At 35.8% G+C, this 72089-nt stretch overlaps 1 protein-coding gene across 3 annotated transcripts; it reads left to right on the top strand.

The window, feature by feature from the left end:
- Positions 1 to 7313: 7313 nt before the first annotated feature.
- Positions 7314 to 59841, top strand: Vamp7 (vesicle associated membrane protein 7). 3 transcript variants are annotated; one of them, XM_077106627.1, is made up of 9 exons: positions 7314 to 7422; positions 12972 to 13126; positions 17819 to 17876; positions 20070 to 20207; positions 22408 to 22498; positions 42734 to 42801; positions 49322 to 49381; positions 54940 to 55032; positions 57956 to 59841. In XM_077106627.1, exons 2-9 carry the CDS (start codon positions 12981 to 12983, stop codon positions 58022 to 58024), a joined length of 723 nt encoding a protein of 240 aa, XP_076962742.1. In that variant the 5' UTR covers positions 7314 to 7422; positions 12972 to 12980; the 3' UTR covers positions 58025 to 59841. The 3 variants fall into 3 exon arrangements, with proteins under 3 accessions (XP_076962742.1, XP_076962743.1, XP_076962744.1); XM_077106628.1 differs by having other exon boundaries at positions 7314 to 7411; XM_077106629.1 differs by lacking the exon at positions 49322 to 49381.
- The last annotated feature ends 12248 nt before the right edge of the window (positions 59842 to 72089 follow it).

Raw genomic sequence — 72089 nt, forward strand, 5'->3', positions numbered from 1 at the left:
ATCAACACCCAGAAATCAATTGTGTTTCTATGCTTCAATGATAAATCTGCTGAAAAAGAAATTAGGAAAACTATCTCATTCCCAATAATCTCAAAAAAAAAAACCACTTCAGAATTAATCAAACAAAAGAGGTAAAAAACAAAGGAACTTTACAATGAAAACTATAGAACACTAAAGAAAAAAAAATCAAAGAAGACCTTAAAAGATGGAAAGACCTCCCATGTTCTTGGATAGGCAGAATAAAATATTGTCAAAATGGCCATACTACCAAAAGTGTTACACAGATTCAACGTAATTCCCATAAAAATTGAAAAGACTTTCTTCACAGAACTAGAAAAAGCAGTTATGAAATTCATTAGGAAAAATAGAGACCCAGATTAGCCCAAAGTAATCCTTAGTGAGAAAAGCAAAGCAGGAGTCATCATAATACCAGATCTAATTATGCTACAGAGCTACAATAGCAACAACAGAATGGTACTGGTAACAAAACAGAAACAAAATCCAACGGAATTGAATAGAAGACACAGAGACAAACCCACATAAATACAATTATCTCATATTAGACAAAGGTGCTGAAAACATACATTGGAGAAAAGAAAATCTTCTAAACAAATAGTGCTGGAAAAACTAGAAATCTATATGTAGTAGAATGAAATTAAACCCCTATCTATCACCCTGCACAAAACTCAAGTGAATCAAAGGCCTAGGAATTAGATCAGAACCCCTGCAACTGATAGAAGAAAATGTAGGCCCAACACACCAATATGTCAGCTCAAGAACTGACTTCCTTAACAAGACTCTGAAGAGCAAGAAGTAAAATTAAAAAATCAATAAATGGGATGGCATCAAATTTAAAAGCTTCTTCACAACACAGGAAACAATGAAGAGCATTGTTTTCAATCAGATACAGCATTAATATCCAGGATATGTAAAGAACTCAAAAAACTTAACACACACACACACACACACACACACACACACACACACACCCCAAATAATCCAATCAAGAAATGGGCAAAGAAACTAAACAGCCATTTCTCAAAAGAAGAAATACCGCCGAATACAATGGTGCATGCCTGTAATCCTAGCAGCTCAGGAGGTTGAGGCAAGAGGATCATGAGTTCAAAGACAGCCTTAGAAAAAGCAAGGCACTATGCAACTCAGTAAGACCCTGACTTGTAAAATACAAAATAGGGCTGGTGATGTGGCTCAGTGGCTGAGTGCCCCTGAGTTCAAACCCCAGTACCTCCCCCACAAAAAAGAAGAAATACAAATGGTCGACGAATATATGAAAAAGTGTTCAACATCTCTAGTAATTAGATAAACACAAATTAAAACTACACTGAGATTCTACCTCACTCCAGTTAGAATGGCAATTATTAAGAATACAAGTAACAATAAGGGCTGGGAATATAGCTCAGTTGGTGGAGTGCCTGCCTTGCATGCACAAATCCCTAGGTTCAATCTCCAGGGGGGATTGAAAATATATATATATATATATATATATATATATATATATATATATATATATACATATATATATATATATACATATATATCTCAATCACAAAAAGCATTTTTAAAAAGTAACAATAAATGTTGGCAAGGACGTGAGGAAAAGGGTACACTCATACATTGTTGGTGGGACCGAACATTGGTGCAACCACTTTTGAAAGCAGTATGGAGATGCCTTTAAGAACTTGGAATGGAACTACCATTTGACCCAGTTATCCCACTCCTTGGTATAAACCCCCAAAACTTAAAATCAGCATAATAAGGTGACACCACCACTACAGCAGCAGCACAATTCACAATAGCCAAGCTATGTAGCTAGACTAGATACCTTTCAACTGAAGAATGGATAAATAAAATATGGTATATATACACAATGGAGTATAGATCAGTCATAAAGAAGAATGACTTTATGGCATTTATAGGTAAATCGAAGGAAATGGAGACTATCATGCATAGTGAAATAATCTAGTTCCAAAAAGTCAAAGGTTCAATGTTTTCTTTGATTTGCATAGGCTAATCCAAAATAAGGGGGAGAGAAAATAAAAAAGGATAGAAGAAATATCAGTGGGAGTGGACAAAGGGGAATTAAAGGAAGGGAGGAGGGATGGGCTAGGGAAAGACAGTGGAATGAATCTGAGCTAACATTCCTATGTACATATATGAATATACCACAGTGAATCTCACCATCATGTACACCTACAAGACACTAATTTTAAAAAAAAACTAAGTAAATAGCAGAAAGAGCAGTACAGTAGAGGGAAGAGAACAGGGGGAAGGAGGAAGGGAAGGGAATGGGAAGTACTAGGGACTGAATTAGAACAAATTATATTCCATAATTTTATAATTATGTCAAAGTGAATCCTATTGTCATGCATAACTAAAAATAACCAATAAATATTTAAAAAAGAAAAAGTATGAAGAGTAGATATATGTTTGCTAACAGATGAAAATTTGTATTCATATGTACTATATATTATGTAAATCAGTTGTATATGTATTAAACAATACTCATTTGCATTTCTATGAACAAAAATCTTTTATACTACCATTAGTATTCTACAACTTTTAGATTTGTAAAAGTCATGTCAAAGCCAAAGTCATAAATCTCTCTAGAATCAGATTACTGGAATTCCATTGCCCAGTATTCCACTAAATGAATACACAGTCATTTTTGCATATTTCTAAGTCATTCCACATTTTTCCTGAGAGTTTTTGGCAGATTATCTAGATAAAAAAATTAAAAAGAGCTAACAACTGAAAAATGTGGTTAGATATCCACATTCATATGAAAAAAGAAACTTTTTTGGCAGTATGGGAAAATTGACAATGTACTAAGTCATAAATGAAAACTCAGTCTCAAAACAGAGATCATGAAAACTAAATACATTGATCACAATGTTATAAACTGGAAATTGAGAAATGTCTGCATAAAATCCCCAACTGCAGAAAGCCACCTGTGAAATGTGTGAGGACCTTTTCAGCATCGAAGCCAGTGAAGGGGTAGATCCAGTGTTTGGGAACATAGTGGCAATCCCGCTATTAAGATCGCCCATTACATGTGAACTCCCCTTCAGCTCTGCCAAGAGATCCCCCACAGCACCAGAGATGGACGTGACCCTACCCCCACCTCTATCCTGTTTTGGCGAAGAACTTTCTATCGAATTCCTTTGATCTGTTCTGATATAAATAAACCGGGTGTGGGCTCCATTCTTTGTTAGAAGCTGTACCCATCTGGTCAGCTTGGCCCATCACACCCTCTACTCTGAAACTATATTTCTGTGTCCTGTGGTTATTTTGTAGTACTATTTTCTTAGCTTTTATTTCTCAGCCAGCCCATCCCTTGGGAAGGGAACCCTTTCCCTCGCCCATGCAGGACATGGATGAGATTCAACTATTTGGAAAAAAAAAATTAAAACATCTTGAAAATAAGTTCTGGATCAAATATGAAATCAAAATTGCAACTACATATTAATGGGATTCAGTGTAATACTTCAACACATGCATATAGTATGTCCTAATCAAATCCAACACCATTTGTTCCCATCCTACACTTTCACCTGCCTTAATATGTACAATCTATATGTGTTAACCCAAAATAAAATATTTAAAATGATAATTATAATAAATAACATGCTTACCCTTACAAAACTCGTAACTACAAATGATTTAAGGATATGAACACTGAAAATATTATTTTTCAAAACGTGTTGCTGTAAAAACTATAGTCTGAAGAACTTGTAACTCCTTACACACCTTGATTACTAAACAAGACTGAAAATAAATGTAGTATATATTGATTAATAAGTTAGAAATAGAATAGCAAAACAGCAACAGTAACACCAGCACAAAGTAAATGAGAAAATTAATAAAAAATAACTGCATATAATTTCAAAATAGAAAAATTGATAAATTGAAGCCTATTGTTGAAAAAAATTATTGAGGGTATTAGAAACAAACAGACCTCAAAATGTTTACTGGTTCAAGCACACTTAAAGTTCCTCATTCATATAATAGTATAAGGCGGATGTGCTTAGTAGGCAAGGGATGCTTTGCTTCTACATGGTCATTCAAGGCTCTTCAGTCTTCAATAAATTGCACCCAAAGTTGCACTGGTTATCTCAATTTTTGTCCACTGAAAGGAGAAACAAACATTGAGGAGTGTACATGGAAAATTCCTAAATGTCAGATCTGCAAGTGTCACACATACCATTGGCCAAAACTCATATAATTACTCTAAATTGTCTGTCTACTTCAGCAAGAAGGTCTGGAAAATGTAGTCTGTGTTTGTGCCCAGAAAAAAAAAAACAGAATGCAGATTATGGTACATAGCTATCAATTTGCTGTGTTTAGTTAAGTCTGTTCAAGAACAATGAGAGACAGAAGAATTACACAATGTTCAAGGGAAGTAGGTATGACGTGAAAATTTCACAAGGTGAAAACCTAACAAATATCACTGGTGACACTTAAAAATAATTTGAAAAAAAGATTATCTAGAAAAAAGTACTAAATTGATTATAGGAGAAATTTTAAAGTTCTAGTAGAATCCAGGTGTGTTGGCACATGCCTGTAATCCCAGTGGCTGGCTCAGGGGGCTGAGGCAGGAGAAAGGATTAAGAGTTCAAAGCCAGCCTCAGCAACTTAACAAGACCCTGTCTTTAAATATAATATAAAAAGGGGTGGGATGTGGCTCAGTGGTTAAGGCCCCCTGGGTTCAATCCTGGTATCCCACCCCAAAGTTTAAATAGATAAAAAAATGGAAGAAATTAAGTTAATGGAAAATAAGGTTTATCAGGTATATTATTAAAAGCCTGCATGGAATAAATATTGTCATGGTATTTTTAACAGTTCCAGAAGATCATCCTAATTTTGAATGAAATAAATATCGAAATTCAAAGAAAAATACATATTATAAAGTTACTGAGTAACATCACTTATGACCGTAGGATAAAATTTTTTAAAAAATGGTAGCAAATTGAGTATATCACAACTAAACACAACTTATGCCAGGAATAAAAAATAATTCAATACCAGAAAATTTATTATATAAACAATTTGATCTATAGGTTTAAAAATAATTCCTCATAAAAGGTATCTAAAAATTATGTGACAAAATTGAGCATCCATAACTAGATTTTTTTAGACCTCAGGAAACTATGTTAAAAGGATATTTCCTGAACATGATACAAATCATATATCTGGAACCAATACTCATTGTTAGAAACAAGAGAAGGATGACCATTATCAACATAACATAATTCTGCAAGTAATTTTCAATGCAGTAGAACAAGAAAAAGAAATAAAACGTAGAGCCAAGCATGTGGATGCATACCTATAATCCCAACTATTAGGGGGACTGAAGCAGGAGAATCATAAGTTCAAGGCCAGCCTGAGCAACTTAAGGAAACCCTGTCTCAAAATAAAGGTAAAAAAGAGCTGAGGTGTAGCTCAGTGGTAAGAATGCTAAGCTCTTGTTTCAATCCTCAGTACCTAAATAAACAAATAAATAATATAAAACCTTAAAAATAAACAAGACTTACAAATACTGACCAGAAAGAGCAGCATTTTTATACATACTACATACTTTATAGAAATACTTTATACTCTATATTTCCTAAAAGTTGTAAATTACAATTATACTTCACTATAATTGAAAAGCTTCCCAATTCCCATATTGGGATATTAGAGTAGGGAAGCTGGGTAAAATACCAAGTTATAGTGTTGAGCTTATTTTTTGGAGGGAAGAAGTTTGATATCCTACTTCTGTAGCTTTGGGAGTGTGTTGTCTGCCTTGGTTCAAAATGGGAAGTTTTAATCAAGATTACATAGTGGTATTTAAAATAAATAACTCAGACATCTGATACAGGTATTCTTGGGAGTAAAATGAAGAAAGCACAAAAAGTCTGCAAAGGTGAGTTGAGGAAAACAAGTGGGGATTAACAAGCATCACTAATAGCTACTTTACCAATTGAACCCTCCTCTTCAAAACCTCAAATCTAGCAAAATACAGTATTTGGTGTACCTTCTCCTAAAGGTTCTTTCTTGGAGGGCTGAGGAGAGAGCTGAGAGTTGAGCAGATGTCTCATGGGGTGAAGAATGATTATTTGCATTTCTGGAGGTAGAGCTGTCTACAATGAGGCTCATTTCTACTCCTGTCAATTTGTCTAGCTCTTTGTATCTGAAAGAGTTCTGGACTTTGGATATTTTCAAGTAAGTAGGTAGAATAAAGGCTCATGGGTCAATAACATATAAGCAGCATACGTTTTTCAAAAGAAAAACTAGGTCGTTGATCACATAAATATTGAAATAGGTACCACCAATAATTTTTAGAAGCATAATAAACATAATAACAAAAGAGTAAGATGATACAGAAGCAACTAAATGAAAAGATTATGTTAAAATAAAAGTAAAGATAGATGGGATAATAGAATGACTGCAGAATGAATTTTTGAAATGGAAGATTGAGGAAATCTCCAAGAATGGTAAGGGACAGAACAATGAAAAAATATAAAACAAAGTTTAGGAGGTGTTAATAATAGAACTAGATGCTGGCATGTGGATAACTGGAATATGAGAAAAGGAAAGATAATAATAAAAAAGGAAAGGAAGTATCGAAGGAATAATAAAGATAAATTTCCAAGAAACATTGTATTTCTCAAGCTTATAAAATGAGAAATTTGAGTTTGGAATGTTATAGACAATGTATAGCATGGAATGGTATAGGTAAGAGGAATTTTGACAGTCTTCAAATGCTGCTAAGAAAAAAACCCAAATAAGTAGGTAGTCCATGAGGGATCATGAAAATGAGGGGTTCATCAATGGAGCTAGACTGTGTTGGAAAGAGGGAAAATGGATATAAAGGGGCCAACTTAGAGCAAAGGAAAGTAGTTGTCGTTATTGCAAAAGAATGGGAGAAAGAAATGGCGAGGAAGACAAGAAAGTTAGAAATTTTCATGGCAAAAGTAGAGGGAGTTCCTGTCAGATGAATTCATGTTTGTGAAGCAACAGGCGATTTGGTGACAGTAAGCCCTAATTCAATGCTCGTAGATGCTTTATGTTGTTTTGTAACCGCTCGTTTCCATGGATTATTATATAGCGTTTGACGTTACCACAATTGTTGCAGACACAATGTATGACAGACCCCTCGACACTGCAGTCAGAACTACCACTCCCGGAATGCAGTACGGCTCCGGGGAAGTGCCAGAGGCTGGGAACACAGCAGAACCATATCGCCTGCTCCCATTGGAGGAGCGCTTACGCTCCCAGGAGCCCACGCGTAGGCGGGGCGCTTTACACGGAAGTCAGCAGCGTCCGGTCCGGTCCTATCCTCCGTGTACCGGCAGACAGCAACCCAGAACCGCTGGATCCTCTTGGTCTCGAACTCGCTTGCCTTTACTAGGTGCCGGACTGGTAAATGGAGTGGGGCGTGCCCTGCGGGAGGGAGGAAACCTCAGAGGAGGGGAGGGAGAAGGTATAGATAGGAAGGTGCTGAATGGAGCGAGGAGGCATTGCAAAGGTGACTTAGGTTTCTCTATGTCGGCAGTTGGAATTGTCTGGCACATCCAGTTTTGGCGAAGTGCGTTGTTTTTGTTTTATGCTGCTGAAAAGGCCTCGAGTTTAAGAATGTCAGAATGCGTCAATTAAGTTGTCATTATGGGATAGGAAATGTTAACTTTATCCCTTAATTACCGTTCTGCAAGACCTTTCTGTAGTATCTCACTCTCTTGAAATCGCCAGTCTTCTAAAAACTCTTTATACCCTTGTTCGATGACGTCACTTTCTGCTTCACCTCTTTCGGGCTGATCTTGCTCCTTTGTCAACTCTTACCCCATGAGCCCTTCCTATATCTCCCAGTGTTGACATAGCTCAGTTTGAGTAAGACCTATTTCTCTGCCCAGACCTATATTCTCAGCGTCAGAAATGTATGTTATTGTAATTTTTGTTGATGACCAGTATCTATCAAATTGATCATGTACTTTACTCCTTGATCAATACTTTATAGCTCCCTCTCCCATAACTTCCACAACCAATCAGTTACCAATTCCTTTTCATTCTGCCTTATTAACTGGCATCTACTACTTGTACCACCATTCTCCCATCTTTAAACCCAGAAACTACTATCACTATCATGTTTTACACAATTCTTTCACTTTCAATAACTGTGGCTGAGGCCAGGTTCATTCATACACTTAACAAATATTTATTGAACAGCTGATATATGCTAGATACTCTAATAAGGGTGGGGATTATGGCTAGCTGTAAACAAGACATAAGAAATTGCTACTCTCAGAAATTTGCATATTTGGTAGGCAGGGGAAAAAATCAAAGTGATGTTTTAAATTGTTTAATACGGAATAAAATATGTGCTTGACTTGACTGGATAGTCTTATCCTCAGAAAGTAAGAGGGATTGGGTTCAGTCTCAATCATTGTCCAAAAAGAATATTTTTGATACCAATAAGATAGTTTTGATCTGTAACTGCACTTTAAACACCTCATCTGTCTCCCTATCATACCAGTGTTCCTTCTTCTTTTTTATATTTTTTATGGTTATAGATGGACAAAATGCCTTTATTTTATTTATTTTTACGTGGTGCTAAGAATCAAACTCAGTGCCTCATACATGCTGGGCAAGTGCTCTGCCACTGAACTCCAGCCCTTGTTCTTCATTTTTTATGTCTTCTCTAACATTATAACATCAGAATTCATGGTTTATCTGTCTTTTTCATGTCTATTCCTCATTATATTATGGTTCCATTAAGCATAGTAGTCCCTTCTTCCTCACCTTTGAATGGCAGTTCTACTACTTTGGCTGTCATAGTAAACCATTGGTATATATGTAATGAATTGAAACAGACCTCATTTAATCAAATTCAAATAGCTTAATTTATACAAAGTCTTCTCTATATTAAGCCATCAACCTTATTCCTCAACCTTTTTGTTCACCAAATATGCTTTCTTCCATCTCATCAGATTGGTTTATTTACTCTCCTTAAGTTTTTTTTTTCACCTCATGCCTTCTCTTGTTTCATGCATCCCTTCTAAAATGAGTTTCTTATCTCTTTCCAGAGTATTTTGTGCCCCACTCATTAATTTAGTAGGGCAACTAATTTAATAGTATGCTCATGATACAAGATAGAAAAAAACTTGATTTCCATTGCATATGTCCTGTGAAACTTTCTGCAATGAACTGTTGTAAGAATTAACATATCTCCTTTTAATAATATAATAATACAGAATGCTTTCTTTGGTTTTTCATTGACTATTACCATGTGCTATATGATGAATTAAATTCTGTTTCTTTGAATAGTTGCACAACCTTTGTTCATACACCACATATAGTATAATTTGTTTTTTTCACTAGATACAAATGCATCTTTGAGTACTATTTTCTCCTAGGTCTGAGATAATTTTTTTAAAATATTTTTGTTTTAGTTATAGTTGGACACAATACCCTTTTTTTGTGTGTGGTGCTGAGGATCGAACCCAGTACCCTGCACATGCTAGGCAAGTGCTCTACTGCTAAGCTACAACCCCAGCCCTGGTCTGAGAGAATTTAATGTTACTCTGCGATACTGTCATTTTCAGAGTCTTAGATAAAAGATTCAATTCTAAAAATGAAATTAAAGTCTTATTTCATGTAATATCTTTCAATTGTAAATTATTACTACTGACCACAACTTTTAAACTTTTAAATGACAGGAATATAAGAGTATTTGAGTCATGATTGCTTTATGATTTTAGGAATGTATCACCCTAAGATCAGCCAGACATGTTTCTAAGACATTAAAAATTAAGCCTTATCATTTAGGGGGATTTTTTGGCACCTTTGCCTTCATAGTCATGAATACAATGCAACCCTAAATTGTGTGTCTTTGCTTATTTATAATGTATACATATTTATGATCTAGAATAGTCTTATACATTTTAGTGTTATTTGACTACTGAGGTAGAGATAAAAGTACTGTAGCTACAAGCCAAGGAACACCAAGAATTGCCAGCAAACTAACAGAAACTAGAAAGAGACAAAGACAGATTCTCCCCTACAGATTTCAGAGAGATCATAGCCCTACCAACACCTTGATTTTAAACTTCTGGCCTTTGTGAGCTGATAATCTTTTTTCTTCTCTCTGGCTTATCTTTTCATTCTTTTTCTTCATAAGTATTATATTTATATAGCATTCTGTAGTTTTAGGCATTCATATATTGCTAATAATTAGCAGAGCTAGATTTTGAGACTTCAAATACAGTATTCTCTCTGACATTGTTGTTTCTCTTATTTCAATACTCATAAAGATGTTACACATTCAACTTCAAGAGTGTTTCATTGCAGGCAGGTGAGACTTGATTATAGGTGGGATGTTTGGTAGTATAGGACAGGGGAAGGATCTCCTATTAATGACATATAAAAGGAAAGTTAGGTTTCTTTTGCTGTGTACCAATAAAGAGTGATTTGTAATTGGGAACTACTTTTATTGACTAAAACACTGCATCTCTGTAACTTATATTCTTTATTCCTGGGAAACTCAAAAATTACTAGAGAGAGGAGAAAGTCATCAAGAAGACAGAAAAAGCAGCTGGAGACGTAGAGTGTTTCAAGAAGGAGGACTGGTTAATGGTGTTGACTGTTTTTGAAAAGCCAAGTAGAATGAGAATAGAGAAGTAAGCACTGTGTTTTGCAATATAGAGGCTGTTGATTATCTTAGGAAGCATGGTTCTGTGGAGTGCCAAGGCAAAAGCCAGAGTATTGTAAGTTGAAGAGTTAAAATGGTGCATGCCTGTAATCCTAGTGGCTTGGGAGGCTGAGGCAGGTGGATCATGAATTCAAAGCCAGTCTCAATGTAATGAGGTTTTTTTTTTTTTTTTTTTTTTTTGGTTTTTTGCTTAGTTGCCCTAAGCAACTCAGTGAGACCTTGTCTCTAAATAAACTGCAAAAAAGGGCTGTGGATGTAGCTCAGTAGTTAAGTGCCCCTGGATTCAATCCCTAGTGCCAAAAAAAATGTTAAGAAACAGATACTGGAACATGTTATATGGTTAAGGGAGATTTAAGGATCAAAGGTGAAAAAGTATGAGACAGTGATTTGGAAACTATAGCTTGCTACATATATGTAAGGAGAATTCCAGTAAAAGATGATTGAAAACATGATCCTGAGGATCAACTTCATTTAGAAAATAAGATTGAAGGGAGGAGAAAGGAGGGGACAAGGGGTGTAAAAATGATGGTGGAATGAGATGGACATTATTTCCCTAAGATCATGTATGAAGACATGAATGGTGTCAATATATTTGTATACAACCAGAGATATGAAAAAATGTGCTCTAAATGTGTAATATGAATTGTAATGCATTCTGCTGTCATTTATAACAAAGTAAAAAATTACAAAAAAGAAAACAGGAATGGAGAACACAAGAGGAGTTTAGCTGAAGAGACAGATGGGTGCCTCCTTCTATTTACTGCCCTTTGGTACTGGAATTCCAGTCAGGAATCTGCAGATTCCCTGGCCCCAAGCATTCTCTCCTGTGTTTACAAAGTATGAATTACCTGCATTCAAACAAGACTGTTTCAGATACATATTCCAGGGTCCTACCTAAAGCTTACAGAATCAGAATATTAGGAGATGATGCCAAGAATTTGAGTTTTAGAAGTAGCTTTCATTCTGCCACCCAAGGTGATTCACACCCTCACTACAGTTTGAGAACCACTGGCCTGTTGGGTGGAAATAAACATGTTAACAGATAACATGAGGCTGAAGAGTAAATTGAAGACTAATAAGGTGTTTATTCATGTCTATAAGTTTATGCCATTAAATAAGGGAAACTGGTCTCTTGTTGGGGGAGGGGATAGCACATATGCACAGCCAAACATAAGGAAAATAAACTCATGCCATATTGTTTTAGGAATTTTTTGTTTATAAAAGATATTACCATAATTTATAAAACCATTTCTTTTTTGTGAAAGGTTTCAGTTGCTTTCACTTTGTTTCTATTACAGATAATGCCTTTATACTAGAGGTAGTATACCATAGTCTAGCATTGTATTTTCTGAAATCATACTGCCTCAGAGTAAGTCATAGCTCTATCACATACTAGCTGTAATTTTGGGGAAATTATGTAAGTCATCTGTGCTTCAGTTTCCTCATCTATAATAGGAATATTGTAATATTATATAATCATATTGAGTTAGGAGGATTAAATTAATTAACAATTTAAAGCATGGGGTGCAGTAGCTCACACCTGTAATTCCATCAGCTTGGGAGGCTGAGGCAGGAGAATCATGAGTTCAAAGCCAGCCTCGGCAACTGCGAGGCACTGAGTAACTCATTGAGACCCTGTCTCTAAATAAAATACAAAATAGGGCTGGGATGTGGCTCAGTGGTCACGTGCTCTTGAGAGTTCAATCCCTGGTACCAAAAATAATAATAATTTAAAGTACTTAAAACTGTTGCCTGTCATATAATGAACATTTAATAATGTGGGCTATTGTTTTTAATATCTACATTTTTGAATCTAGAGTCTAACTTTTGTTAAACTGGTTCCCTAGGATAAATTTTCAGGAAGGGATCATTATGTTAAAGTATGAAGACATCTTTATGTCCTTTTGCTATCGTTGGTCATTGCTTTTCAAAAAACTTATCATTCTTATGTGCATATCAGTATGGCTTAGGTTGTAAGCTTGTAGAAGACTATGACCTTGGATTTTTGTTTTGTTTTGTTTTGGGTTTTTTTTTTTTTTTTTTTGGAGCAGGGGTACTGGGGATCAAACCCAGGGTCTTGTACATGCCAAGTACACACTGTACCACTGAGCTCTGCCCCCAGCCCCTATTAGGTCTTTTGTTAATTTTCATGTTCTAGTACTGCATTCAGTATTGTCTCTAGGTATATTTTGATAAATGATAGTAAGTTACTTTTAAAAGATCATGTCAAAAATATTCTAAATCTGTCTTTTTTTCCTTTTAATAGATTGACACCATGGCCATTCTTTTTGCTGTTGTTGCCAGGGGAACCACTATCCTTGCCAAACATGCTTGGTGTGGAGGAAACTTCCTGGAGGTGACAGAGCAGATTCTGGCTAAGATACCTTCTGAAAATAACAAATTAACATATTCACATGGCAAGTGAGTTCTGCTTTACATCTGATAGAGGGTGAAAGAAAGGAATTCTGCTCTAATCAGAATAGTAGAAAACTAGAAAGCAAGCTTCTAGGTAGTTTAATCTGAGTACACTCATAGAACAGTAACTTTCACCAGCTTAGAAAATATCTGATTTTATTATTTATAATTTTAACTTGTGATTATTTTTATTCTATCATTGAAGTGATATTACTATTTTAAAGGAAGATATGAAAATGTTAAACATAAAAATCTCTTTGCTATGGAGTTCTTGGATAGGTAAAATGGTATATATAAAATAAATAATATTTCTTATTTATTCTTTAAGTAAATATTTACTGAGTCCTTAACTATTGATAGGTACTTTGCTTGGTGATGGGGAAACAACAAGAAAGGCAGTATTTTCCCTCATTGAAATTAGAGTTTAATGAGGGAGATGGTCAATCCACAATTATATTAGAGATTAGTAGGTAATGGTATTTCAGGTAGAAGGAATAGCAGGTAGAGAAGCATGTAGACATGAGATCATATTTTGGGAATCGCATGTTATTATTCTGTGATTGGTACTCAGGATGGTAAAGATAAATCCAGAAAGATGGGTAGAAGAAAAGTCATGTAGGGCCTTGTAGGGCATGTTAAGAGTATGGACAGCCGGAAGGCATCAAAAGTTTTCAGTCAGTTATGACAGCTTTTGCTTTAGAAAAATGTGCTGGTGGCTTGTTGAAAGGACATAAATGGGAAATCTTGGTAAACCTTCCTCATTGATGCTTAAAAATCTTTTGTTACTTAACCCATCCTTATTTCCTTAGTTCTTATTTCAGAAGGAGATCCTTAATACTTTCTATGGCTAACCACTTTTATAATTTATAGTCTAATCTAAACTATTATGAGAGAGACCCCAAGATGTAGAATTAATTTAAATAAGATAGTTCAGAGGTGAGTGGTTCAGAGCTGGTGGGATGGCTCTGCCATTCTCAATCAGTGCCTTCCAACTCTTGAAAAAGCAGCTTCTTTCAGTTTTTCTTATAACTCAGTGCTTTTCCAATAAAATGTCAGGCCACTTCTTTCCCAGAAGTGGCCTGACATTTTATTGTACACTGTATAGTCATGTAGGTAACTCAGCTAAGAGGGAGACCAGAAGATACCATCTTTGGCTGTGTGGTCAAAATCTCAGCTAAAGCTCCATGACTCTAGAGGAACTTAAAGATATCAGAAAATGGATTTTAGTCTTCCATTCTACTCCTACAACCATACAAATATCTGAGTGAACTCCTCTTTTCAAACATAGAATATGCCTCTTCTCTGAGGAAGGTAACTGTAAAGACTCATGTGGTTGTTGCATTTTGTTCTTAGTCCAGAGATTTGGGGTAATACTTGGTCCTCTCCATCAGGCCCAGGAGTTGCTCCTGTGGCTCACAGACTGTAAACTAAATGATAAGTCATATGTTTTACCTTGTCTCACAGCCCAATACTATAAACAATGGTGAAATAAGAAAATAATCACCAGAGTGAGAGTTAAAAACTTTCATTTGGGAAATAGAAGAGAAAGAAATATGTAGAAGCTATTGCCTCCTGTCAATGATCAGATAACTGCTTCACAGAAATTTCAAAGACTCTCTGTTCTGACTGGGGAGTGATTAGTGGTTCTTCTTTCTCCCTGACTCCCGCATTTGTTCTCCAGGAGGTTCTTCCTAGTCTATTGTCTTTTTGCCATATCCAGAATGGATATTGGAGAATGTGTCATTTTCAGGAACTGTATAGGTTTTGTAGTCTGCTTTCTGCATTGTGGGTTTAGGGGCCCAGAGATTGTTGTAAGGGTTAAATAACCCCAGCCTCTTATGAGTTCAGCTTTGTAGTTTTTTCAAAAACTTATTAGGCTTACAAAGTATGTGTTTATAGTCCGTTCCCAGGAAAATGCTCAGGGGAAAGCATATGGAATCCTTTTAGAAGTAGGGCATATATCTTCCACTCATAATATTATGTGCCAGAGCTTAATAACATAGCTACATGTAGCTACAAGGGAAGCTAAGAATACATAATCCAATTAGAATGTAAATTTTAGTAGAAGAAAATACTATCTGTCTGCCTCTCATCTGTGTCCTGATCCAGTTCTCCCTTGTATCCTCTGGGGTGAAGCTCTATCACTGAGATTTCTTTTTTTAAAACTGGTGTCTTGGTTTCTGTCCTATAATCATGTTCCAACATCTCAATAAAATATCATTTATTACTGTATGTTAAACACTTTTCCCCTGAAATCTATTCTTCTTGTTTACTGTAACAACATCACTAGCCACTCAGTTGACTAACCCTAAAACTTTAGAGTAATATTTAACTTCTTTACCAGTTCCTTACCATTTTCCTACAACATGTTTTTCAATCCATTATGTTTCCTCTATCCCATTGTCACAATGTTAATTTAGGCCTTCGTTATTTGTCATTTCAGATAGCTTTCTCCTGACTGGTCTTCTTGCTTTTGGTTGCTCCTACCTTAAATCTGTAGTTCAAATTCCCTTGATGATACTTTCTTGCTGTGAGGGTTAAATAGCCCCAGCCTCTTATGAGTACAGTTTTGTAGTTTCTTCAAAAACCTATTAGGCTTACAAAGTGTGTATTTATAGTTAATTCCCAGGAAAATGCTCAGGGGAAAGCATATGGAATCCTGTGCAATTTTGTCCATTCCTGACCTTTTATTATTATCTATATGAATTCTTGCCATTTCCTGACTTAGTGTTATTTCAATCATTGTTACATTTTTTTTCATGATTTTATATGTTCTGCAAGTGTCTTTTCCCTTATAGGCCCTCTGGTAAACTTCTGCTCATTCTATAGGTCCCAAATGAAATACTTTTTAATCTGTCTGAAAGAGCAATTCTGATCATGTCCCTTCCTTTAGCAGGCATTCCCTACCCTCAGGGTAAAGTTCCTTAACATCCTTTGGGAGATTTTTCTGAATCTGGCCCTTTTCCTTTCTCTGGCCTTGTTTTTTACCAATTTAGTCCTCATTTTTATTCTGCAGCCATACTTAGCAATTTATAGTTCAGTGCTGGGTTCCTTCTCTATTCCTAGCCCTTATAATAGCTGTTACCTTTATTGGAATATATTTATCATACTTACTTTTTGAGTGGTGCTGGGGATTGAACCCAGGGACTCAAGCATGATAGACAAGCACTCTTATCACTAAACTATACCTCCAGTCCCTATCATATGTAGGCTTTTTAAAATCTGCTTTTGTCTTCCTGAGTTTAGATATCTAGAAACTCCTAAACACTAGACTAGGTTATATGATTCCTTTTTGTATATCTACATAGCATTTAGTATTTATTCAAATTGTTGCACTTATCACGCTTATAATTGCAGTTTTGATTGTCTCTGTCCCCTAACTATAGGATCCTTGATGGTAGGGATCATATCTTGATATCTCTCATGGCTTGTATACCAAGTTATTCCCAAGTCTAGTTTAGGAGAGACTAATTTTATGGGGGGAAATGATGACTTCCATTTTAAGACCTGTTTTAAGTTCTCTGTGGTATATCCAGTTGGATCATGTCTAATAGACAGTAGTGTATTAGAATTAAAGCTCAGGAGATAGGTCAGATCTAGATTTGGGAATCATCAGCAAATCTGATCACATTCTCCCCAGGCTCTACTTTGGATGACTGTGCATTATATAATGTACAGTGTGGTTTATAAAGTCTTGTATAGCCTGGTGTTTGTTTCTCCAGCATCTTAAAATATCCAGACAATTTATATTTTTTCTATACATTCTGTATTCTAGTTATATGAATGAATTTTACTTTCCTGTATCTATTATGTGCTATTTTATTTCCAGGCTCTTATACCTTTCTTTTTTTAAAAAAAAATATTTTTTTTAGTTGTAGATGGACACAATACCTTTATTTTATTTATTTATTTGTTTGTGTGTTTATTTATTTACATGTGGTACTGAGAATTGAATCCAGTGCTTCACACATACTAGGCAAGTGCTCTGCCACTAAGCCACAAACCTAGCCTATTAGGCCTTTATACTTTCTGCTTCACTCTGGATCACTCTTCACTGACTCTTTACCTTATCATCTCTTATTTATTCTTTAGGTCTAAGAACAGACATCTCATTTTCCAAGAATAATTCTCTTTAACTCTTGGGCAGATCTCCATTATGTGCTTCTTCTATGTCCCCAGAGTTCTATGTACTGCCTTTAACTTTCTCATCAACCTGTTTTCCATGCAGCACTGTAATTCCATGCCCTGTGATGCCTAAGAAGGCAGGAACTGATGGTTTTCTCTTTTGTATCTTCAACATCTAGCATAGTAACTGGCTCAAAGTCGATATTCAGATGTTGAGAATATGTTTTGCAATACTAAGAAAAAGAAAGCAAAACTATATGGTCCATTGGGACTTAATTTTAATCATGTGTCCCTTCACATATGTCATTTCTTATTCCAGTCTTAAGGTACCAATTATGTTTTTGCGCAAGGCTAATCCACATGCCGTTTTACTTTGAAGCTACAGTTAAGACCTTCTTTTAACTTCTTATTCAGTTTAACTTGAGAGGAACAGATGTATGGGGGAGGGGAAGAGGAGAATAGACTGAATCTGTAAATAATGTGATATTGGCAGTACTGAAATTACTTATACATACATAGAAGATAAAAGTGTTGCTTATAACTACAGTAAGTTTTATATCTTTTATTCTACAGTTATTTGTTTCATTACATCTGCCAAGACAGGATTGTATATCTTTGTATCACTGATGATGTAAGTAACTTGAAGACATATTGCCATTTAACTATGTGTACTGTTAATATAGTCAGTTCTTAATTACATATACCTATGATGGGTAACAGTGATGCAAACTTGGCATTGCTGGAAATTTTTTCAATACTTTTCATTTGTCATATACAGCAGCATGTGACAAAACTTGATAACCTGGGTATGTACAAATCAGTTCAATTTTGGTATAGTTCTAACTTAATCTCTTGTAGCTTCTACATTTATCCTATTGTGTAATGAGAATTGGTTTCATAATTATGATTCATTGGCATCAGAGTTTCTCAAAAATTGTTCAACTGGAATATTAAAAAGATTATTTCATTCCTCAAGTAGTTAATGAATTTTTAATGTACCTAGACTTTGGAAAAATAGAATCACAACACATTATGATCGGCTATGTAAACATGTATTTTTACATTGGTTAGTTTTTTTTTCTTTTTTGAGTATTTGTTGGCTCTAGACCCAAAATGCTCAGTAACTTAATGATGTCATCAAGAATCTTTCTCTCTCCTGCTTTCCTCGGTGTCAGTTTCTTTCTAGACAGGTTCCCCTTAGGGTTGCATGGAGCTACGTGCTTATGTATTCATATACAGAGAAGATGGACTATATACTTGTTTCTCTTATTGTAGGAATGAGAAAACTTTTCCTAGAGGCACACTATCTCCTCATCTCACTTTGAAAGTGAGCTTACTTTCGTGTCTTACTGTTCACATGCTCATTTTTAAACTGTTCACTGAGAAGAGTCATGAAATTGGCATGATTGCTGTAGATCAGTGTTCCTAATCTTTATTGTCACAGACTCCTTTGTCACCTGTGAGCCCTGCTCAGAATGTCATTAAATGAATGAAATAGAACACACATGATTCCAAACAAAACCAAATATATTGAAAACAAAATACACACACACACACACACACACACACACACACAAAATATTCAGGATTTTTAAATTTTTTTTTCAGTTGCAAGTGGACACAATACCTTTATTTTGTTTATTTATTTTTTTAAGTGGTGCTAAGGATTGAACCCAGAGCCTCACACATGTGAGGCAAGTGCTCTACTGGTGAGCCACAACCCCAGCCCCTTCAGGATATTTTTTAAAAAATATATTAATATGGATACTCTAAGAACTCATTATTAAGACTTTGCTGTGGGTCTAACAGCTAATAATAATTTTGAAATGATGATGAGTGTAAATGATATTTCAAGATATCTAGAAACCTGTGATGGTATATGAAAAACAAAGATTTCTATAGGTGACAAAGTTACAGTTTCATACTACTCTGGTTACCTATGTTGACAATTGAAATTTTGAGTTAAAGTTTAGGGAAAATAATAGTGCAATTTTTTTTTTCTATCTAAGTCCGGTAGCCCCTTGAATTTTGTCTACTGGTCCCAGTTTAAGAACCCTTGACTATGACTAAGTATCTTGGGTGAAATGGAAATGATTGTCAACCACAGTGATCATCACAGTGATTTTTAGCCCTGGTTTCACAGTGTTTTCTAAAATTAGAAAAAATACAAATATATCTGAAGTAAATGATGTGAAAGCTTGGAGGAGATGGAAATATCACAAGGCCTGGAATGGTCAGATTTGAACCTTATATTCCATGAGCTATAGTTGTCTACATGCTGACACATGCGCACGCGCGCGCGCACACACACACACACACACACACACATGCATACACATACAAATACACTTTTTGAATGACTGGAACTAGACAAGTATAGGTCACTTGACCCTTTCAAATGTGTAACCACTATTAGAAAATATCAATTCAAAGTTCCTATCAATAGTGTTATCTTTGAAAGACTGTTATTATTATGAATTTATTGAACATATTCTTATGCTGAACTTTCTAATAGATGAAAGATATGGAAGAAGTAAAACCTAATTCCTGACCTCAAGAAGTTGATAACCTAGGAACCATTATCCTCTGCTGGTAATAACCAGACATATTTGGATTTGATTCTCACCTCTTTCATTTGCTAGTTGTTGGAACTTCAGCAAGTTAGCTATCATTTCAGAGGTTTTTCCTCATTTATAAAATGGGATCAGTTCTCCTCATAGTCATTACTCAATAAATATTACTGCTTTTTATTGTTTTATTGCTAATCATCCACATAATCTTTATTTACTTTGTAAATACAAGCTCTATGTTGGGTGCCTTCTAGGATTTTGAACGTTCCCGAGCCTTCAATTTTTTGAATGAGGTAAAGAAGAGGTTCCAGACAACTTATGGCTCAAGGGCACAGACAGCACTTCCATATGCCATGAATAGCGAGTTCTCAAGTGTCTTGGCTGCACAACTGGTAAGATTTTCCTCAGGATGTACTATTTTTATTCATATTTTCTTCTTTATTACCTTAAAGCACATGAATATAGGGAGTCTTGACTTGCAATACACTTTTCTGTTTGTGTTACTATAAGCTAACATAATAAAAAACCCTGTTAAAAAAATGTGAAGGGGCCATTTTAATATAGAAAGCTAATAATTAATGATATTTTTCTATTAATAATGGCCAGAATATCTCAGGATTAGGAAGAACATTAAAGATCATGTAGTTCAACCACCCATCTAATGTTTAAATCGACTCAACATGCCAAGTGGTCTTTTATTCTGTATATAAATTTTCTACCCTTCCATAAGCTAAAATTTAATTTTTTAAAGCTTCAAATTAATCACTTGAAAATCTGTTTGTCTGTATAAATCCCTAATGGTCAAATCATTGATTGTTTACATATGTATATCCCTTTGAAATATCACCAAAGTTAAGACAGACAGCCTTTCCATGCCATTAGGTTTTTCTCATGTCCCTTCCCAGTCAGTCCCCTTCCCCATGCAACCTCTGATCTATTTTTTGTCACTATAAATTAGTTTTGTCTTTTCTAGAAGTTCCTATAAATGGAATCATACAGTATGTACACTTTGTGTCTTGCTTGTTTTGCTCAGTGTAAGGTTTTGGATATTCATCCATGTTGTGTAAATCAGTAGTCTGCTTCCTTTTTTGCTGAGTGGTATTGTATGCATATACCATAGTGTGTTTATCCATTTACCTGTTGCTAGATATTTGGGTTGTTTTCAGTTTTCAACTATCATGAGTAAAACTGCTATGAATCTCCACGTACAAGTCTTTGTGTGGACATATGTTTTTGTTTCTCTTTGGTAAATACCTAGGAATGGAATTGCTGGGTCATATGGTAAGTGATGTGTATTTTTTAAATTATCACACTTTTTTCCAAAGTGATTGTACCATTTTACATTCTTTCTCACCAGCAGTTCTAGTGTCTGTGCATCCTTGTCAACACTTTTGTCTGTCTTTAATTTTAGCCATTTTAGTGGATGTACAGTGGTATTTCATTATGGTTTTAATTTACATTTTTCGTGATTTCTAATGATGTTTAGCACCTTTTAAGATGCTTACCTTTTATTCATGAAACTATTTGAGAACAAACACATAACTGCTAGCTATGATTCTGTTTTGAATGTGGAAAAAAATACATTTTAATTAAATACTTTTCACTTTTACTATTAGTGTTTTTTCTAAAATTTTTTTTGAGTACTATACCTCTAAATACATGCATTTGCATGTGTGCCTGTGTGTTCATTTCTTTGGAAATGAAATCCCTTTAAATTACTTAATTATAAACCTTTATCATTTAAGCAATAGGTTTGTTTCACACTTCCCACTTTGGAATGTTCATATATGTGAAGCTGTGAAAATCACTACCAACAAAATATATACCAATGCACATTCGAAAGTAAGTAGGGTCAGCTGGCAGAAAAGCTTTCAAATTTACTGGTTTGTCAGTAGCTCCAGATTTGCATGTGACCCTATGAGCAAACCTATGTCAGCTTCCCATTATAAATGGAGATAATGAAAGCATCTTCATTATACAGTTTTTGGGTGGATTGAATAACATCCCCCTCCCCAGGTTGAAGCATTGAGCATATTGAAGTAACTGGAACAGTGTATATTAAATACTCCATAATTGTTAGTTATGTATAATAATTTCAAAATACATATTATGATCAGTGTCTTAGATTCTAGATTCTATGAGAAATCAATGAAAATAGGATGCATGCTATTAACCCCGCAGATAGAACAGATACTAAGAAACTGAGCCTGTCCCTAACTCATCAAACCTAAGAAATGGGGAACAATTTAGAGTGCCTTTTCTCTTCTCTTCCTTGTCTGAAAATAGATTACATATGCTTTCACTTCTGCCTCATGAGTATCAGATGTGTATTTGATATGTTATAATACATTTTATTTCATTTTATGTAAGATGCTGTTTTTATACTGTAACAGTTATATTTCATACAGAAACATTTTTATGCTGCCAGTATTTTCCCTAGGTCTGATACCATTTTATAGTGAAGCAGCATATATCTTTTATGTAATATAAATTTTATAGCATTTCTCAATATAAATTATCATTCTTTTTGCTTTTATTTTCCTATTTTAAGTAATGTATGGGTGCCATAGGTTAAAACTTATTCTCTTATAGAAGCATCACTCTGAGAATAAGGGCCTAGACAAAGTGATGGAGACTCAAGCCCAAGTGGATGAACTGAAAGGAATCATGGTCAGAAACATAGGTATGTTTCAAGGGCATAGTTTCAAGCATATGGACAGAAATGATAATGGATTACTTGATTATGATCAAATTGTTCTAGAGAAGCTCAAACAGTGCTTTCTGTTATCACTATTAGAAGATAATTGAAATATGGCCGAGATATGGAGGTTATTTACCTATGGCACTATCTGCTTGTATGAATGGTTTTATCTTAGTATTTATGATTGTTATTCTAAATTTATTAGTTTGCTTAACAAGACTAAATTACAAAAACCTTATTTTAGCAATTTAGAATAATTTTGTCAGTTTTGTTTGGTGATACCCAGACAACTAATATTATCAGTAAATACTTTAAATATAACTATTTGACCTTCCTAGGGAATTTGTGACTCTTGATTGAAAGAAAAAGAATTGGGGTAAAATACTGTTGTATTCTTCAAAATAAGATGCTTTGCATGTTAAAATAATCCAAAGAGATATATCATATTTACTTTTAATTGATTTATCAGTGATATTTAAATTTAAGATGATGTTAGTATTTAGCAGCATCAACATCACCTGGAAGCTTATTAGAAATGCAAATTTGGGGACCCAGACCTGCTGAATCAGACATTCTGGGAATGCAGTTCAGCAAGCTGTGTATTCACAGCTCTCTAGAGGACTCCAATGTATATTCAAGTTAGACAGCCACCCTTTTAAATATATCTTCTAAAAGTAATATTTTTACAGAATTGAATGAAGTCATTATATAACTGCTTTATATTTGAGACATGGTCAAATATTATAAATGTCTATTCATAATTTTTGATTTACTATTTGAATTACTTTTACATTTATTCTTAGAACAGTTACAAATCATGAAAACCATTTTAAAATTTTACTCCAAGTTTTATTGTTCTTAAGATTCATTTCCATTGTTTCCTTTTAAATTTTTATCCCCAGTTATACTTAATATAGTTTATATTCAGTTTTGTGGAGGCAGTATAGTAAAGTGGCTAGATTTAGAGTCATATGCCTGAATTTTAGTTTTAATTTTATTTCCTGCCAGCTGTTAGCCTTTTAGCAATCCTCTAATTTCTCTAAGCTTCATTTTCTAACCTGCAAAAAAAATGCTGATAATAGAACCTAAGATTACAAGGATAAATGAGATAGTATATAGAAAGAACTTTGTACAGTGACTGACATATAATAAGAACTGAATAATGGTTAACTATTTTTAGGTCACTTTATCCTCATACAGTATTTCATTTAAGTAATATATCACAGTTTACCTAACCATGTCCTTATTTTGGACACCTAGGTTCCTTAGAGCTGTGTTAATCAGAGTGCTGTTTTGCTACTAGATAAGGAGCTTGATGAAGGATGTAAATCAATGCTGTGTCTTGCTGTGAAAGTAATGTCAATTGGACTTAATAGTGTGCTTAGACTTAGTTAAACCACTTTCAAACATTCTTTAAATAGTACTGATTTAGAGATCTGCATTAAAATAATAGTGTTTTATCTTTTTTGGCTTGAGATTAATTCCTAGGAATAGGATTAATAAAATACAAAACCATTTTTGTTTCTTTGTATGTGTCTTGACTAAAGTGATTTCCCCTTTGATTTTAGTTTTACTAATATATTTAGACAGAGACTAGAATATCTGTCAAGAGAACTGCTAAAGCTTCTCACTCTTTCTTTGTCACCAAATGTATGTATTCTGCCTGAAAAAGGAGGTTGACCACTACTACAATATCATTTATTGAAGATGCATAAAATTTCCAGCAAATCACCCTTTTTTAATTTGTTCTAATTAGTTATACATGACAGTAGAATGCATTTTGACACATTATACATAAATGGAGTATAATTTCTCATTCTTTTGGTTGTACATGATGTAGAATCATCTCTCATGTAATCATATATATATATAGGGTAAAATCAGCCTTTTTAGTCAACTTCTAAATGACTTGTTTTTAGAGGTATAGAAACAGCAAATCAGAAATATAGAAAACACATTTGCAGTTATTTTCCTTTGACTTTTATAACTGCATAATTGAATATTTTCATACTTAAAGTATACAATTCATTGGTTTTTATTATATTCACAGAGTGGTACAGCCATGGCTGCAATTTAGAACATTTTTATCACCCTGAAAAGAAACGCTGTACACATTTTCAGTCACTCCCCATTTCCCCTCAACTCCTAGACCCCAGCAATGATTAATCTCCCTTTTGTTTCTATAAATTTGGCGTCTTCTGAACAATTTATATAAATGGAATCACATATGACATTTTGTGTCCTGGCATCTTTCGCTTACCATGACAATGTTGAGAGTCATTTATCTTGTAGCATCTCTCAGTACTTCATTCATTTTTATAACTGATTAATATTCCCTTATCGATTAATGGTTATTTAAGTATTTTCCATTTCCTGGCCATTATTAATAATGCTGCTGTGGACATTTGTGTACAAGTTTTTGATTGAACATGTTTTCATCTATCTTATACATAGGAATAGAATTGCTGGGTCTCATGGTAACTCTGTTTTACATTTTGAAGAAGGGCCAAATTTTCCTGTATGTTTCCAGTAACAATTTATGAGGATTCCAACTTCTCCATGTCCTTGATAAAATGTATCATTAAATCTAAGTTTGTGTGAAATGGTATTTCCTTGTGTTTTTAAAACATATTTTAGTTGTAGATGGACACAATACCTTTATTTTATTTATTTATCTATTTTTATGTGTTGCTGAGGATTGAACCCAGTGCCTCACATGTGCTAGGCAAGCGCTCTACCACTGAGTTACAACCCCAACCCTCATTGTGTTTTTGATTTGTGTTTCCCTGATGGCTAATGATGTTGAACATCTTTTCATGTATTTATAGGCCATTCATATATTTTCTCTCTTTGCATAAATATCTATTGAAAAATCCTTTGCCATTTTAAGAGGATTATTCGTCTTTTTATGGTTGAACTATAAGAGTATTTTATATATACTAGGTAGTACACCCTTCAGACACACGATTTACAAATATTTTATCCCATTCAGTGAGTTGTTTTTCTACACTTTCTTTATGGTGTCTTTTGAAACACAAAAGTTTTAAATTTTAATAAAGTCTGGTTCATTTTTTTCTTGTCATTTCTCGGAATATAATTGCCTAAGCCAAGGTTACCAAGACTTAACTCTCAAGAGTTTTCTCCCAAGAGTTTTATAGTTTAGTTCTTACATTTAGATCTGTGATTTATTTTGATTCACTGTGTGTTTGGTATAAGGAAGTAGTCCAAATATATATATTTGTCCCAGAGCCATGTGTTGAAGAGTTTCTTTCATCATTGAATGGTTTTAACACTCTTATGGAAAATTAGTTATCCACAGATGTATGGCTTTATTTCTGGACCTTTGGTTCTGTTCCATTTAACTTTATGCCAGTACCATACTCTCCTGATTATCATAGCTTTGTAATAAGTTTTAAAATCAGGAAATATTAATTTTTCAACTTTGTGTTCTTCTGAAGATGGCTTTGGCCATTCTGGGTACTTTTATTTCTCTCAGAACATTAAGGTGAGCTTGTTTGTTTCTGCATAACAAAACAAACAAAAACTATCATGGATTTCAGTAATTGTGTTGAATCTGGGAGTTTCGCTATTTAAACTGTTAAACATCTGATCCATAAATGTGAGACATCTTTGTATTCATTTACATCGTTTTTTTTTAACAATGTTTTATAGTTTTCAGTGTAAAAGTCTTACAGACAAAGACACTCTGTTTGACTAAGCTTCAGGCAGACTTCTCTGAGCCCGCTCACTATTCAGCTAGGCTTCATCCTTGGGCTCTGTCCTTGGCCTGCTTAAAGCAAGCCTTAAAATGACTCCTGCTAAGTTAATATTCCACCCTTGATATCTGTGACCCTAATATCTGATCAAGTTCCTCATCCCCTACATTTAATATATAAGTCTGGCTCACTCTTAGCAAGAATCCTGTTTTAGAACAATTTAGCAAGAACCCCCTTGCCCGTGATGTCTCTTCTTAGTAATTTTCCATCCACTAACACTGTATTGTGTACACTGGCTATACATTTTCATTGCCCTTATTATGTTATGAGTTGAACTAAGACCCCTCTTGCAATAGCCTTAAATAAAATATGTCCTACAATTTTTTCCATAATTTTACTGGTATGTTATAGTTGTACATAATGATGGGATTTGTTGTTATGTACTCACACATGTACTTAATATAACAGTATAATTTGGCCAGTATCATTCCTTAGTATTTCTCCTTTCCATCCAGGAATCATTTCCAATAAAAGAATATTAAGTCTTCATTCCATACTTTAACAAAGGCACTTATGTTATTAACAAATATTAATTTGAAAGCCTTAAGATGAGAATCAGGCATTAAGTTTTTGGCAAATTGGCAACAAAAATATAGAATGTTAGTGGAACACAAAACACAAAACCTCTGATATTAAGCTTAATACAGGTTCAAGACATAAATTCCAACCAACAGCTTATAGACCATGTGGAAGATTAGCTCACCCTTGGTTGTAAAGGTACAAGACTATCCATAAGCCCTCACCAGCTTTCATAACTTCTTGAACATAATCCTTTCCTGAGATCTCCAAAACTTTGCCAAATTTATTTTTCAGTCAAGTTGCTTTCCACTCAGCCAGTCTTTGTTGCCTGTATATTTCAATAGCCCATTTGTCCTCCTCATTAAATTTATCTTCATTATCCTTTCTCTTTTCATATGTTTGCACCACTGACTGCTAGAGAATTTGCTGCTCCTCCTTTTCCACCTTCTCCAATTCTTTCAGACTTCCTTTGAGGGAAGGATGCCCTTTTTGCGTAAGATGTCATTCCATTCAGTGTCTGCATTGGGGTCCTGCATCTTGTCTTTGAATGTTCAACCCAGCCAGCCCTGCCAAAATGTCCCCGCCCCTCAGATCTCTTCCACTGTTCTACAATTTTTAACAAGTGTCAGAGTAATTTATCTTTAGCAGTATCTCTCAAAACATCCTTCTTGCTTTATTACTAAATATTTTATTGATTGATGATTTTTTTACTTATACATGATAGTAGAATCCATTTTGACATACAGGCATGGAATATATATTATGCTAGTTAGGATATCATTCTTATGGATGTATATGATTGTGGGATTCACTGTGTTTTATATAGGTACATGGGAAAATTATTACCAGATTTATTCCATTGTCTTTCCTTTTCCTATTGCCCCTCCCTACCCTCCATTCCTCATTATCTAATCTACTGCATGTCTATTCTTCTCCTCACCACCCCGATTATTGTAGGCTAGCTTCCACATTATCAGAGAAAACATTTCATCTTTTGTTTTGAGGGACTGGTTTATTTCACTTAGCATGATAATCTCCAGATCTATCCATTTGCTGGCAAATGTCATTCTTCCTTATGGCTGAGTAATATTCCATTGTTTATATATGCTACATTTTGTTATCCATTCATATGTTGAAGGGCATCTAGATTGCTTCCATAGCTTTACTGTTATGAATTGAGCTGCTGGAAACATTAATGTGGCTGTGTCACTATAATATTTTGATTTTAAATCATTTGGGCATAAACCTAGGAAAGGGATAGCTGGGTCAAAAAGTGGATTCATTCCAAGTTTTTTGAGAAATCTCCATACTGCTTTCCAGAGTAGTTGCACCAATTTGCAGTCCCATCAACAGTGAATGAGTGTATCCCTCCGACACATCCTTGCCAAATTGATACTTATACTCTTTTATTTATTTTTTTTATTTTTTATTGATTTTTTAAAAAATAAATGACAGTGGAATGCATTACAATTCTTTTATTTATTTATTTTTTAGCTTTCAGTGGATACAACATCTTTATTTTTATTTGTATGTGGTGTTGAGGATTGAACCCAGCGCCCCGCGTATGCCAGGCGAGTGCGCTACCGCTTGAGCCACATCCCCAGCCCTACAATTCTTATTACACATATACAGCACAATTTTTCATATCCCTGGTTGTACAGAAAGTATGTTCACACCACTTCGTGTCTTCATAAATGTACTTTGGATAATGATGTCCATCACATTCCACCATCATTGCTAACCCCCTGCTTCCTCCCTTCCCCTCCCACCCCTTTGTCCTATTTACAGTTCAACTATTCCTCTAATGCTCCCCCTCCCTACCCCACTATGAATCACCCTGCTTATGTCACAGAAAACATTCGACGTTTTGGGGGGGAATTGGCTAACTTCACTTAGCATTATCTTCTCAAACTCCCTCTATTTACCTGCAAATGCCATGATTTTATTCTCTTTTATTGCTGACTAATATTCCTTTGTGTATTTATACCACATTTTTTATCCATTCATCTACTGAAGGGCATCTAGTTTGGTTCCACAGTTTAGCTATTGTGAATTGTGCTACTATAAACGTTGATGTGGCTGTGTCCCTGTAGTATGCTGTTTTTAAGTCCTTTGGGTATAGACTGAGGAGAGGGATAGCTGGGTCAAATGGTGGTTCCACTCCCAGATTTCCAAGGAATCTCCATACTGCTTTCCATATTGGCTGCACCAATTTGCAGTCCCACCAGCAATGTATGAGTGTGCCTTTTTCCCCACATCCTCGCCAACACTTATTGTTGTTTGTCTCCGTAATAGCTGCCAGTCTGACAGGAGTGAGATTTGATTTGCATTTCTCTGATTGCTAGAGATGATGAACATTTTTTCATGTATTTGTTGATTGATTGTACATCATCTTCTGAGAAGTGTCTGTTGAGTTCCTTGGTCCATTTGTTGATTGGGTTATTTGTTATTTTGGTGCTTAGCTTTTTGAGTTCTTTATATACCCTAGAGATTAGAGCTCTATCTGTGTGAGGGGTAAAAATTTGCTCCAAAGATGTAGGCTCTCTATTCACCTCATAGATTGTTTCTTTTGCGGAGAAGAAACTATTGAGTTTGAATCCATCCCATTTATTGATTCTTGGTTTTAATTCTTGCGCTGTAGGAGTCTTATTAAGGAAGATGGGGCCTAATCCCACATGATGAAGACTGGGGCCTACTTTTCATTCTATTAGGTGCAGGGTCTCTGGTTTAATTCCTAGGTCCTTGGTCCACTTTGGGTTGAGTTTTGTGCATGGTGAGAGATAGAGGTTTAATTTCATTTTGTTGCATATGGATTTCCAGTTTTTCCAGCACCATTTGTTGAAGAGGCTACCTTTTCTTCAAAGCATGTTTTTGGTACCTTTATCTAATATAAGATAATTGTAATTTTGTGGGTTAGTCTCTGTGTCCTCTATTCTGTACCATTGGTCTACCCGTCTGCTTTGGTGCCAATACCATACCATGCTGGTTTTGTTCCTGTTCCTCTGTAGTATAGTTTAAGGTCTGGTATAGTGACACCACCTGCTTTACTCTTCCTGCTTGGAATTGCTTTAGCTATTCTGGGTCTCTTATTTTTCCAGATGAATTTCATGATTGCTTTTTCTATTTCTGTGAGGAATGCCATTGGGATTTTGATTAGAATTTCATTAAATCTGTATAGTGCTTTTGGTAGTATGATCATTTTGATAATATTAATTCTGCCTATCCAAGAGCAAGGTACATCTTTCCATCATCTAAGGTCTTCTTTGATTTCTTTCTTCAGGGTTCTGTAGTTTTCATTGTATAGATCATGTGATTCTTATCTTTGAGTCTATTGATATGATGAATTACATTTATTGATTTCTGTATGTTGAACCAACCTTGCATCCCTGGGATGAATCCCACTTGATCATGGTGCACAATCTTTTTGAGATGTTTTTGTATTCCATTTGCCAGATTTTTATTGAGAATTTTTGCATCTATGTTCATTAGAGATATTGGTCTATCTAAAGTTTTCTTTCTTTGATGTGTCTTTGCCTGGTTTTAAAATCAGGGTGATATTGGCCTCATAGAATGAGTTTGGAAGTGCTGCCTCTTTTTGTATTTTCTGAAATAAATTGGAGAGTATTGGTATTAGTTCTTCCTTAAAGGTCTTGTAGAACTCAACTGTGTATCTGTCTGGGCTTTGCTTGGTTGGTAAGCTTATGATGACGTCTTTCCTCACTTGGTATTGGTCTGTTTAAATTGTGTGTATCTTCCTGACTCAATCTGGGCAGATAGTATGACTCAAGAAATTTGTCAATGCCTTCACTGTCTACTATTTTATTAGAGTATAAGGTTTCAAAATAATTTCTGATTACCCTCTGTATTTCTGTAGAGTCTGTTGTGATATTACCTTTTTCATCATGGATGCTGGCAATTTGAGTTCTCTCTCCTTCTCTTCATTAGTGTGGCTAAGGGTCTGTCAATGTTATTTATTTATTTTTTGTTTTGTCTATTTTTTCAATTGTTTTTTTTTGTTTCGATTTCATTGACTTCAGTTCTAATTTTAATTATTTCTTGTCTTCTCCTGCTTTTGCTGCTGATTTGTTCTTCTTTGTCTAGAGCTTTGAGATGTAGTGTGAGGTCATTTATTTGTTGACTTTTTTTTTCTTTTAAGGAATGATCTCCACGCAATGAACTTTCCTCTTAGTACTGCTTTCATAGTGTCCCAGAGATTTCGATATGTTGTGTCTGTGTTCTCATTTACCTCTAAGAATTGTTTTAATCTTCTTCTTGATGTCTTCTGCAACCCATTATTCATTCAGTAGCATATTGTTTAGTCTCCATGTGATGCAGAAATTCTTATTCTTTATTTTGTTGTTGATTTCCAATTTCATTCCATTATGATCTGATAAAATGCATGGTAGTATCTCTACTTTTTTGTATTTGCTAAGAGTTGCTTTGTGACATATTATATGGTCTGTTTTAGAGAAGGATCCATGTGCTGCTGAGAAGAAAGTATATGCGCTTGATGCAGATTGAAATATTCTATATATTTCCATTAATTCTATGTTATTGATTGTATTATTGAGTTCTATAGATTCCTTATTCAACTTTTGTTTGGAAGATCTGTCCAGTGGTGAGAGGTGTGTTAAAGTCCCTCAAGATTGTTGTATGGTGGTCTATTAGACTCTTGAACTTGAAAAGAGTTTGCTTGATGAACATAGCTGCACCATTGTTTGGGGCATATATATTTATGATTGTTATATTGTGTTGGTGTATGGTTCCCTTGAGCAGTATGTAATGTCCTTCTTTATCCCTTTTGATTAACCTGGAGTTGAAGCCTACTTTATTTGATACAAAGATGGAAACCCCTGCTTGCTTCTGTACTCTGTGTAAGTGGTATGATTTTTCCAACCTTTCACCTTCAGTCTGTGTATGTCTTTTCCTATCTGATGAGTCTCCTGGATGCAGCATATTATTGGATCTTTTTTAATCCAATCTGCTAGCCTATGCCTTTTGATTGGTGAGTTTAGGCCATTAATATTCAGGGTTATTACTGAGACATGGTTTGTATTCCCAGCCATATTTGTTTATTTTTGTTATTTAACTTGACTTGATTTTCTTCTTTGATTAGTTTTTCCTTTAGTGTACTACCTCCCTCTGCTGATTTTCATTGTTGTTTTTCATTTTCTTCTCATGGAATATTTTCTCCAAGGATGTTTTCTCGTGCCAGTTTTCTAGCTGTAAATTCTTTTAAGTTTTGTTTATCATGCATGGTTTTTATTTCATCATAAAATCTAAAGCTTAATTTTGCTGGATACAAGATTTTTGGTTACCATCCATTTTCTTTCAGAGCTTGATATATGTTGTTCCAGGATCTTTTTTTTTTTTAAAGAGAGAGAGAATTTTTAATATTTATTTATTTGTTTTTAGTTTTCGACGGACACAACATCTTTGTTTGTATATGGTGCTGAGGATCGAACCTGGGCCGCACACATGCCAGGCGAGCGTGCTATTGCTTGAGCCACATCCCCAGCCTGTTCCAGGATCTTTTAGCTTTCAGGGTCTGTGTTGAAAAATCTACTGTTATCCTAGTTGATTTTCCCCTATATGTAATCTGATTCCTTTCTCTTGTGGTTTTAATATTTGTTCCTTATTCTGTATGTTGGGCATTTTTAAAATTTATATATGACAGCAGAATGCATTATAATTCTTATTACATATATAGAGCATAATTTTTCATATCTCTTGTTGTATACATAGTATATTTACACCAATTCTTGTCTTTATACCTGTACTTTGGATAATAATGATCATCACATTTCACCATCATTTATCACCCCATGCCTGCTTCCCTTCCCCTCCAACCCCTCTACCCTATCTAGAGTTCATCTATTCCTCCCATGCTCCCGCTCCCTATCCACTATGAATCAGCCTCCTTATATCAAAGAAAACTATGGGCATTTGGTTTTGGGGGATTGGCTAACTTCACTTACCATATCTTCTCAAACTCCATCCATTTACCTGCAAATGCTGATTTTATTCTCTTTTATTGCTGAGTAATATTCCATTGTGCATATATGCCTTAGTTTTTTATTCATTCATCTATTGAAGGGCATCTAGGTTGGCTCCACAGTTTAGCTATTGTGAATTGTGTTGCTATAAACATTGATGTGGCTGTGTCCCTGTAGTATGCTGTTTTTAAGTCCTTTGGGTATAGTCCAAGAAGAGGGATAGCTGGGTCAAATGGTGGTTCCATTTCCATATTGGCTGCACCAATTTGCAGTCCCACCAGCAGTGTATGAGTGTACTTTTTCCCCGCATCCTCGCCATATGTTGGGTATTTTTATTATAATATGTCTTGATGTGGCTCCGTTGTGGTTTTGTTCATGCGGTGTCCTGTAGTGCCGCAGTCCGGCTGCAGCAAAATAGCCGGGGGGGGGGGGGGTGACGAGGAACTTGTGTACCTTGATACAGCAGGAATGGGAGCCGTTTATTGTAGGACAGGAGGGGTATTTATACATTCCACACAGCTTATCTAATTAACATAAACTAGATACAGCAGTCAACCAATAAGGAATCTCCACACTTAATGCTCGCTGGCGTTACTTCACAAAGCACTCCCCCTGGCAAAATGCCAGGCGCCATCCTGACTTGTTTACAGACTTTAACACTGTAGGCTTCTTGAATTTGTGTTTCCACTTCATTTCTTCATGTTTGGAAAGTTTTCTGACATTATTTCATTAAATAGATTACTCCTTCCTTTGGTTTGAACCTCTATGCCTTCCTGTATCCCAATAACTCTTAAATTTGGTCTTTTTATGCTAGCCCATATTTCTTGAATGTTCTGCTCATGGTTTCTTACCATCATCACTGTGTAGTCTACATTCTTTTCAAGATTATGTATTTTATCTTCATTGTCTGATGTCCTATCTTCCAAGTGGTCTACTCTGTTGGCGAGGCTTTCATTTGAGCTTTTATTTTGGTTTATTGTTTCTTTCATTTCAAGGATTTCTGGTTTGTTTGTTTGTTTGTTTTAGAATCTCTAACTCCCTGTTGAGGTGATCTTTTGCTTCCTGTATTTGTTTATATAGCTCCTTGTCAAAGTCATCTCTCACTGCCTGTATTTGCTTTCTTATAACTTGCTTGAGTTCACAGAACATTTTAACCATGTACACCCTGAACTCCTTCTCTGACATTTCTTCTGCTGTGGCTTCCAATGATTCTAATGATGTGGTGTCTTGATTTGTTTGGGGCACTTTCTTCCCTTGTCTTTTCATGTTGCTCATGTGTCTTCCTTTCCAGCTCTGTGGGTGTTATTGTTTTACCCTACAGGTTTGTAGTGCTCTTGTGGGGTTCCAAGATCCCTCCTTTGTGGGGAAGGACAATGTTAACAGATCCCAATATCAACAATATAACATGTATGAACAATTTGTTGTTATTAAGATGTTTACAGTTTGGTCTCAATGTGCAGAAATGTTGGATTCAATTATTATCTAAAATATAATCAGTAATTTTGTAGAAAGATTTACAGTTTCTGACAGTGGACAGTGAACTGGGGGTGGGGCTTAGGATGACATGCTGAGGAGGTGGGATTTGAGGATATAGAGTTAATATATCTTTGGAAGTGTGAAAGAGAAATCTAATGAAGAGGGTTAGTAGCAAGAAAATAGACAGGAAGTAATTTAGGGTAGGCAAGTACGTAGGAAGACAGTATTGTACATAAAACAAACACACATATGTATTTAGAAAAATACAAGATGTTAAAATAGTACAATTTGGAGAGAGAAAGAAAAATGAAAGAAGAAAAAAGAGCAGAATAAAGGGCATCTACAACACCTCTATATTATATTATTCAGATGACTCAGTCCTCAGAATCCTATTTCATGCAAAGTTCTTGGTTTCACATATGTTGGGGATGTGAGTGCCGGAGGATAGAAGGGTAGAAGACAAAGAGAGAAGGAAAATTTTTACCCAAAGGAAGAAACCAGGGTTGTTGCTAGTTTTAGAGATCTGTATCTTTTCTGCTTCTCTTCTCATCCAATAGTTGGGGTTGTCTGTTGTAAGCTGGTGTCTCTGCCCTCAGGATGGTGGAAGTAACCAGGTGGGAAGGCTGGTCCTAGTGCAGGATGCATGGAAGCAGGGAATGGCACCTGTCAGTCCCTGCAGGGAGACTGCACCTCATGGGTCTCCTTTTGGGATTGCTAGTATGACTTGAGCACCCAGTACTATCTCCCTCTCTTGCCTGGAGATTTCCCAGTTCCTGGTCTCTCTGTTAGGCTTCAAAGTTTAGCCCTGTCTCTCTCTCCCTTAGCAGTTCCCAATTGTGGGACCTCTCACACCAAGGCTCACACCAGGTGGGTGGCGCCCTGGTCGCAGTGCACACCTGTCCAGCTGAGAGCTGTTTTTGTGTTGGGTAGTTACTGTGTTATTGCTGCTGGGGAGAGAGGGAGTTGGAAACCTGGTACCTGGCCAGAATGGAGATCCAATCTGGGAGCTGCCTCCACCTAATATAGCGAGAAAGGTTATCCAAGATGGAGGCAACTGCTTTCAGCATGGGGTGTCTGGTGAGGTGAGGGGAGCCAGGCGATGGCTTTGTGCTGTGGGTAAGTAGCAGTCGAGTGACCTGCGTGGGAGCGGAGCGAAGTCTGAGAGTTCTGCAGAGGTGCTGATAGGTGCTTCTGCTAAGGCGCTTGAGAGCCCTGTGTGGGGTAGAACTGCGGGCTTTGGGTTTTGGGAGCCAGGAGTCTGGAGTCCTACTCGAACCCTGAGGCTCAGGGCCCTGTGTGGGGTCACAACACTGGTGATTTCTGCAGAAATCAGCTGTATTGGGGTCCTCTAACCCTCTCATAGATGAAGTATTCCAAGTAGGTGAGATCTGGATCATGGAGTGACACAGAATGCTGCCTCCCTCTGGCCTGCCATCTTCTGTCCTCGATACTTATATTCTTGATAATTGCCAAGACTGAGATGGAATCTCAGTGTAGTTTTAATTTTCATTTCCCTAATTGCTACAGATGTTGAACATTTTTTATATATTTGTTGACTGTTCATATTTCTTCTTCTGTGAAGTGCCTGTTCAGTTCTTTTGCCCTTTAATTGATTGGGTTATTTATTTTTCTGGTGTTAAGTTTTTTAAAAAGTTCTTTGTGTATCCTGGAGATTAATGCTCTATCTGAGGTACAGGTGGTAGAAGATATCTCCCATTCTGTAGGCTCTCTCTCTTGTTCTTGATTGTTTCCTTTGCTATGAAGAAGTTTTTTAGTTTGATGCCATCCCATTTGGTCATTTTTTTTATTAGTTGTTCAAGACATTATAAAGCTCTTGACATATCATATTTTATACATTTGATTCAAGTGGGTTATGAACTCCCATTTTTACCACGTGTACAGATTGCAGAATCACATCGGTTACACATCCACATTTATACATACTGCCATACTTGTGTCTGTTGTATTTTGCTGCCTTTCCTATCCCATTTGGTCATTATTGATTTTATTATAAGTAGAATATTTCTCTTTAATTTTTGTATTGTTCATTACTAATACATAGAGATTCAGTTGATTTTTATATTGATCTTGTATCACACAATTTTGTTGAAGGTATTTAAAGTTTTTTTTGTCTTTTTGCTTCCCTGGACAGATGCCTTTATTGCCTTCTATAGCCTAACTGCCCTAGCTATAACCTTCAGTACAGTGTTAAATGGAAGTGGTGGAAGTGTATATCACTTTCTTACTATTGGTCTTAGGGAGATATGGGAAGTTTTTTTGCAGTTATGTATGAAATTAGCCGTGGTTTTTTCACAGATGCCCTTTATCAAGTGAGAAAATTCCCTTCTATTTTTTGTTTGTTGAGTAGTTTTATCATTAAAAGATACTGGATTTTGTCAAACTTTTATTTTTATATATATATATATATATATATATAGAAATGAATGTATGATTTTTGTTCTTTAATAATATGATGTTATAGTAACTGATTTTAAGATATTAAATGAATGTTGCATTTCTAAAATAAATTCCACATAAATTCCATATAATCCTTTTTATTTATTGCTGTATTCATTTTGCTAATGCTTTATTGAGGATTTTTAATGTCTATATAAGAGATTTTGGTCTGCTGTTTTCTTGTGATGGATGTCTTTGGTTTTGATACAAAGGTAATACATATACAACATATCTTCTATAATATGTTGACAAGTGTTCTTTTCTATTTTTGGAAAATTTTGTGAAAAATCGAATATGGGTTGTTCTTGAAATGTTTGGTAGAATTCACCTTTGAAGCCAGCTGGGGCCTTGACCTTTCTTCGGGCAAAGTTTAAAAATTGCTAATTCAATTTCTGTACTTGTAGCTCTGTTCAGATTTTCTATTGATTGTTTTTTTTTTAATTTTAAAAAGTTTTTTTAGTTATAGATGAACACAATACCTTTATTTTATTTATCTATTTTTATGTGTGTTGAGAATCAAACTCAGTGCCTCACATATGTTAGACAAGCACTCTACCACTAAGCCACACGGCTGCAGCCCCTTCTATTCATTCTTGAGTCTGTTTCAGTGTTTTGTATTTTTCTAGGAATTTGGCCATTTTTAACTTATCTAATTTGTTGACAAAATTTTGTTAATAGCATTCCCATAGGATTCTTTCCATTTCTCTAAGATTGATGGTGATTTGCCTCTTCTTTTAGTCCTGATTTTAGTGATAGTTGAGTCTTCCCTCTCATCTTTTAGGTCATTCTGTATAAATGTTTGTCGATTTTGCTGAACTTTTCAAAGAACCAACTTCTGGTTTCATTGTTGTTGTTGTTTTTCTATATATATAGGTCTTCCCTAATTTTTCTGCTCTAATCTTTGTTTCCTTCCCACTGCTAGTTTTGGATTTAGTTAGTGCTTCTTTATGAAGTCTTATAGAATGAAAAATTAGATTATTGACTTGAGATTAATTTGTTTTAGCTTGGGTCACCATAACAGAATACTGCAGACTGGGTTACTTAAGCAATAGAATTTTTTTCTCACATATCTAGATTCTAGAAATCCATGATCAGGTTACCAGCATGGTCACATTCTGGTGAGGGCTCTTTTCCTGACTTACAGACAGAAGCTTTTCCCTGTGTCCTCATATGACAAGGAGATAGAACTTGCTCTCTGATATCTCTTCTTATAAGAGAATTAGTTCTATCATGACAGCAATGTATCCCCTGCAATCTCATCTAAATTTAATTATCTTCCAAAGGTCATATTTCCAAATACTGTAGCAAATTTCTTCTCTTTAATCTAGGTGTACTCTGCTATAAATTTCCCTCCATACACTGCTTTCACTTCTTCCCAACAGTCTTAGTATGTTGTTTTATATTTTCATTCATGTCAAGATATTTTCTAATTTCCCTTGTGATTTCTTCTTTGACCATTTGGTTATTTAGGATTGGATGTTTAATTTTTATATATTTTTGAATTTCCCAAGTTCTTTCTGTTACTGATTTCTAATTGTGTTCCTTTGTAGTTATAGAGGATCATTTAAATTTATTGGGGGTCATTTTACGACCAAATATATTCTATAAGCACTTGAGAAAAAATGTTACTGTATTATTGCTGGTAGAATGCTCTGTGTGTATGTTTTGTGTTTAGTTGATTTATTGTATTGTTCAAGTCTTCTAATTTCTGTTTATCTTTTGCCTAGTTTTTCTAGCCATTATTGAAATTTTGTACCAAACTTTCCAACTATTATTGTTGAATTGTCTGTTTTTCTATTTAATTTTGTCAGTTTTTGCTTCATATATTTTCAGTCTCTCTTTTTAGGTGCATTTATTATGTTCATAATTAGCTATAGACTCATCAGTTGGCCCTTTTATCTTTAAAGACTGTCCTTTTTTTATCTCTACTGATGGGCTTTTGTTTTAAAATATACTTAGTTTTCTGTGTGCTCTCTTCTGGTTTCTTTTACCAGCTTATTTGTATCTTTGAATCTAAAGTGTATCTCTTGTAAAGAGCATACAGTTGGATTTAGTTTATTCAGCCTAACAATATCATTTATTATGTTGTTTCATCATTTGATATTTAGTGTATATAATGTGGTAATAATTTTTTGTTTTGAGACAGGGTAGATCCTCCCTCTGGTGCCTAAGTAGCTGGGACTGCAAGCATGTATCACCATACCCAGGTCCTGCACCACCACCCCTAACTGACATGTTTGGATTTATATCTGCTATTTTATTTTCTACTTTCTAGATAAATCATGTCTTATTTATTTATTTCTGGTTTTATATTACTGGATTCTTTTGAATTCAGTGACTATTTTCTGAGTTTTAAGTCCTATATAGATTTTTTTCACTATATATGTATTTTCTCCAGAGCTTATGTTATACATATTTATTTATCATAATTGACTTCAGATTTATATAAATATAATTCCAATGATATATGTAAATGTTACTTTTACACAATTTATTCATTCTTCCCCCTTTTTGTGCTATTATTTCAGCATATAATATGTCCATATATGTAACAAACTCAGTAAATTATTTTATAAACCTTACCATTTCTGGTTGTTTTCATTTTTTCCAGGGATTTGAATTACTATCATCTATTATTTCCTTGCTTCAATACACTTTTGTATTCATCTCCTTTATACTTTTATTTTAAAATTTATTATATCCCTGTATGGCATATGACCAACAATAAGATAATACATATATTGTTTTATACAAACATTTGTACATAATTATCTTTATCTTTATGTGTGTGTATGTGTAGATTTAGATTACAGTTTGGCATCCTGGTTTTAGCCTGAAATTTTTTTTTATTATTTTTTTTTTATTTTGTTTTTATTTTTATTTATTTATTTTTATGTGGTGTTGAGGATCTAACCCAGCACCTCCCACATGGTAGGCAAGCACTCTACCATTGCGCTACAACCCTGGCCCCTCTTTATTTATAACACAATTCTGCTAGTGACACATTCTTAGCTTGAATGTTTTTTCTTGGCCTTCATTTTTTTTTTTTTTTTGTACCAGGAATTGAACTCAGGGGCACTCAACCACTAAGCCACATCCCCAGCCCTATTTTGTATTTTATTTAGAGACAGGGTCTGAGTTGCTTAGCACCTCACTGTTGCTGAGGCTGGGTTTGAACTCATGATTCTCCTGTCTCAGCCTCCTGAGCTGCTGGGATCACAGGCATGTGCCACCATGCCCAGCTTACCTTCATTTTTTTTTTGTATACCTTCATGTACTACTTATCTTTATGTGGTGCTGAGGATCAAACCCAGTGCTAGGCGAGCGCTCATACATGCTAGGTGAGCACTCTACCACTGAGCCACAACCCCAGCCCCTCACCTTCATTTTTAAAAGATCATTTTATTTAATAGATGATTCTTGGTTGAAATTTTTTTTTTTCTTTCGTCACTTAGAATGTCATCTCACTACCTTCTGGCTTCCATTGTTTCTGATGAGAAATCATTTTTTACTGGTTTTATCACGTGTGTGATAAATTGCTTTTATTTGCTACTTTTGAGATTTTCCTTGTCTTGCTAGGTGTGATGGCACAAGTCTGTAATCCCAGTGGCTCAGGAGGCTAAAACAGGAGTATCAACAGTTCAAAGCCAGCCTCAGCAATGGCGAGGTGCTAAGCAAGTCAGTGAGACCCTGTCTCTAAATAAAATACAAAATAGGGCTGAGGATGTGGTTCAGTGGTCAACTGTACCTAAGTTCAATCCCCAGTACCAAAAAAAAGAGAGAGAGAGATTTTTCTTGTCTTTGTTTTAGCTAGGGTGTATTCAGTTGTGGACCTCTCTGTTTCTCCTTATTGTAATTTTTTTTTATTCTTTAGATGTGTAAATTAATGTTTTTCATCAAATTTGGGATTTCACTAATATGTCTTCAAATATTTTTCTCCTTTCTCTAGCTCCACTTCCTCTTGATATTCCCATTACTCATATGCTGGTGCATTTTTGGTGTCCAACATTTCTCTGAGGCTCTGTTTATTTCTCTTCATTCTTTTTGTATCTTCATAAGAGATACTCTAAGTTGACCTATCTTCAAGTTTGCTGATTCTTCTATCTGCTCCAATCTACTGCTCATTTCCTCAAGTAAATTTTTCATTTATTTTATAGTGCTCAATTTCTACTTGGTCCTTACAAAATTAATTTTAACTCTATTGCTTTATTTAATGAGATGTTGTCATCATATCTTCCCTTGACTTCTGTAAGCATGGTTTCCTTTAGTTCACAGAATATATGTATTGTGGGTACTTTGAAGTTTTTGCTACTTTCAGCAGCTGTATTCCTCATTTTTCTCTTCCATGTTCTTTTTCCTATGTATGGGTCTGTTTGAGTATCTGTTTTATTGATTTTTCTGTTAAACTTCCCATTGCTCTGCTGCTGTCTCTTATTCAGTTGTTAGTCTCCACTAATTACAGGCTAGTTTGTTGCTTTTGATAGTGCCCCAGAGGTAAATTGCTCTAATCTGATATAATTAGATGTGGCTTCCATTTGAGGGGCAGTTTTGGAGGCTTGTTCTGATCCCAGGAGGGCTCCTGTTAGTTGCCTTTTCTGTGTTTCTCTGTTAAATTTTTAGCTGGCCCATAGTTTAGCTTGATTTTCTCATGAAGTTGCAGTCTCATGTTATTTGTTTACTTCCAACATCTCATTTTTGATAGCACCCTTAGGCTTAAACTTCCCTGTACTCTATTCCAAATAGTCTGTCACCCTAGGGAAAGCTCTGTGTTCATAAGGCTTACCTTTCCCCTGGTAAAAAAATCTCTGAGCCACTGCTCTGTAGTTATTAATAGTGACAGTGGACTGCTTCTCTTGGAGTGGCACCCTTTCCTTACCAATGGAGGGCTGGGTAACCTCTTCTTATTCATTTTTCCCTCATAGCATGGAAACTTCACTCTGAGTAGAAGGAAGAACAGTTAGGACCCAGTATTCTTGGCCTGCCACCTGAGGTTAGCTTCTGTCCTATGGGTAAAGTCTAAGTAGAGGAAAGGAACCCCAAACCTATTAGCTCTTCCTCCCCAGAACTGAGCTTCTGCAGCACAGAATTGAGCAGAGAGTGGAATGATAAAAGATGGTAACCTGCCTTTCCTTGGAAAAGGGAATAGCTCTTGACTGGGACCTGTGGGAAAAATGGAGTCCCCAAGCTGTACTTACCAAGAAGAGAGCTTCTGTGTTGCTGAAAGAGACACTGGAAGAGAGGGATTCACACACTATAGTTCTTGGGTCAAGTCTGGTCTACTGCCTGTTGTTCTACATAAAATTTCATTCGAATACAGTTAAAACAATTCATTTACATATTTTCTTTTTCTGGCATAGTGAAAGTAATTGCAATAGAGAATGTATGGCACACAAAGCCTAAAATATTTAGTAACTGGCCCTTTACAGGAAAAAAAAAAACTGTCAACCCCATTGGATGAGCTTTACTAAAATATTTTTTAATTTATTAGGAAGAAAGATTTATTTTGGCCCATGGTTCTTAAGGTATCAGTCCAAGATCAAGTAGTCCCATTGCTTTGGGCCTCTGATAAGGGTAGCATATCATGGCAGGACGACATGGCAGAACAAACCAAAATCTTTTATTACTTAAAGGTATAAGCACTTCTGTTATAAATATGAGCTGTCAAAAATGCCATCTAAATTAAAATAAAATTTCAATTAAACAAACACAAAGCCAGGCATGGTGGTGCATACCTGTAATCCTAGGGGCTCTGGAGGCTGAGGCAGGAGGATCGTGAGTTCAAAGCCAGCCTCAGCAACTTAGTGAGGTGTTAAGCAGCTCAGTGAGACCCTGTCTCTAAAGAAAATACAAAATAGGGCTGGGGATGTGGCTCAGTGGTTGAGTGCCCCTGAATTCAATTCCCGATACCCCCCTTCCCCCCAAAAAAAAACAAAAACAGAAATTGCATATTTTTAATATAAAACATTTTTTTTCTTTTTTCCTCATATTTTCAGATCTAGTAGCTCAGCGTGGAGAAAGATTGGAATTATTGATAGATAAAACAGAAAATCTCGTGGATTCAGTAAGTATGGAATATGATAATATTTTTCAGGATATAAATTAGAGAAACTGCAAACGATAGCTAATTAATTGAGAAATGTCTTAAATTCAATATTCTGGTTGTTCTCCTTTCTTATTTCCATTATGTGATTATATTGTGATAAGGAGGATAACAGTGAGGCATAGCAAAAAAAAAAAAAAAAACCACTATGTATTAGTAGCCGTTAAGTAAGCTTTGGTTTGGAAGATGGTGCCTACATAATTCACAACCTCAACATTATGTACTAGTCTTTTTTCTCTACAAATCTGTAAAATATGAAATGAATAAATGTATACACCATTTGTGACCCAGTATGAGTCCTGAAAACTGGATAATTCACATTTTTTTAAAGATAGTTTCATCTTTCCTTGTATAAAGCCAAAGGAATGGGTTGGAAAGAGGAGGTAAGCCTTAAAGAAGATGGTAAGATAGTGTGTCCTTGTGACCTACTTATACTAGTTACATATGTCTTCACATTTTCTATGTGGTTAAATGAATCAACATTTGGAAAAAGTTGATAGATATATGGTGAACAGATGGGTGGCAGAGATCAGTTACAATTGGGTAATATAATTACAAATTTAAATGCAGAGCACAATTTTGCATATTGTGTTTTGGTCAGCTTTTTCACTGCTATGACCAAAAGACCTGACAAGAACAGAGTGTAGAGAAGGACAAGTTTATTTTGGCTCATGGTTTCAGAGATCTTAGACTATAGACAGATGATTCCATAGCTTTGGCAGGAGGACATGGAAGAGGAAAGCTGCTCAGGACATGGCACCAGGAAGTAGAGAGAGCTTTGCTCACCAGGGACAATATATAAACCCCAAAGACACAGCCCAGTGACCACCTCCTCCAGCCACATCCTGCCTACCTATATTACCTACTGCCCAATTAATTCATCCATATGGGTGGATTCATGTACTGATTAGGTTAAAAACATCTTATAATCTGATCATTTTATCTCGGAAAAATCTTGCATTGTCTCTCACATGAACTTTTGGAGGACATCTTATATCTAAACCATAACACCTTGAAGTAGATCAGTTTAGCTCCATTCTAGGACTTCAGTTAAACTTGAAGTTCGCCCACAACTCATGATGCTCTGTTCATTTTCTTCAGTCTTTTTCTCTCTGTTTTATTTAGGATAGCTTCTAATGCTATGTCCAAATTTTCTTTTCTTCTGTAGTTTTTAATTTGCTATTAATCACATCCTGTATATTTTTCATTTCTACTAGTTCGGTTTGAATCTTTTATATGTCTCCCTCACATGTGCATGTTTTCCTCTACCTTCTTGAATATGTGAAATCTATTATAATTGAAGTGTTTATTCCTCTTACATGTAATATAAAATTGATTAAATTGGGTTTAAGTGAGCCATCTTGCTCTTTGTTTTTTATTTCCTCTATCTTCTTTTGATTACTTAAGTTTTTTTGTTCTTTTATCATTTCTACTGGTTATTTTAACACTTTTATTGAGAAATGAGCTCAGACCATATAAATAAACCATTTAAGTTGCATATTTCAGTGATTTTTGATAAATTGCATTATCAGATTTTTAAATTGTTGCAAATATATAGCATAAATTTTGCAATTTTGACCATTTTTTAAGTGTAAAATTTAGTGACATTGATACACCTACAGTGTGTTCCAACCATTGTTACTTTTTCCAAAGGAATTTATCACCCTGAACAGAAACTTGGGACCTCTGAGCAAAAATTCCCAATTCCCATAGTTAATATCTCGTATCAACTTTGTCTGTGAATTTGCCTGTTCTAGGTATCTCATGTAAGTAGAATTAGTAATATTTGTTCTTTTGTGTCAGGCTTGTTTAACTGAGCATGATATTTTCAAGGTTTATCCTTATTGTAGCTTATATCAGAACTTTATTCCTTTTTATGGCTAAATAATATTCCATATATTGTATTATATACTACATTTGTTATCTATTCATATATAGATAGACACTTGGGATGTTTCACCTTTTAACTATTATGAATAATTTGTAGTGAACATTGGTGTACAGATATCTATTTGAATTCTGCTTTCAGTTCCTTTGGGTCTATACCTAGGAATGAAATTGCTGAGTAATATAGTGATTCTATGTTTAGCTTTTTGAGGAACCACTAAACTTTTCCGTAGCAGCTGCACCATTTTGCATTCCCATCAGCAATGTGTGAGGGTATCAGTTTCTCTACTCTTTGCAAGCACTTACTTTCCACCTTTATATTATAGTCATCCTAGTGGATATGAAGTAGTATCTTATTATTTTGTATTTTCCAATATTTTAAGAACATACACATTTGCTACGGTATGGTAAAGCTATTGGGCCAGTGGAGGAGATGAGAATGAGTCTTGGAAGAAAGAAATTTATTATGCTTTTAGGTCCCAGAGATAGAGTCATCACATGCCACATGGGGTTACAGGAAAACACCAGGGTGTTTAGAAAGCCAAAGGACCAGGAGAAAGGGAAAATTCAATACTAAAGCTTTTATTGTGGCTTCTGCAGAAAAGGCAAAATAGAACAGAGTAAAACAGTTTAAGATTGACTATCTTATATAATTTCAGTGGACTCTTTTAAAAACATTTTTTTAAAGATGGACACAATATCTTTATTTATTTTATATATTTTTATGTGGTACTGAGGATCAAACCCAGTGCCTCACATGTGCAAGGCAAGTGCTCTACTGCTGAGCTATAACTATACCCAGCACCTCAGTGGACTCTTAAGTTATCAGGGTGGTCTATAGTACCTGGTATCTGGCCCTGAGATGATAAGACAAAAGGACATTGACTCTTGAAGTGCCTGAGCCAGAAAAAGGAGATACAGCTCTGAACTGATCAATTTGCATATCAAACACATGCTCCTTTCTGGGCCCTTTGCTATCTCTGAGAATTAGCTGCCCCTAAGAGAGGTACTCTCCTTGGCCAGAATATTTTTTTAAGATGTTAGGATATCATAACATGTAAAAAAAATAGATATGTAATACAACTAATGATGTTGAATATTTTTTCCTTGTGCTTATTGTCCATTTATTTATCTTCTTTAGAAAAAAATAATTCAATCCTCTGGCCATTTTTAAATAGGGTTTTTTTTTAATCATTGAGTTTCAGGAGTGTTTTTTTTTAATATAATCTGGGTATTAACCCCTTATCAGTATATGCTTTGATAATATTTTCTTCGATTCTGTGGGTTGTCTTTTCATTCTCTTACATTAGTGTCCTTTGATGTGCAAAAGTTCTTAAATTTGAAATTCATTAGACAATTTTTTTCCTTGAGTTTTTGTGCTTCCAGTGTTACATTCAAGAAAGCATTGCCTAATCCAGTGACATAATGCTTTTGCCCTATGTTTTCTTAAGAATTTTATAGTTTTAGCTCTTAAGTTTAGGTCTTTGATGCATTTTGAGTTAAATTTTGTTTTGGTGTTATATAAGGGTCGAACTTCATTCTTTTGCATGTGGATATTTGGTTTTGGCAACAGTATTTATTGAAGAGACTCTTCTTTGCCCCTTGAGAGGTCCTGACATCCTTGCTGAAGATCATTTGACCATATATATGAAGTTATATTTCTGGATTCTGGATTCTGTTTCATGATCTGTGTGTTTTTATGCCAGTACCACATAGCTTTGATTATCTTGGTACTAAGTTTTTAAATCAGGAAGCATAAGTCCTCAAAATTTATTCTTCTTTTCAAGATTGTTTTGACATTCAAGGTCCCTTGACATTCTGTATGAAATTTAAGAAGGGATTTTTAATACTTCTGTAAAAAAATGCTTTTGGGATTTCATAGAAATTACATTGAATCTTTATAGATCATTTTGGGTGCTGTTATCACCTTAATGGTGTAAAGTCTTCCAGTGCTTGAACATTTATTTAGAGTGTCTTTAATTTTGTTCAGCAATGTTTTGTATTTTTCACTGCACACATCTTTTCCCCTCAGTGGTTAATTTCATTTCTGACTATTTCATTCTTATTCATTCCAATAAAAGTCAGAGATGTAAGAAGAGACATTACAGCTTATACCATACAAAGCATCATTAAGAGACTATTGTGAACAATTGCATGCCTACCAAGGCTGAATCATAAAAAAGTAGAAAACCTGAATACACTGATAGCAAGTAAGGAGATTGAATCAATAGTTTAAAACCTCCCAACAAATTAGGACCAGTTGACTTTACTGGTGAATTTTACTAAATATTTAAAGAAAGATCAACACTAATCCTACTTAAGCTCTTCAAAAAATCAAAGATAAATACTTCCACACTCATGTTTTGAGGCCAACATTACTTTGCTATCAAAGTCAGACAAAGATACTATAGGAAATTACAAACCAATATTCCTGATGAACATAAATGCAAAAGTCCTCAGCAAAAATACTAGGAAATCAAACTCAACAGTATATTGAAAGGATCACACACTATAACCAAGTGGGAGTTATCCCTGGGATACAAAGATGATTCAACATATGCAAATCAATTAGTATTTTACACCATATAAATAGAATGAAAGATGAAAATCACATAATAAACTCAATAGATGTAGAAAAAGTCAGTTGACAAAATTCAGTGCCCTTTCAGGATAAAAAGTAAAATTCAACAAACATGGAATAGAAAGAATTTACCTCAATGTAATAAATTGTATATATAAAAAGTCCACAACTGACATTATACTCAACAGTAAAAACTGCAAGTTTTTCCTCTAAAATTAGCAACAAGACAAGGATATCCACTCTTTTTTAAATAATTTTTTAGACCTTTATTGTATTTATTGATTTTTATGGTGGTGCTGAGGATTGAACCCAGGGCCTTGCATGTGCTAGACAAGCACTCTACCACTGAGCCACAATCCCAGCCCCTAACCACTCTTATCACATCTATTTACCATAGTACTGAAGCCCTGACCAGAGCAATTGGGAGCAAGAAAAAAAAAATAAAGAAAAAAGGGGCATCTGGATAGGAAAGACATAAAATCATTTTGTTTGCAGATGGTATGATAACATATGTAGAAACCCATAATGATTTAATATACACAATGCGCGCGCGCACACACACACACACACACACACACACACAGAACTAATAAACAAATTCAGTGAGGAGGCAGGATGCATAGTTGACATACAAAAATGTTGCATTTCTACACATTAGCAACAAACTATCCCTAAAATAAGTTAAGGTAAATATGAAAATTCCATTTATAATAACACCAAAAATAACAAAATAATTAGGAATGAACTTAATCAAGATGATGAAGAACTTATATGTTGAAAACTATAAAACATTGATGGAAGAAATCATTGCCCAATGAATTAGGCAAGAGAAAAAAGTAAAGAACATTCAAGTTGGAAAGGAGGAAGTCAAATTATTTCTATTTACATTTGACTTGATCATATATACATAGAAATCCCTGAAAATTACACCAAAAACTGTTAGAATTAATAAATTCAGTAAAGTTGCAGATACAAATCAACATACAAAATCAATAGCATTTCTATATGCCAATAGTGAACTATCTGAGAAAGAAGTCAAGAAAGTTATCCATTTATAATAGCTACAAAACAAATAAATATCCTAGGAATAGATTTAACCAAGTAGGTGAAAAATCTCTACAATAAAAACTAAAACATTAGTAAAAGAAATTGAAGGTGACACAAATAAACAGAAGGTTATATAATTAATGGATTGAAAGAATTAATATTATTATAACATCCTAAAGTGATCTACAGATTCAATACAGTTCCTATCAAATATTGATGACATTCTTCACAGGAATAGAAAAAATCCTAAAATCTGTGTAGAACTAAAAAGGATCCTAAATAGTCAAAGCAATCTTGAGGGAAAAAAAAACAAAACTGACTTCAAAATATCCTACAAAGCTGTGACAATCTAAACAATATAGTATTGGGATGAAAACCAACATACAACCCATGGAATAAAATAGCCTAAAAGTAAACTGATATGTCTAGCCAACTAATTTTCAACAGGGTTCTAAAAAATATGCATTGGAGAAAGGACAATCTTTTCAATAAATGGTGTTGGGAAAACTGGATGTTCACATGCAAAAGAATGAAATTGGCCCTTATCTTATACCAGAGGCTTTTTAAGAGAATTTGTTTCTTTCTTCTTCTGGTTTCTCTTGGCTGCTGGTATTCCTCAGCTTTTGTCTGTGTTAATGCAGTTTCTGCTTCCATGTTCATATCACCTCGTGTGTGTGTGTGTGTGTGTGTGTGTGTGTGAAATCCCTCCTACTTTCTTTCTGTAAGGATGTTTGTGGTGGCATTTAGGGCCTATCTGGATAATCCAAGATGCTCTCCTCACTGAAGAATGTTGACATCTGTAAAGACCCTTAATCCAAATAATGTCACATTCACAGGGATTGTGATCTGGACATATCTTTGGAGCTATCATTCAGTCTACTACAGAGGTATGGCAGCTCCCCAAGTCTCCTTATAGCTGCTAAAGAAATTATCCAGCTTTTCAGATTTTCTTTGTCATTCCCACAGGAATTTTTATATCTTGTTCTCTTCAGCCTACCCCCATACACAGTCCCATGGAAAGGTTTGGTAAGTTGTGACAATTGTTTTTTTTTTTTAAATAGCTAAACTGATCTTAAACAGGTGATCTGTCAGTGTTCAGGTGTTGACGTGAGAATTGTGAAGGAATCTCCATTCCAATTTATTGAATCACAAAACTGTTTAGATATGTTTGTTTCACTTTGCTTATTACTTTTTTTAAATCCATGTTATCTTCCTCTTTCTTGAAGTCTTTATTGCGATTTAGTTTTTATTTGAGATGTCTTGACACGTTTTCTTCATAATGATCTAAATCTTTTCAGGAATGAATTTGTTTCCGTTCATATTTTAACAATGTTTTGAGTGGTATAGAATTCTAAAATTAAGATAACTTCTCCTTGTAATTTTCTAAATGTTAATACTTTTTTTGTAACTAATTGCAAAGAGTTTAGGAAACTGAGAAATTAAGCAGTTATACAGTTTAAAAGGCACAGTTCCAAAAACCACCCTCACTTCTGATATTAATTACTAGTCGGAGGTTCCCAAAACCACCTTCACATTTGATAGTTTGTTAGAAGGACTCACAGTCTCGTGAACACTGTAATGCTTAGTTAACGTTTTATTGCAGGCAGAAGATACAGATTTAAGATTATCTAAAGGAAAAAGTCCATTAGGTAGACTTTGGAAAGGTACTAAATGTGGAGCGTGTGTCATCATAGAACCAGGATATATTACATTCCTGTCATAACATGTAGCACCAAGCATGGAATATTGCCCAACAAAGAAGTTTAATCATATCTTAGTGTTCAGAGTTTTTATTGAGATTTCATTAAACAGGCATGATTGACTGCCCACTGGCTTGATCTGTCTTCAGCTCTCTGGATGTGACCTAAAGCCCCCTAAATCACATGGTTTGTTTTTATGGAATGACTAGCTCTCATCCTAAATTATATTGTTACTATCTAGATAACTGTATATTATAAAAGGAAATCAAGAAATCAGTCTCATTTTTAATAGTATCAAAAAGGATAAAATACTTAGAAATACATGTAACCAAGGAAGATAAATATCAATACGCTGAAAACTATAAAACATTGATTAAAGAAATTGAAGAAAACACAAATAAATGGAAAGATATGCTATATTCACAAATTGAAGAATCAATATTGCTAAAATGCCCATATTGCCCAAAGCAACATACATGTTCAATACAATACCTATCAAAGTTCCAGTGGCATTTTTCACAGAATAGAGAAACAATTCTAAAATTTATATGAAAGTTCAAAACATTCCAAATAGCTAGAACATTCTTGAGAAAGGAAAAAAAGTCAGAGGCTTCACACTTAAGTGGTTTCGAATTATATTACAAAGCTATAGTAACCCACAGTATAGTTCTGGCATGAAAAGACATATAGAGCAATGGTGCAGAATAGAAAGCCCAGAAATAAACTCATGCATATTTACTGATAATATTTGACAAGGATGCCATGAACATGCAGAGGGAAAGGACAGTCTCTTCAGATATTGGGAAACTTGATATTCACGTGCAAAAGAATGAAATTGGACTCTTATCTTACACCATATACAAATAAATTTAAAATGGATTAAAGACTTATATATAAGACCTGAAATCATAAAACTCCTGGAAGAAAACAGAGGGAAAGCATCTTATTGTTTTAGGCAATGATTTTTTTTTTTTTGCATATGAATCCAAAAACTCAGGCAACAAAAGCAAAAATAAACAAATGGAACTACATCAAACTAAGAAGTCTCTACATGGTAAAAAAAACAGTCAACAAAAAGAAAAAGCAACCTACATATTGGAATAAAATATTTATAAACCATACACCTGATGTAACAGGTTAGTATTCAAAATATATTAGAAACTTACACTACTCAAATAGCAAACAAAAAATAACCTACTTAAAAAATTGTCAAAGGTCCTAATAAACATATGTTTAAAGAAGACATGAATGGCCAACAGGTATATGAAAAGAAGTTCAACATCACTAATCATCAGGGAAATACAAATCAAAACCACAGGGAGATATCACCTTACACAATTGGGTTGACTGTTACCAAAAAGATGAGAGGACAAGCGTTGGTGAGGGTTTGGAGAAAAAGGAACCTTTGTACACTGTTGATAGGAATGTAAATTGATATAACCAATATGGAAAAAATTATGGAGGGTCCTCAAAATACTAAAACAAGAACCACCATATGATCCAGCAATTGGTCTTTAGCATGTCTTACACCCAAAAGAAATAAAACCAATACCTCAAAGAAATATCTATCTTTGTGGGCTGGGGTAGTTGCTCAATAGTAGTAGCTCAGCACTTGCCTTGCACATGTGAGGCACTGAGTTTGATCCTTAGCACCACATAAATAAATAAAATAAAGGTATTGTTTTCATCTCCAACTAAAAATAAAAAGATCTTTCCACCCATGTTCATTGCAGCATTATTCATAATAGCTGAAATATGGAAACAGTCGATAAGTGTCTTCCAGTGGATGAATGGATAAAGAAATGGTGATACACAAACATACACACACATTGGAATGTTATTCAGCCATAAAGACAAAGGTGATCCTGCCATCTGCAGCAACATGGATAAATCTAGAGAACATTATACTAAATGAAATAATTTAAATAAGAATGCTAAAATGTTGGATACATAGAAGCAGAGCATAGAACACTGGTTCCCAGGGAGCTGGGGGAAGAGGGAAAATGGAAAGATATTGGTCAAAGTGTATGGACTTGCAGTTATAAGATGAATAAATTCTGGAGACCTAGTGTACAATATAGTGACTATAGTTAATAAAATATTGAGCTGGTCTCAGTGGTGCATGCCTGTAATCCCAGCAGCTCCAGAGGCTGAGGCAGCAAGATCATGAGTTCAAAGTCAGACTCAGCAAAAGCAAGACACTAAGCTTGAGTGAGACAGTGAGACCCTGTCTCTAAATAAAATTCAAAATAGGGCTGATGATGTGGCTCAGTGGTTGAGTGCCCCTGAGTTTAATCCCCAGTACTCAAAAAATAATAGTAATATTTTTATTATTGAATATTTCAAATATGCCATGAGAGCAGATATTTTTTTTTAAAGAGAGAGAGCGCTAGCGAGAGAGAGAGAATTTTTTTAATATTTATTTTTTAGTTTTCGGCAGACACAACATCTTTGTTTGCACGTGGTGCTGAGGATCGAATCCGGGCCGCATGCATGCCAGGCAAGCGCGCTACCGCTTGAGCTACATCCCCAGCCCCGAGAACAGATCTTAAGCATTCTCAGAACACATGTAAAATGTAACTGTGAGGTGATGGATGTTATATAGCATGATTGTGGCAGTCATTTCCCAATGTACACATATATGAAAACATCACGTATTATACCTTGAATATCTGTAATTTTTAACTATCAATTATATCTCAAAGCAGAAAAAATAAAAAGTAAAACATAAAAGCTTGGAGTTCTGAAACGTTACTGGGAGATGGAAAGTATGTGCCTTCTTTCAGTATTCTTGCCACATACCTGACGTGTTATGTGAAAAGATTCAAGTCATTCTTAGTTTGGGGACTTCCTTCTGGTGGTTCTTTGATTATTGATTCTTCTCTTTTGTCTATATTGGCTCCTTCTGCACCTGCTAGTAGGTACCTAAAAGTACCAGGAAGATAGTAAGCACTTGTTAAATATCTGTTGCTTGTGTAAATGGATCCTGAATTTGCTTGATCAGTTTTCCGAGTATCTTACTTACATCTTTCATAATTTATATAATACACATTTTATGTGTTCTGAAACAATTTTTCAAGTTGTTGCCACAAAAATGGCTTTTAGCCATTTATTTTCTGCTATTTATAATTTTCTAAAACTATGCATATTTATTATAATGTATATCTTAGACTATTATACCATCAAATTTTTCCCTTTTTGTCTTCCCTAACTTATGAACTCTTAAAATGTAATGATGTTTTATATGTGAAGATGCTTCTTATAAATTTTTATTACTATCATTCTCTCTTTTCTACATTAAGTTTTTTTCCATTGAGGCCCATTTACTCTGATTGCTTGGCTTTGTTTCCTTTGTAGATTCTTCTCATATATCCAAGTCGATGCATATATTCTATTCAATGTGAATATTTAGGGATAGATGTAATCTGTTTGGATATGTAGCATATGCTCCCTTAGCTGTTGAGTCTGTCCTTCCACATGTCATCTTATTCTGCATTAAGTGAAACCTGAGGGCTGGTGCCCCTCTCACCTGCTCTACTAGAGAGACTTTGTAGAGAAGGTGGATGGGCATGAATGCATGGTCAAGAAAGTGGATTTTTAGAAAACAATTTTTTGAAGTGTAGTTTATAAGTAGAAAAGGACATCAACCATAGTGTACCCCTTGTTGTATTTTCACAAAAAAGTGAATATACCTGTGGAACCAATGCCCAGATTAAGTTTCCTCTGTCCTCATAGTCACTACTCCCCTCCAAGGGTCAACACTCTTCTGACTTCTCTCCATAGAATAATACCCTGCAGCATTTACTGTATTTGGTAAGCTTCTTATGTTAAAAATTACGTTTTTGAGATTCATTCATGATGTTTACATTGTTAATTACATAAATATAGTGGCGGACTTTAATTTCAATCACTACATGGTATATTCCATTATGCATTTTATGCAATTATATGTTTATAAATTTTTATAGTTTATGCACTGTATATTTATACATTTTTATGCATTATATAAATTTATAAAATTTTATTCAATTTATTTATGAATTGGTCATTTTATGGGCATTTGGGTAGTTTCTAACTTGTGAAAAGTAGTGTTGTTAGAAATATTTTTGCATGTGGCTCTCGGTGTTGCACGTACATTTCTGTTCAGTATGTACCCAAGAGTGGAATTCTTGGGCTATTAGGGAGTCTTTTTTAATATTTATTTTTTAGTTGTAGATGGACACAGTGCTTTTATTTTATTTATTTATTTTTATATGGTGCTGAGGATCAAACCCAGGGCCTCAAATGTGCTAGGCAAGCGCTCTACCACTGAGCCACAACTCCAGCCCCTGCTTGTGTCCTGGTGGGAATGGTTCAGTAGAGATTGAGAAATTGATGATGCAAACAAAAATGGATAACCAAAGGAATGGAGTTCTATGGGTTTTGGCCCTCATAAAAGTAAATACATATTTTCCTATGCAGATCAAACAGATTTTTATGGGTCAGAGTCCCAAGAGTATAGTAGGCAGAATGTGCCAACATGCTTGCAGCCAACTGGCTTAGAAGGAGCCTTTCTATTTGGAAACCTAAAGAGGAACAAGTTTTTCTGCTAGATGGAAAGAACTGCTTCTGGAGCTCAATATCATGTACATTCCTGCAGTGGGAAGAAAAAAGATGAAGCCTCTGTAGTTATAGGCCTGCTTATCATAGGTCTGGTAGAATTCTGCTCCTGGAAACTAGTAATCATGAATAGCCACTCTCATCTTGTAAAGGGGGGAGGGGGGGAGGGTTAAAGGACATTAGAACTTAAAATACATTTAATGAAAATAAAATATTTGTAGGGTGTTACTACATATTATTGATGCAGTCTGTGCCAAGGTTTAAATAATATGCTTTTTTTCCTAGTCTGTCACCTTCAAAACTACCAGCAGAAATCTTGCACGAGCCATGTGTATGAAGAATATCAAGCTAACAGTCATCATTATCATTGTATCAATTGTAAGTTTTTGTCCTTTTAGTGTATGATTTTATTTTTCAGCCTCTAAGGAATTAGATGCTGGAATTCCTTGTCAATGATTAATATTCTGAAATGAGCTACATTTTTAATGGTGAAACAAATGACCACTAGAAGGTGGCTTTCCCATAAAATCAATATGAAATATTTTCTCAACTTAAACCCCTCTTTCCTTTTGAGAATTCTTATATGTAATATAAAACTGACCTCACAGAAATGTAATCATTTGTTTTTTTTAAGACCAGGTCTTACTATGCTTCCCAGGCTGGTCCTGAACTTCTAGGCTCAAGCAGTTCTCCTTCCTCAGCTTTCCAGGTGCTGGCACTAACAGTCATGTGCTACCATGCCTGGTTAATATATTTTATAGAAATATTATTACTGTTTATATTAAGAGGTTTATTGTCACTATTTTTTTTTATTTGTTGCAATTAGTTATACCTGAGAACAGAATACATTATGACTCATTGTACCCAAATGGAACACAACGTTTTATATCTCTGGTTGTACAAAATTCAGAGTCACACCATTAGTACAATCTTACACATACATAGGGTATTAATGTCCATCTCATTCCACCATCTCCCCCCCATAACCCCTCTCCTCACTCCCCTCTGCCCAATCCAAAGTTCCTCCATTCTTCCCTTGCCTGCCCCCATTATGGACCAGCATCCACTTATCAGAGAGAACATTTGGCCTTTTAACTGTTTTTTAAAAAGATTTTTTTAGTTGTAAATGGATCTTTTATTTTATTTTATTTATATGTGGTGCTGAAGATCAAACCCAGCGCCTCACACATGCCAGGCAAGCACTCTACCACTGAGCCACAACTCCAGCCCCACCTTTTGACTATTTTATAACTAAATATGCATGTTTAAAATTTTAATTTATAATAAGGTAAATGTTGATATTTGTAATCCCTCTAAACAAAAGTTCTTTGTCATCCTAAGTAATGTTTAAAATTGTAAAGAGGAGCTAGGGGCATAGCTCAGTAACAGAATAGTTTCCTAGCATGTATGAGGCTCTGGGTTCAATTCCCAGCACCCTCCCCTACCCAACAAATGTAGAGGTACTGAATAAAAAAAAATTGATAGACACTGCTGAAGGGAGGAGAGCTTTACCCTGGGCTATTTCATGGCTAGGTAAAACTGCCTTTCCTTGGCTTGGGAGGCTGGGGCAGGAGGATCATGAGTTCAAAGCCAGCCTCAGCAATTTAGCCAGGCCCTAAGCAACCCAGTGAGAACCTATTTCTAAATAAAATATAAAAAAAGGTCTGGGGATGTGGTTCAGTGGTTAAGTGCCCCTGGGTTCAATCCTTAGTACCAAAACAAACAAAAAACTTGCCTTTCCTCCCTGTCCTCCAGTTACTTTCAGAAGCCCAAAGTTATCTGTGAGCAGGTGTCTTCAACTCTGCTTTACTTCTCCTTGATACCTCTACTTAAGGTTTCTGCACCTTAGCCAGTTAGATCTATTTAAGAGAAAAGAGGAGGGCTGGGTTGTGGCTCAGTGGTAGAGTGCTTGCCTAGCATGTGTGAGGCACTGGGGTCAAGCCTCAGCACCACATAAAAATAAACAAAAAAAAAAAGGCTTTCTGTCCATCTATAACTACAAAAAAGATTCAAAAAAAGAAGAGTCATAATTTTATACATTTTATATTAGAGATGGTTGCAGTTGTTTTTCCTTTTTGCTTGGTATCCTCAGGTAGCACACTGTAGGATCCTGAGCTGAGTGTCTTCCTTATTCCCTTGGGAATTTAGATTGATTTATGCAGGCAAATTATTAAATGTTAAGATCATATTTATTGATTATTTCTTGCATGCAGAGCCACTACTGTAAATGCATTATCAATATTTAGTAAAAAGATATTGTCATCTAACATACTGTACCTCAGCTTTATAATTCCTTATAATTTGCTGTGGCAAATGGTCAACTTTACATCAAATTTATATATATATGTTTTCTGAGATAATTTTTGTAGAATATGTATTATGTATATGTGTATGTATGTGTAGTTTAACCTATTCATTAATAACTGGAATGTTATGTCACTAACCCCTCCACATCAATATTATATAGGGAAGGCAAAATGCTTTGCTCACTTTTGGGGAATGAGACATTCATTTTTTCCTAGTATATGAGTAGTGATATTAGTCCCTTAAATATCTGAAAAAAAGTTGTAAAGCAAAATAAAATGACTAAGTTTAATTCAGTGAACCTAATGTATAAAATAAGTCTACAGTTTAGAATGCAATAATGTAAGCAAATAGATATTATTTTAGGATATAATTTTAAAATTATAATACTAGAATTAAAAAAGCTAACATATTCATAATAGAGCCAGCATTTTGCAGTGTTTCACCATTAACTTTTTTTTGATTTGGTAATCATAATTATTATGTCATTATCCACTGAAACGTTCATAGCAATAATTTTGTTCAGTTTATATAGTTGAGGCATGAAATATATTGTTTATTACTTATGCTTTTTCATATATTCTTATCCTAATAATAAAAAATCAAATTCATATATAAAATCTAAAAATATAATCAATAGTAAAATCATACTTCAAGGAAATAGTGGTTGTGATTTTTATAATGCATTAATGATGCATCAGTAAGGGCTACTCACATAGCCTTGATTCTGCCTAGTTACCAATGAGGATCAACAACCCCCCATGTTTTTTCTGTCACTGAAGAAAGCATAGTGAAATCAAGTGGACAAGTTATATCAGAAAGGATAATTGTAACTTGCTCCTGACTTTGAAAATAATTTGTTAATTTGTCATATTCATACATAACCACTACTATAATGGAATCAGAAATGTCTCTTTAAAAGAGCTTTACTATCCCTTATATATTATTTAGGCATATATGATAGATTCAAGAAAATAAAATTGCCTTGCTCTTCCAGGTGTTCATCTATATTATTGTGTCACCTCTCTGTGGTGGATTTACATGGCCAAGCTGTGTGAAGAAATAAGAAAGAAAAAATTATCATTGACCAAGGATACAAGAGAAAAAGGAGTTAAAAATAATCCATGTGACCCAAGCCTTTCATTACTGGCAGAAAGTGTCTGCTAGTCTCTTCAGCCCTCTTTTCATTGATTTTTTTTTAATCTTAGTCTATGTCTCCAGATTTATCTTTGTCCTATCAACCAATTTATTCCAATGAACTTCAGATCAAACCAGTCATTACAGCAGTAGCCTTAAAAATACTTTGGTTTGTTTCTTTGGTTTGTTAACTAGTGTTACCTACTTTGAAAAACATTTTTGGTTTTAATTACACAAAGCTATTGCCAAGGTGGATACCACCCGTCTTAAGAGATGTCTACTAAAACTATAGAGGAGCTTTGTATGTGCATGTAAAAGTATTCAAGAGACAAATAATATTGCTCACCATTCATCTTAATGTATTTTGTTATTGAAGAGTTTTAGGTGCTTCAAAACAATATAAATGAAGAATAGTCGTTATTTGGGGAATTGTAATTAAATTGTCGGTGCTGCTTATTTTCAGGAGCCCAGATGGGTAAAGTATTATACATATTTATTTCAATCAGATGGGGAACATTTTGCTAGCCCACTAGAAGCACACAGATTATTCTTGTCCTCCTAGTATTCACTTTCAGGAATAAAGTTAAGGGCACTAATCATTTACAATACAGTGATTAGCTTATTATCTTCTGTTTTCCCATTGTAGTTGATTGGAGAAGATTATGGTTTAAGTATTGTTAAAGCTTATTGTTTTTATATATTCCTTTTCTTTGAATATTATACAGCAATCCTATTGTTAATAGAATGGGTAATGGAGGGGTGGGAGGCAAATTCCTGTGACTCACCAAAGAAAAACAAGGGGACCATAGTAGGTATGCTAGCATTTTAGCTATAGAAAGTGGGGTAGTTTGGGAAGTTTTTTCCATTCTGAGAAAAGCCCAAACTGAATACAGTCAGCATTCAACTCCAGAGTTTGGAATTGACTCTTGTTGAGTAATAGTTTGAGCATCCTTTATGGTTTACTAAATCCTTTAATCTGCCTAATGTTGAAGAATTCTTTTGTGAAACCTGAATATAGACAGTATGATGTATAGACACAACACATAGCAGTTTAACATCCATTTACTGCATTGTACAAAATTTGGAATGTAATCATACTGCTTCAGCTACTCTGACATCTGTTATCTCGTGGTTGGTGTGTATCTGAAAGGAAGCCATTTGCTAACCCAGATCTAACTGCATTTATATATAAATAAGTGCCATTAAATGAAGTTATATTTTACTTTTCTCCTTTCCCAATGAAAGAACAAATTAGTCTATAGAATCTAGCCACCTGTTTAGCCTAGTCATGTGCCTTGAATATATATGAGTCCCTCATGGTAAGTTTTATTCCATCTGTACCATTCAATTCATGCTACCTAATTCACTTATTTGACATGTACCTTAGGTTCACTGCATCTATTTTCTTGTTGATCATGCACACCACAAATGTTTTTCCAGTCTTTATAAACACTAATGCCTTTTAATTGCATCACCATTTCCTTTTGAAAAATACATTTGTTTCAGAAAAACATTTGGCATTCCTGAATAATTTCCAGATGCTTTTGATCCAAAGAAAAAGGCTTAAAACTTATTTCCCTTTCTCATACACACCTGAATAAAATTGATGGGCATGTTTTAGAGATTGATTACTTAAATTTGTTTTTTGGTCTATTTATGTATGAGAATGCTTTTTGATGTACATGTCTCATTGTAAATGATGCACAAACTGAAGACATTAATAAAATTTAAGAGTAATACAATGAATGTCTTGTTTTAGAAGTTCTTCCTGGATGTAGTTTCTTCTTATGACATTTAAGCCTAGTGTATAGAACAAAAGAAATTTTTATGTTGTAAACATATTAAGAAATATTACCTGAATCCTTTTAGTAAATGTCTATAGTATAGTGCCAGGTGTGTTGAATTTCTTCAGAACCAAAAGATACAAAAGAACTAAACAAAATATTTAGGCCACACTGAAAACAGTGAAAGATCCTGAAATGACTCCCGACCTCCACAACATTTGATTTAGAGTAAACAGAAAAACAATCCCAGAGAGTGCCATCCCATTTAACATAAATAAAATATTTTCTGCATAAAATTGCATGACTTTGGGGAACTGGGGCATTTCTCAGTGGTAGAGAATGTCCCTAGCATACATACACAAGTCTATGGGTTCCATGTACAGCACTACAAAAAAAAATATATATATATATAATTGGTTCTGAAAGAGATGGCTCAAATAATAAGGTGGGAAAGCCAGGCACAGTGTCACATGCCTGTAATCCCAGCAGCTTGGGAGGCTAACGTGGAAAATCACAAGTTCAAGGCCAGCCTCAGCAACTCATCAAGACCCTGTTGCAAAATAAAATGGGCTGGGGATGTTGCTCAATGGTTAAGCACCCTGGGTTCAATCTCTGGTACATAAAAAAGGAGGAACAGAGATAAAATATACAAAAATCTAGACCACAACAAAGAGGTATCAGTCCCTTGGGGTCTGTGAATATAGGTGGCTGAAGTCTGGTATTATATATATAATGTTTTTGTACAGGCTAGAGTAACAAAACACTACATTTAAGTTTTCCCTAAGTGTCATCCAGATTTCAACTGAAGTTTGCTCTGTGTTGCTGTTTAATTGGTTGTTATGAACAACAACAACAAAATAATACCAATTATTTTCCTTAAAATCCTTTTCCCCAAGGTTAAATAATATCACAATCCAGAAATTTCCTTAAGAATAATTAACATGGTTTACACTCAATTATTTATTCCTTATGCAACTATGTTGGTACCTATCTTTCCTGGCCTCCAGATAGGCAAAGAAATTGAGTTGCTTCCCAGAGTATTTTATGGAAATGAATATAATGACAAATAACAGCTCTAAACCCTACTGATGGGATTCTACATTAGAAGCAGATTTATTTCTCACAGTTCCATTTTCTCAAGAATAATAAATGGGTAGACGTGGTGGCAATAGTGGTTGTGGTTCACCTGTGTATCAGTTTGAATTTGGTGAGAACAGAGACAAGACAGGATTAGTATAAGGAACTGAATATAGAATTTTGATTTATACAAATATGTGCCTCACCTAATGCAGAGGTACTGATGACTGGCTGTCCTTGAGAAAAGATTCAAAATGTCACAAAGGTGTTGCAGGAAGCAGATGGGTCAAGAAGCTACAAACAGCACTCAGAGAATGGGAGAACTCAAAGTTTATTTTATGCCAGTGGGTCCAGAGGAGATCAAATTCTGAACCCCCATTCCCAGTTTGTCACACCATTTATAGGCTATCTGGTGTCATAAAATTGATAGTCTATGAGATAGAAGGCCTTGTGCTGGCTTTCTAGTGAGAAGCCAGAGTGCTGTAAGGGGAAAAACTGGCTCTTCTCACTGGTCTGTAGTCTTGTGTCTGAAGCCTGGAATTTTCTGTTAATTACATAAAAAATGTGGACTGTCAGAGGTGGAGAGAAGATGACCAAGGTCTCCGAGAGACCACAGAGACAGAGTGGACACTGGTGGGGGTGGGCTGGGGTCCTCTGTTGGAGAGAAGATGACCAAGGCCTCCAATCTGGGGAGACAGGCCAGGGGACTGCAGAGACATAGGGGAGGAATGGAAGGGTGTGGCGAGGTGGTCTGGGGTTTTCTGGAGGGGAGGGGCTCACCACCATCCATCCTATTCCAGTGGACATGTGTCCTATCTCCATTAGGGACCATCAGGATCAGGTTCCCAGGGTAGAGGGGCCTGCCTATTTTAGAGCTGAAGACTAGGTGACTCAAAGCAGGTGCCCAGTGAGGAAGAATTACAGGGAACTTGTGAGAAAGGGGAGCAGCCCCTGCATCCATGCTGTGTTTGCTGAAATAGCCTGATCGTTTGAACATTAAACCACACAGATGGACACGCTGTTGCCTTCATAGCAGGGAGCTGGGGTAGGACAGATGCCTCAGGGCCATCGGTGGCCTGTTGGTCTCTTGACATTTCCATGTGTCAGTCTTGACCTTCCTCTTGATCCTCTGACTTTAATGCCTCCTCCCCATCCTTGGTTTGATCTGAGGACCTGAAGTCCTTCTTTAAAACAGATTCATTGAAATGTGACTGGCACACAGTGAACTGCATGTATTTAGGGGTGACCAATAGTTTCTCAGTGTGGCTTCTGTATCCACTATGAAGCCACCACCCTGATAAAGGTCACAATAGTACCTGCTCTCTGACTCACCCACCAGGACCCTGCCACCCTAGGACCATGGATCTGCTTGTTACTGCAGATAAGCTATTTCTAGAATTTGATGTATATACAGTATAGACTTAGGGTTACTTTGTGTTTTGCTCTGGCTTCTTTCACTCAGTGTAATTCATTGTTGTTGGCTGCACTAATGGTTTATTCTTTTTATTGCTAAGCAATATTGTGTGGTGATAGGTGGTTTATGGTTGTTTATCTGTCTTTCTGTGAATAGCTTTTGCATGTTGGTGGGTCAGTTACAGAGAAGGCTGTTGTGAACATTTCTGATATGTGTGCTCTGAACATTTACATTCACTTCCCTTGTGAACACTGGGAGTGCAATGGTATAGTCACATTAGGTATGTATTGCCATGTTTAGGAATCACTGACTGTTGTCCTGAGTGACTGTGCCTGCCTAGTTCCTCTTGCCCCTTCCACTCCTCTGCTTTGGTCCTTCCCACCTCAGACCTGTCCTTCTTTGCCATCTCCTCCTTCATGTTTGTGCTCACTGGCTTCATCTTCATTAGCTTGTTCTGAGACTGTTTTCAGTTGCTCTCTGTGACCTATGGAGTGATCTGCTCACTGTATGTCGTATTTCCTTCCTGATACCCTGTAAACCCTTCCTTGCAAGAAGAATGTTCTTAACAGGGATTGAACACCCAGAATGGCTCCTTTTGCACAGATGTGTGGCTGGGGTAGGGATCTTGTCACCTACTGTCCTCCTAAAACAGAGCCGGACCTATATGTAGAAATTAGGACAGGAAGATCTTGTCATTAGCGTCCCTTGAGACAAAGCCCATCCTGATGTGTTGAGCAGAACAGGGGATTTGTCACTTAGTGTTCCTTTAAGTCAGAGCCCATCCTGATACATCAAAAGCAGGACTGGCAGATCTTGTCACCTATGAGACAGAGCTTATACCAGCACTGTGCCTCTTCCAAGCCCCCCAGAGATGCCGCCAGCCCATCTGCCATCCCAGGCACCATGGACCTAAGCCTACCAGCCATGTAAAGGTTTGCATGCATCACCCTTAACTCCTGACCACTGATCATGGCTGAGGAGGGTTTAGTTAGTGCTGTTGCAATGAAAAACCAGGTGGTGAAAAAAGTGGACAGGGAACTAGGATTGAGTTGCAGCATCCCCTCCTGAGTCCAGAGTATGGACCTTGACAGAGCCAATAAGGGGCCATGGGGAAGGCAGGCCTTAGAGTCTGGCAAAGGTATCTTTACATGTGATGCTCTGTCAAGAGCCATCCATAAACTATGCATGGACCAGATCAATTTGCATGGAAGCCATTGAGTGAGAAAATCTGGTATTGGGAACTCACAGTGGTGAGATGGTCCAAATACATGTGAACTCCCACCCTTCTCTGCCAAAAGTCCCACACAGGTCCAGAGATGGGGTGACCTGCTTCAGCCACATAGCAACACAACCTCTCAGAGATGGGTGTGACTGGTCAAGATGCCAATCAACCTGTTGACTTCAAGACACCATGAAGCAAGACTCCACCCCGAAACTTTATCCCTGCCTTTGATGCTCTCCTTTAAATAAAGAATCAGAGCCATTTTAAAAACTATTCTGTTCCAGCTCCTACCAGGGCTGGAAGAATTTATCAGGTGCTCTGCTTTAAAAACTAATTCTGACTTAGTCTCTTATTTCTTCACCAATTATTTCAGACTATGTTTTTCTCAGGTGGTTTATCCCCTCCTGTGCAGGAAAAATTACCCTGGCAAGGTGCTGGCCACCTTGCAATAATTCTGTGTTGGCTTTCCAGGTGCAGTGGCCAGATGGCAAGGCCCTCTGCAATGCCTTCTGGGGAGCCAGAATGCTGTTTTGCCTCCTACAGGTCAATGTATTCAGAAGTACCCAGACCAGTCAATGAGGGGATGAAGAAAAGACAAACACCCACAAAAGTATAGAAAAATCTGGGGCACAGTGGTTCAGCCAATTTCTGATAGAGGAAGACTGACCATGAACAAGTTTGGTATGTTTATTATATAGGTTTAAACATCAAAAGGATTTATTGTGATAAAGTTTCTTCAAGATAAACAAAACCAAATCTGAGGGTAAAAGAACTTATCAGCTTGCACCCATAATTCTCTACTTCTGGGCAGCAGGCATTTGAACCCAAGGTTACAAACTGATAAAATTCCTTGCCTAACATTCCCTTTAAACAGGATGTCATTATAGCAATCAAGCAATCTCCACTGGCACCTTCACACCAAGAGTGTTGGGACCTTTTATCTCCCTTGGGACCGTGGCCATTATTGGGTGTTGGCTGAGGTGGCCTCATGGGTTCTTCCAGAGCATTTCCATATACGTGACCTGGTTGGATTGGCGTTCACGGGCTTTTAGCCCATGCAGGGGCTTTTGACCTTAGTCCCGCCTAATGGTTTAATCTGAAATCTGCCTAGGCCCCTTAGTGATAGTGACGTAACTGCCCCTTATTGGTTCTTGCTACTGTCTCTTCTTACTCCCTCCTATCACTATATAACCTTGTCCCTGACAAAATAAAGTTGAGATTGCTGCACCTCTATGGTTGACTCAACTCCTGACTCGGTGTGATTGTGGGCCAGGTTGGGTGGCGGTCCAGGTCACGATACTTACCCTCTCAGCCCAGGAGACACTAGCTGGTCTAGTGCGCTTCACTACATCTGTCGGAGGGCGGTTCCGACAGCTGGTGCCTCAGAGATGACCGGCTGATACTGCCTATCTCCCACATACCCTAGTTGCAGGGAGGGACACAAGAGTTCTCCAGAGAGGCATTACCTCTATCTCTCGGCAGTTCAAAGACCATCAGTCATTTGCTGCTCATGACAATGCTGCTTGAGTTTTCAGGGACAACTGGGCAGAGCTGTTCCTGTAGAGCCAGCACCCCAGGAGGAACTGATGTGTATTGTCCAGCTGTTCAATGCAACAAGTTATGCAGCTTTATCTACTGTGCTCTGGGTAATGCTGCTTATAGAATGGACATTGGAAAAATCAAGTATTCATCAGTAGAGGACTGAGGCTTCAATTGACACATAGCCCATCATGAAATTCTATCCCAGGATTGAAAGGCTCATGTGAATTGCTGTAACTAACATGGACAGATGTCAGGATATATAGTTAAGTAAAAAGGAGGGACATTCAAAACACTAAAATTTAAAACATTTGTTTCACAGCCATGTTTGTCTCTCAGTACTTGAGGGTGACAATGTGTGAACGCAAAGATGTCAGAATGCAGCCCACACCCCCCTCAGAAGGTTAACATGGTGGAAGAGTGTGGCCTTGTGCATGGGCAGTGGGAAGGCAGCGAATAATGCAACAGTGCATCTCTAGGGAGGACTTCACTACATAGAACTTGAAGGGAGCTTAAGTCTCATCTGCCACTGCCAAGTGGTACAGACAGATCAAGTTCTGAACATTTCTCAAATGCTCCCTCTAACAGGTAGCTGTCAACCACACTACTGAAGCATGGCAGTTGACTAAGAAGTCCTTGATGCCTCTTAGGAGAACTCCTTGGGGAACTCTGGGGATCTCCATGTTTTATTCAGGATAAATCCAGAAATCCCAGACAGTCAGGATAGGAAGTCACTACCTGGAAGTAGCCAGGGCCTGTGAAGGATTTTTCTTCCTCCCAGTTCCTCTTGTGGTATGAGCTGTGGTCTGGAGAGAGTGAGGGATAGAGCAGAGCATACCTATATCATTCTCCTAGAGCTGCCCTAACAAATTTTCATAATCTGAGAGACTTTTAAAAAGCTGCAGAAATTTATTAAGTAATTGTTCTAAAGTTCAGAGTTATGTTGAAAGGGCCACACTCTCTGGAGGTGCCAGCGAAGTATCTGTTTTCTGCCTGGCTCTAGCTTCTGTAGGTTCTCAGCTGTGGCAGTAGAGCTCTAATTTCCCCAGAACATTTCTCTATATAAGTTTCTGTTTCTGAATTCTTTTTTAAGGACAAAAAGGCTGTATAGATTTTCCTATACTTGAGAATTTAAGTTTATGGACTATCTTGAGTGACTTTTGGGTTAAGTCATAGAGTTTATGTCTATGTTCATTTTTTCCATATGTGTTCCAGTGGTTCAATTTTTTTCATAATTGTTCTGTAGCCCATTTTGCAACAGACTTTTCCCCATTGAATTCCTTTGTTCCTTTGACAAAAAAAATCAGTGGACTATATTTACATGGGTTTATTTTGGGGTTCTCTTTTCAGTTCCATTTTTTCACCTTCCATTTGTCTATTCCTTCCCCAATAGCATACTATTTTTTCTTCTGTAACTTTAGAAGTGTTTGAAACCTGAGTGTAGGTCCTTTAACTTTCCTTCTTCAGACTCATGCTATTTGTTCTAAGTTTGGGGTCTGTTGATATCTTTAGTGGAATTTGACTATGATTTTAATGATTCTATAGATGCATTTAAAAAGAATTATCAACCAACAATAATGATTTCACTGTTTCTGAAAAAGGAGTATCTCTGCATTTATTCATGTTTCTTTTGATTTCTCTTAACCATGTTTTATAGTTTTCTGAATGCATATTTGTACATATTTTGGTACTTTTACACTTCAGTACTTCAGTTTTTTTGAATGCTATTGTAAGAGGTATATTGTATTTTATTTATTTTTTTGTAGTTGTAGATGGACAGCATGGCTTTATTTTATTTATTTATATGTGGTGCTAAGGATTGAACCCAGTGCCTCACACATACTAGGCAAGTGCCCTGCCACTGAGCCATGGCCACAGCCTCTGTAAAAGGTATTTTTTAAATTTCAAATTTCAATTATTCTTATATTACTGACATTAGTGACTTTTTAAAATACTGAAGATTGAGTTCAGGGTTGTTCTACTACTGAGATACATCCCCATCCCTTTTTACTTTTTATTTTGAGATGGGGTCTCATTGAGATGATGAGGCTGGCCTCCAACTTAGGATCCCCCTTCTGCAACCTACCCCCAAATCACCAAAATTATAGGCATGTGCCAACACACCCAAATTCAATTGACTTTTATCTACTGATCATCTATTTTGTTCTTACCATCTCTTTTGGCCTGTTTTCTGTTCTTATATAACTTAATACTGAGATTGAGTACTTCATAAAGAAAATAAATGTATTTTTTACTGTTCTGGAGGCCAGGAAGTACAATGTCAAGGAAATGGAGCTGTTAAGGTCCTTCTTTCTGGTGGGGCTTCTCTTCAGAGTCCTGAGGCAGTGCTGGCCATGGTGAAGCCAAATGTGCTAGACAAAACTTACTTTTATAGCAGAGCCACTCCCTTGGTGACCTACTGGTCACTCAATTCATGAATGGACTAATCAGGAGCCAATTACATACCAAAAGTTCCTCTTCTAAAAACCCCCAGCATATGACTTTGGGGAGTATGTTCCTAACAAATTAATTGTGAAGCACAACCATTCAAACTATAGCACCATCCTTTTAGATAAAGGTAGGATATTTCAGTTTAAATGACCAAAATCATGGCATGGAATAATCAGAACACTTATTTCTTAAGGTATATATCTGGACTAGGCAGGCTTAGAATGTAGTTGCTGCCTGTCAAAAGAAATAAACGAAAGTTGTTTGGGGGGAATCAAAGTACAGTACAAGGTTCTCCATGCTAATCAGAGTTAGATCATTGGAATCATCCTCCAGTTTTTCCCTGGCAGGTGTGGCCCTGTAGGGCTCCTGCAGTTGCTTCCAGGTCTGGATGTCCTTCCAAAGGAGGCTCCTGTGGGCTAAGATGCAGACCTGAGTTTTTGCACCTGCATTCTCCTGAGTTCATCTGCATCTACAGGTATTCATTCATCTGCATCTACAGGTATTCCCATATAGAACCCACATTGCCCCACTGTGAGATAAAAAAGGCAAGGTGGCCCAGGTGCAGACCAGAGCAGAGACCTGGGGGAGCTCAGAGATCCCACAGAATACATGGCATTGATGCACTGCAGTTCTGTAATTTATTCACCTATTGAAGCACAATAGGTGAATAAATTTCTTTTGTCCAATTTGAAGAGTCTTTATTTAGCTGGGCAGCCGGTGACCACTCCCCATAGAACCCCTAACTGTCTCTGCAAGGAATAGCCCCGAGCCTGATTTCTTATCATTATGAATAGAACTGTTGTATGGAATTACATACTGTTATTTAGATATATTTTCAATTCCTGAATTCTTAAGATCATGTTGGATTATATGGTTAGATCATGTTTAACTTTGGTAAATACTATCAAACTTTTTTTAAAGTGGTGAACTATTATGCATTCTACCAGCAATGAATGAGAGTTCTTCTTGTTCCACATCCTCTAACTGATACTGAATTCAAAATAGGAGTTCAATGCCAATAATCCCAGGGTCTTGGGGAGCTAAGACAGGAGGATTGCAAGTTGAAGACCAGCCTTGGCAACTTGCAAGACCCTATTTCAAAATAAAACATAAAAAGAGCTAAGGATGTAACTCAGTGGTAAAGCATCCCTGGGTTCAACCCAAGTACTGCAAAAAAAATTTTTTAGCCATTTAATGCTATTACAGTATTGTAGTTTACTTTTTTCTTATGACAAATGATGCCTCGAGCCTGAGCATTTTAGGATATTTAAAGGCAAAAATCACAAAACCCACATCAGGGTTGAAATAGCTGCAAGCAAGCAGGTAAAGAAGCTGAATTGGGCAGTTAACGAGACAATGCAATGGGTACATGGGTATTTCCCACAGGATTTTCAAGGTTAGCATAGAAGAAAGCAAGCAGAAGGAAAGGGGGTCAAAATGACCCTAGTTGAGTACAAGTTAGAGAATGGTTATTAACGTCTAGACAATCAATCTCTGACAAGGTATATCACCCAAGAAAAATGGAAATCAAAGAGAACAATTTTACATTGTATAAGAATTGCTACTTTGTTTTGCCAAGTATACTATACTAGGCAATTACTAATGGGCACAGAGGTGGGGCTTTCCCATGGGAGAAGTATTTCTTACATGATATGGAGTCTCAGGGTAAAATGGAATCTGTTTGGTCATTACCCATATAGCCTGACCCATAACATGAGGTACTGGGTTCATTCCTCAGCATCACATAAAAAATAGAATAAAGGCATTGTGTCCATCTACAACTAAATATTTTTAAATGTAAATGTATGGAACCTTTTGAGTGACTTTTGGGTAATTTATAAAGTTTGCCTCTGTCCGTTTCTCCTGTAAACATAGGCACAACCTCAGGTTGGTGCAAGTAGTACAGGGAGGGCCCAGCACCTAGAGACCCATCACATTCTTTGAGGAAGACACTCCCTTCTCCAGTGAAGGCTTTAATCCCTTTGTAAAAGCAAGCTATCTATATGTATGTGGGTGTGTTTTGGGCTCTCCACTCATCTTCATTTATCTCTGTCTATTCCTGCACCATCATCACATTTTCTTCCTGTGTTAGCTTTCTGACAAGTATTGGGATTCAGATTTGTGAATCCTTCATTTGTTCTTTTCCAGACAGTGTCATCTATTCTAAATATTTGACTGGGATTGCACCAAATCTACAGATCAAGTTTAAGAGAATTTCATCTTAACTATATTGAGACCTAACCAAGGAATATCTCTGCATTTATTTATATTTTATTTTATTTCTTTTGATTGTGTTTAAGATTTTCTGTAAGTGAACTGGGGCTGTAATTCAGTGGTAGAGTGCTTGCCTGGTATGTGTGAGGCACTGGGTTCCATCCTCAACAATACATAAAAATAAATACATAAAATAAAGATATTGTATCCACCTATAACTAAAAATATTTTTTCTTTTTTATTGATTTTTATATATGGCAGTGGAATGCATTACAATTAATATTACACATATAGAGCACAATTGTTCATATCTCTGGTTGTATATAAAGTATATTCACACCAATTTTTGTCTTCATACATGTATTTTGGATAATGATGTCCATCACATTCCACCATCATTTCTAACTCCCTGCCCCACAACTTCCTAATAAGACTCCTATAGCACAAGAATTAAAATCAAGAATCAATAAATGGGATGGATTCAAACTAAAAAGTTTCTTGCCAGCAAACAAAAAAATCAGTGAGGTGAATAGAGAGCCTACATCTTGGGAGCAAATTTTTACTCCACATACATCAGATAGAGCACTAATCTCTAGGGTACATAAAAAACTCAAAAAGCTAAACACCAAAAAAAAAAAAAAACCCAAACAAATAAACAAATAACCCAGCCAATAAATTGAACAAGGACCTGAACAGACACTTCTCAGAAGAGGATATACAATCAATCAACAAATATATGCAAAAATGTTCATCATCTCTAGCAGTTAGAGAAATGCAAATCAAAACTACTCTAAGATTTCATCTCACTCCTGTCAGAATGGCAGCTATCAAGAATACAAACAACAGTAAGTGTTGGCAAGGATTTAAGGAGAAAGGCACACTCATACATTGCAGGTGGGACTGCAAAATGGTACAGCCAATATGGAAAGCAGTATGAGATTCCTTGGAAAAGTAGAATGGAACCACCATTTGACCCAGTTATCCCTCTCCTCAGTCTATACCCAAAGGACTTAAAACCAGCATACTACAGAAACACAGGCACATCAACATTTATAACAGCACAATTCACAATAGCTAAACTGTGGAACCAACTGAGATGCCCTTCAGTAGATGAATGGATAAAAAAGTGGTATATATACACAATGGAATATTGCTCAGCAAAGAGAGTAAAATCATGCCATTTGCAGGTAAATGGATGGAGTTTGAGAAGATAATGCTAAGCGAAGTTAGCCAATCACAAAAAAAAACAAATGCTGAATATTTTCTCTAATATAAGGAGACTGATTCATAGTGGGGTGGGAGGGGGAGTATGGGAGGAATAGGCAAACTCTAGATAGGGAAGAGGGATGATAGGGAAGAAATATATTTTAAAAAAGATTTTCCAAAAGTATTATTATACTTTAAGACTTATATTTAAGGGCATTTTGGGGGTGTGCTATACTCTAAATGGTAATGCTTTTTAAATTTTCTTATTCTAGTTTTCAAATTCCAAAATTCTCTATACATTGTCACTGATATATAGGAGATCAAACATTTGCCTCTCTACCATGTATTTGTTTTCAAAAATTTTTCTAATTAGTTATACATGAGAGTAGAATACATTCTGACAGGTTATACATAAATAAAGCATAACTTTCCATTCATTCTGGTTGTACATGATGTACAATCACACTGGTCATGTAATCATATATGCACATAGGGTATTAATTTCCAGTGCATTCTTCCTACCTGTATATGCTGTCCCCTCACTTTATTTCCCTCTGCCTAATCCAAAGTACCTCTATTTTTCCCTATTCTCCCACCCACACTTATTGTGAATTGGCATTCACACATCAGAGAAAACATTTGGCATTTGGTTTTTTGGGGTTGGCTTATTTCACTTAGCATGATATTCTCCAGCTCCACCCATTACTAACAAATGCTATAATTTCATTTTTCTTTAAGGCTAAGTAATATTCCATTGTGCATATCTACCACATTTTCTTTATCCATTCATCTGTTGAAGGGCACCTAGGTTGCTTTTATAGTTTAGCTATTGTTAGTTGAGCTGCTATAAACATTGATGTGGCTGCGTCATCGTAGTGTGTTGATTTTGTCCTTTGGATATAAACCAAGGAGTGGGATGGTTGGGTGAAATGGTGATTCCATTCCCAGTTTTCTGAGGTCTCTCCATATTGCTTTCCATTGTGGTTGCCCCAATTTTCAGTCCCACCAACAATGTATGAGTGAACTTTTTCTCCACATCTTCACCAACATTTATTGTTGCTTGTATTCTTGATAACTGCCGTTCTGA

Source organism: Callospermophilus lateralis, chromosome X (assembly GCF_048772815.1).
Source record: "Callospermophilus lateralis isolate mCalLat2 chromosome X, mCalLat2.hap1, whole genome shotgun sequence".
NCBI lineage: Eukaryota > Metazoa > Chordata > Mammalia > Rodentia > Sciuridae > Callospermophilus > Callospermophilus lateralis.

Coding starts and splice junctions, on each gene's coding strand:
- Vamp7 (XM_077106627.1), top strand. CDS start 12,981: ATGGCCATTCTTTTTGCTGTTGTTGCCAGGGGAACCACTATCCTTGCC. Junction 42,802..49,321: donor CAGAAAATCTCGTGGATTCA/GTAAGTATGGAA, acceptor TCATTCCCACAG/GAATTTTTATATCTTGTTCT. Junction 55,033..57,955: donor TCATTATCATTGTATCAATT/GTAAGTTTTTGT, acceptor TTGCTCTTCCAG/GTGTTCATCTATATTATTGT.